General features: G+C 39.1%; 3 protein-coding genes across 7 annotated transcripts in view; 1 reads left to right on the top strand and 2 right to left on the bottom strand.

Annotated features, from left to right (window-relative positions):
* The window catches only part of LOC121262592 (blue-light photoreceptor PHR2-like), a 3,009-nt gene extending 2,572 nt beyond the window's left edge, over positions 1-437 (bottom strand). Inside the window, exon 1 of the mRNA XM_041165124.1 lies at positions 1-437. This exon is cut by the window's left edge and continues 701 nt beyond it. Coding sequence (XP_041021058.1) covers positions 1-295 — 295 coding nt within the window. The 5' untranslated portion in view covers positions 296-437.
* A 5,627-nt stretch (positions 438-6,064) lies between these two features.
* LOC121262033 lies at positions 6,065-6,547 on the top strand. The gene has a single exon (XM_041164470.1). The coding sequence runs from the start codon at positions 6,065-6,067 to the stop codon at positions 6,545-6,547; it is 483 nt and encodes a 160-aa protein (XP_041020404.1).
* A 42,194-nt stretch (positions 6,548-48,741) lies between these two features.
* LOC121262735 (gamma-tubulin complex component 4 homolog) lies at positions 48,742-57,150 on the bottom strand. 5 transcript variants are annotated; one of them, XR_005940161.1, is made up of 17 exons: positions 56,786-57,149; positions 56,408-56,696; positions 56,177-56,313; positions 55,807-55,905; positions 55,614-55,719; positions 54,091-54,363; positions 53,799-53,915; positions 53,641-53,724; positions 52,748-52,834; positions 52,551-52,606; positions 52,216-52,413; positions 51,857-52,082; positions 51,113-51,201; positions 50,542-50,591; positions 50,388-50,453; positions 49,530-49,652; positions 49,369-49,451 (listed from the first exon to the last, which is right to left on the bottom strand). XR_005940161.1 is itself a non-coding variant. In XM_041165324.1 (16 exons), exons 1-16 carry the CDS (start codon positions 56,935-56,937, stop codon positions 49,383-49,385), a joined length of 2,259 nt encoding a protein of 752 aa, XP_041021258.1. In that variant the 5' UTR covers positions 56,938-57,145; the 3' UTR covers positions 48,742-49,382. The 5 variants fall into 5 exon arrangements, 4 of the variants coding, with proteins under 4 accessions (XP_041021258.1, XP_041021259.1, XP_041021260.1 ...); XM_041165324.1 differs by lacking the exon at positions 50,542-50,591 and having other exon boundaries at positions 48,742-49,451; positions 50,388-50,541; positions 56,786-57,145; XM_041165325.1 differs by lacking the exon at positions 50,542-50,591 and having other exon boundaries at positions 48,742-49,451; positions 50,388-50,541; positions 53,799-53,879; positions 56,786-57,143.
* Positions 57,151-72,089: the final 14,939 nt, after the last annotated feature.

Genomic DNA, 72,089 nt, shown 5'->3' with positions numbered 1-72,089 from the left:
TGAATGAGAGTCTGGAGGGAGAGGGAGAGTTGGTGGTGGCGGTGAGAGAGAGGTGAGAAAGGGAGGAGGCTTGGGTAGGAACCTTGACCTTGCTTGGTTGGTGGGAAAACAAGGAGTAAATTTTGGGTTGAAGAGAGAACGGTGTGGGGAGGATTGTATTGAGAGAAAGAGATAGTGACGCAGTGGCAAATGGGGCTGAAGTGGTCTGGTCTTTGGAGGGTACAATCGCCAGTGGGTTTTGTTCTTCAGAGGATTTCATTTCTGGATTTTCATGGATTTGGGTGTTGGGATCCATTGGAGAAGATAGCTTACCTTGCAGATAAGGGAAGATGTCTCCTCCTCTCCTCTGGTCTGGTTTGCTCCCTTTTTTTTTTTGTGTGGTGGTGGTGGTGTTGTGTCTGTGTTAAGTGGGAGGTTGTCCAGTCTTTACGAGTAGGGTTTTAAAGCAAATTACTTGCAGAAGTTGTTTTGTCCCAACCAGCGGCTGCTTCACCTAACATTTGTTTTTTTTTTTTTCACTAAACTTTCAAGTTTCAATTATCTTTAGCCGTCTCATAACTTATTTTTAAAATATATTTTGTGGTTGGTAGATTCAAGTCAAAGTATGTAACTATTTTTTTTTTTTTTTTTTAAGTTGGTATGATATGATATTTTTATAAATAATTATAGCACTCACATCAGACTTCTTATTTTATTCTAATAATATTTAAAATTTAAAATTTATCTTTTAAATCAAATTATATCTTATATGTATTTTATTAGATACACTCTACACACTAACTTGAAAATAAAATTTTTTTTTTATAATATATAGGCATGTAAAACTAAAAACTAAAAAAAAAAACTCATATTGGATTATGTAAATATTAGCTAAACTAGTCTAGTTTTTAACTTCATCCATGCAAATTTGTTGGATACTGAAACTTATGTAAATGAGTATTTTATTCTTATATTCTTTAATTACTATAACTTTATAGCTTATAGTTATAAGATTATGGTAATTTTGTAACTATAATTTTAGCTTATAGTTTTAAGACTTATAACTTAAATAATAAGTTCTACTATTAAAAAGTTATTTACTGTTTAGAAACAAATTAAAAAGTAAGCATATTATATTTGTTTAAAAACAAATTAAAAAAGTGTTTTATGAGACAAAAATGACAATTTTTTTTTTAAAGATTACGATCATATCCTTAAAAATTTAAAAGTTGTATGGATATTTTCGCTCATTGATAGTTTTTTAAAATTTAAACTACATTCTAAATTATACGGAAAAATACGTTTGAGAAAAAGTATTAAAATTGATAATTTTTCTCAAATGATTCTGATACTTTTCCTTAAACGTAAATTTTAGTTTATTTGAGATTAAAAAGACTTTAGTATGTAATACTCAAACAACTTAATTTTTCTATTAAAAAACTTTTAAAGTTATTTAAGAACTTTTTAGCACTTCAAACGCAACCCCAAACAAACACTACATCTAATGATCAATGCACTGATGCAATGCACTCAAGAACTTCATATAAACCATATAAGAGTAAATACTCTCAAATGAAATTCTAGGAAATGTTTGAAAAATAATATGTAAGACAATGAAAACTTATTGTTTAATGAAAACTATCAATATTTAAAAATGTGTGATGTATAGGAAATATATTACATAAATTAGCCAAGATCACATTTTAGTTAAATTTTAGCTACAAATTTGGAGAAACCAATGCTAATATTAAAAAGATAATTATACCATATGATTAATGCAATAAAGAGGTTTCTTTGTGATCGCAGAAAAGAATCATCATGAATTATTCTTTCTTTTCGTTTTTTCCTTTTTGAGAGCAACGAACCTCTTTTTACTTATCCACTAGTGTCGCAAGTGGATACTTTAGAGACATATCTATGCCTTAATCCACATTATTATAAATTGTAACACTCGCTATTTTTTTATTATTATTAAATGACTTGAGATACACTTAAATATGATAAGATGTGAATGAATCTATATGCATATCATAAAATGTTTTAAGGATACAAAAATAAATTTTATATTTTGCACCCTAACCAAGATTAGTACTTTCCACCATTCGAGCCCAATCATTAAAATGGCGAAAATTAGTAATTTAGGGTATAAAATGCAAAACACTTGTTAATGGGAGGATAATAAGTCTAATTTTCCCTTAATTTCAATTTTGGGATCAAACAAAAACTCTCTTTCCATCTCTAATTTTTTAAGGGTTGATTTGGTTACACAAAACTAAATTATCTCATTTCATCTCATATAATCATTATAACTTTTTCAAACTTCCACACAAAATATAATAAACAATTCAACTTTTTCAAATCCCAAAACAAAAATTATATTATAACAATATTTTATTCAACTTTCAACAAAACATCTCATCTGAACTGCGTAACCAAATGAGACCTAAATCTCTCAGTCTCTCTAACCTTGTGAACCTTCCCCAAAAGTCCTTCCATCGGAATGTAAGGCCTCCCTCTCTCATCTCCCCCTTCCTCCTTTCCCCCACAAGGTTGTCTTTGTTTATAAATTTCTTTCAATTATCTTATGTCCAAAAAAATAAAAAAACCAACTACTATTTTTCGGCTAGCTACGAAACATGTTCCACCAATAGATTCTTAGGCTGTGTTTGTTAAGTGAGACTACTTTACTACTATTCACAAACAATTCACTACTTTTTCATTACTATTAACAAATAATTTGATATCATCTCAATATCCAAACGTAGCCTTAATTCGTGATCTTCAAGTCCAACTTAGTAGCATCTTTAGTTCTACAATTGAACAAGGCCACAAGCATCATAAGCTATCCAAGCCTACACGTGAGCCTCATAAGTTGTTGTAGTATTTTCGGCCTAAAATACTGCAATCATCACTTAAATAGTGTCTTGAACAAAGATTAATGAGTCTTCTCTCTTGTTTTCTCTCAGGAAAGGATGAGGTGAAGTGGGGTTCACTAAGATTCTAACAGAATTTCAGAGGTGGTTGTGAGGTAGAGGGGAGCACCAAAACGGCTTTGTTAGTCACTAGAAGTGGAGGAATCCGGTGAATACGACAGAGAACTAGAGGCAGAGAAGGATGAATGATATAGATGATAGATGGGAGAAGCTGAGATTAAAGGAAGAAGAAGCTCTGAATATTGATTTTGGGGATGACAAAATGGAGGATCTGAACTGTAAGGAATAACTTAGTCTGGTTGGGAAGGTATGGGTGGGGAGGAACATTAGCCAAGTAGTGATAGAATCGACAATGACAAAAGTTTGGAGAATTAGTAAGAGAGCCAAGTTTCAGAAGGTGGGAGAAAACATATTTGTAGTGGTGTTTGCAAACCATGTTGATAAGCATCGTATACTAGATGGAAGGCCATGGCTCTTTGACAACCAACTGTTTGTGATATTGCAATTTGATGGGTTCACACCACCATCGAAAATGAACTTCAGAAGGGAATGCTTCTGGGTCCAGATGCATGAGTTACCTTTGGTGTGTATGAATAAGGAACGAGGGGAGATTTTAGGAGGTACCATTGGCAGAGTTATGGAGGTTGATATGCAGGAGGATGGATGTGATTGGGGGACTTAATATGAGGGTCCTAACAGAAATAGACTTGGAAAAACCTCTGGCGAGAGGGAGGACTATCACTATAAAAGGGAAACCTCATTGGATCCCGATCAAATATGAGAAGTTACCCCACTTTTATTTTAGTTGTGGAAGTATTATACACAGGGAATCAGGATGTAAAGGAAATGGGGAGGGAGATGCTCAATTTGGAGTTTGGATGAGAGCAGAGATAAGAGCAAAAAAGAAAGAGGGCCTGAGAAGTTCATTCTAGGATTATAAGAAATAGGCAGAGGTGAAAGATAGAGTAAGAGGGGAGGAATGTTTAGACAATGACTTAGTGCAAAAGTCAAAGGAGGTACAGTGGGAAGAAGGTGGGGCTGGGGAAGTCATGCAGGAGACTGAGAGAGGAGATAAGGGGGTAGAGAGTAGGGAAGAGTCAAATATTGAAGGGGAGGTACAAGGGCAGATCGAAAAAATAGAAAAGAAAGGGAATTAGTCAAGAAAAAAGAAAGAAAGAAAGAAAAAAGATAAGGAGGTAGCGGAAGGAAGGGAAGTCTAGAAGGAAGGGGTGATAGTCTTTGCGTGAGTGGTACTCTTAGTAAAAGAAAAGAAAATGGGGCATGGAAGAGAAGGGCTAGAGAGCAAGGTAAGCTAGGTGATTCGATATCAGACACATCTACTTTAAAAAGATTGTTGAGATCTGATGGTGAACGGGAGAAGGAGGAGAGGGTTAGTAAAAAAGCAAGAGGATACTGTGATGGAGTGGTGGGCAAAAAAACAAATAATATGGTGGAGGTTGTCAAATAGCCCCACCAAGCACCATGAAAACACTAGTTGGAACTGTTGAGGGCTTGAAAACTCTCATATAGTTGAAGACCTTTGCCATTTGGTGAAGGATAAGAGGCCTAATGTAGTGTTTTTTATGGAGACTAAGTTGAGAACTGGTAAGAGTGAAAGAATTAAAAGAAGGCTTAATTGTGAAGGTTGTTTCGTGGTTGAACCAATTGGAAGGAAGGGTGGTTTAATGTTGTTGTGGGATCACTCGATGGAAGTGGAGGTTTTGAACTATTCACATAGGCACATTAGTGATTGGATAACAAATGAGGGAAGGAAAAAAGAAAAATGGTTGCTGACATGCTTTTATAGGCAACCAGAGACCAACCTGAGGGAAGAATCTTGGAAGCTATTGGGCTTAATAAAACCTGTAGAGAGATATGGTTGGTGTGTGGTGGGCAACTTCAATGAAATTTTGGCACATTATGAGAAGTGGGGGGTGGAAGACAGAGACAAGAAAAACAAATGGCAAGATTTAGAGAAGTGATGGAGGACGGGGGGACTATTTGATTTGGGATGGAAATGAGACAAGTTTACTTGGAGTAACAAGCATGGGGACGAGTCTTTCACCAAAGAAAGGCTGGATAAAGTAGTGGCCAACTCAATCTGGAAAGGAATTTTCAAAGAAGGGTGGGTGCAAGTACTAACAGCCAGGAGTTCAAACCACAGACCAATCCTTCTATACATGAATCAGAGAGTAACAAAAATTCGAGGGAGGATGTTAAAGAGAGGATAAGGGAGTTACGGGGAGCAGTTATAAGAGGCAACTATGAGAAGTACCTGGATTTACCTCCTGTAGTTGGAAGATCAAAGTATAACACTTTTAGATGCATTAAAGAGAGAGTTTGGAAGAAACTTAATAACTAGAAAAATACATTTATGTTAGATGCAAGGAAAGAAGTTCTGATTAAGGCAGTACTCCAAGCAATACTAACTTATACTGTGAGTGAGTTCAAGCTTCCAAAATGTCTATGTAAAGAACAAAACATAATGCTTGCAAAGTTTTGGTGGGGGAACAAACAAAAAGGAAACAATGTGCAATGGTGTTGTTGGGAGAAGATGGAAAAGCAGAAAGAAAAATGTGGACTTGGGTTCAGGGACTTAGAATGTTTTAACATGGCTTTACTGGTCAAGCAGGGGTGGAGATTTATCCAGAATTCAAGTAATACGGTAGCTAAGATTTATAGAGAAAAGTATTTCAGATCATCCTCTTTGTTGGAAGAAAAACTAGACCAGAAACCATCTCTTATATGGAGAAGTGTATGGAATGCAGTGAACCTATTGAGAGAGGGACTAGGATGGATGGTGGGTAATGGAAACAACATTAAGGTGTGGGGACAAAAATGGCTATCTACTCCTTCAACATTTAGCATACAATTCCCAATTTCAATTTTGGATAAAGATGCAAAAGTTAGTGAATAGATGTAGTGTAGAGGAGAATGGAATGAGCAGCTTATTAGAAGAAATTTAATAAGGAAGAAGCAGACCATATTTGTAGCATTCCATTAAGTAGAATGGATATTGAAGACAAGCTAGTGTGGGGCCATTCTAAAAAGGCCTATTCTTAGTTAAAAGTGCGTATTTGTTGGAGTTGGACAGAAAAAAAAAAGAAGGCAAATCTAGGTGAATTTTCTAGGGGAAGAGAAGTGGATAGTAGATGGAGAAGTATATGGGAGCTGAAGGTCCCAAGAATGTTAAACTGCTTATGTGGAAAGTAGGTAATGAGCTGCTAGCTTTTAAGAGGAACCTGTTTCAAAAGAAAATCATAGAAAATCCTTATTACCCTATTTGTAAAAAGGAAGAGGAAACAACCATGCATGTGTTATGGCAGTGCCCTATAGCAAGTGATGTATGGTCAGAATTCCATAGTGTGGTGCAGAAGTGGAACAAGAATGAAGATGACTTGCTGTCTTTGTGGGAGAGATTAATGGAAAGGGTGAGTAAGGTTGAAATGGAAGAGATAGCTACTGTTATGAGGAGCCTATGGTTGAGAAGAAATGAATTCATATTTGAAGGGAAGTTCAAAAGTCCAAGTCAAGTGGTTAGGACAGCAAGGGAAGGGCTCAATGAATTCCGAATGGCTCAACAAAATGTAAAGGAAAGACAAGATAGAAGTGAAGAAAGGAGGAATCAGAAATAGAAGACGCCAAGGGAGAACTATGTAAAGGCTAATTGGGATGCAGCTATGGATCAAAAAGAAATGAAGATAGGGATAGGGGTAATTATCAGAGATGAGGAGGGGGAAGTCTTGGTTGCATTTGGGGGGGGGGGGGGGGGGGTGAAAAAAGCAATGTAGATCATCCTGCTGTTGCGAAAAGCTATGCTTTGTGGAAAGCCATGGAAGTATATAGGGATTTGAATTTGAAACAGGTAATTTTTGAAGGGGATGCTCAAGTTATAGTCAATGCAATGAATGATGTGAAAGAAAATCTATCCTATTATGGAAGCATTATAGAAGCTGTCAATAAGATGCTGAATACAAGAGAAGGATGGATTGTCGAGTTTGTGTATAGAAATTCAAACGAGGCAACATATATTTTAGCAAAGGAAGCTTTACTTTTAAACAGAGTTAGTTTGGATAGAAGAGGCACCAGCTTGTATTGGATGTATTACATAGGAGAGATCATGTATTGAGTGATATAGTTACTTCAGTAAAGATTACAAAGATTATTTCCAAAAAAAAAAAAGAGTCCCTAACCTTAGATTTTTAAACTGTGAGTTGCCCCCATCTCACCAGCCATTAACATGTGAAGTCCCATGTGTTGTAATATTAGTGTATGAAGTTTACGTGCCACCAAAAGCTATGATCTTCCCACTCCTAGCTATATCTACCTGCCTTCCTCGAATGTAGATTTAGAGGCAAAGTAAATGGATATCTCCATTAAAAGCACCAATTCAATTAATTACAATGTCGCATTATTGGCTTCGACTGTAGCCCCTTAGTCCGGCCAATTGATTATGGTCTCGTAAATAGTAAGTTAAGATGAGATAAATTAATATAAAAATTAAAAGTTAAATAAAATATTATTAGAATATTATTTTTTAAATTATTATTATTTTTAGAATTAAAAAATTAAATTATTTATTATATTTTATGTAAAAATTTAAGAAAGTTATAACGATGGATCAATTATCCTTTTTAATTTTATTTTTCTACATAGTGTTAATTGTAATGAATCTAATGATATTGTTAGTTGGAACTGTAACACCCCATTCCCGTAGGCTAGGAGTGCCACGTATTTTCTATAAAAATAATCCGGTAATAGATCCCATAATTTCATAATTTAAAAAAAAACTGAACTTTTATTATGCGGAAAAATGTCTAATAAAACTGTCTTCCAAAACATTAAATAAAATAAACTGAAATAAATTCATGTTATAAAAACATGTTTATTTTAGAAAGTCTGAACTAAAAAAAAATAAATGCTCCTTCTACTCCTGGCCTGCCTGCTCGTAATCATCATCTTCACCTGGGTGGTTAAAAACATGAAAACAAACTAAAATGAGTCGATGACTCAGTAAGAAATCTATCACAACGTAAACGTAATAAACATAAGATTTTCATAACAACTTTCATGCTGAGCTTAAAATTCATGACTGTTCATACTGATGCTTATGCTATGTATGACTGTTTTAACTTACTGATCTGACTGATTTATCTGATTTAACTGATTTATCTGACTGGCCAACACACTTAACCATGTGTGCAAGGTTGTGCACCAGCCCCACTTCCCGCTGCAGCAAGGGGAACTGCTGATAGTATTCTAGCATACTATGGTGGACCACGACTGAGTTCATGGCTTGCACACCACCCTGAACTGAACTGAACTGCATTGGTACCATGCATCTGAATGGCCATCTTATTAACTGATCTGATATTATCTTACACTTGAATTTAAGATGGCTTACGTGTCTTATACACATGAGATGCATGACATACTATATACATAATCATAAATTCTGAATTTAAACATGATGCGGAATGACATGGTCGTATGCTATGCTAGATGACATGCTTGCATATGACATGAGCGGTTCATAAATAGTGGCTATCAATGAACTGGCTTGGATAATACATACATATAAGCTAACTGTGATGGTCCTAATTTATGATCAAATTTACTTACCTTGATGCGTTTCTTCTTGAATAATACTTCGTAACTTGAGACCTATATTCAATAAATAACTATCACTAAATTGTTTGGAAATAAATAAATGCTAATATCTTACTTAACTAAATTCGGAAATTCTAAAATGTAGTCAAACCAATATTTGTTTAACACTAAAATCAATAATTCATAGTATTTAAATTACTTAAAATACTAATTTATAATTTAGTAGAAATACTCGAGCTATTTTAAATTACTTAAAATACTAATTTATAATTTAGTAGAAATACTCGAGCTATTTTAAAATAATTCACAAAAAGTTAAATTCTTAAACTAAGTTTCATTTCTCAACATAATTATTAAATCTTATAAGAAACTTAATAAATTCCATTAAATTCTTAACATAGAAATTTTATTAAAATCTTACTAAATTGACAAAGGAAATATTAACTCAAATATTAGACTTAAAATTTATACTTTAAAACATATTTCCAATTCTTTAAACATTTTTATTAAAATGAAGCTTTAACTAACTATATTTATTTAACAAAACTAAACTCAACTAGTAATATTAAACTCAATAAAATCACTAAAATAATTAATGAAATAAAATAAGATCAAGTCTAACTTAAAATATAAGTTCAATCAAACATTATTATAATCTGCAAAAAGTCAAAACTCTGGCCCATAAATATAATACTGTACTACATGAGCCCAAACAGGAAATAAGCCCATCCCAACCTCATACGGGCCTAAGGCCCAAGGCCCATCAAAAAGAAACCCACGGGTTCTTCAAGAACCCGAGTACACGACATTCAAATAACACAAAGAGTAGAGAGAAAGGGTCTGCGATGGTCCGAAACTCACCAAGAGGGAGGGGCTGACTCGGCAACGGCCCTGGGTGGTTGGGAGTGGCCGGCGGCGCGACTGGGGGTTCCTATGGTGGTGCGGCACCTAGTGAGAGAAAGAGAGAGAGAGTTTAGAGAGAGGAACTACTAAACCGAAACCAAGAGAGAGAGAGAGAGCTGTGGCGGCCGAGGCCTTACCAGAGAAATGAGTGGCTCGACGGGGGTTGTGGGTCGGCGGCTTCTGTGTCGTCGAGGAGAGGTTCGGCGCCTCTTGAGGTGGCCACCGAGGAGAAGGGGCGACGGCACTGGTTCGGCAACAGGGGTTTTTCGCAACTCACAAGTTTGTCTTCTCATGTACAGGTAAGCACGTTTTATAATGGTAGGTGATAGAGAATTAGAGAAACCCTAGAAAAGCATAGACGTGCACGTGCAAGAGAGTGGAGACGTGCATGTATAGAAGATACTAGGCAACAGAGTTGGTGTTCCACTAGGACGTTAGCAAAACAAACAAAATCACCGAGAGAAACATACGGGTTGGGTGGTTTGAAGTTCTCAACAGAGGCTAACAAAGTGATGAGGTTCGGTGACTAGAAGAAAAATTTTAAACTTTAAATTTCAAAACAAAACCGTAGTAAACATAATCTGATACACTTTAGAAATCCTTATTAAAACAAAATTCTAACAAATCATAAATCGTAACTATAATAGAAAATATAAAGATAAAGTACATATAAATTCTGATAAAACTATAATCATAAAAATATAAATTCTAAAAATATAAGTTTACTAGAAAAATTACTTATATACCCTAAAACCAAAACTGGTATGTCACAGGAACTCTCTATCTTCTGTTCTTGTGCACCTAATTCATTTTATTGCAATGATAATTAAAAAGAAAGAGGAAATCCCTCGGATTGAAAGCTCCCAACTCTTGAGATATCTTGCTGATTACATGGGTGGCAATAGCAGTAGCACCCTTTCGAGGTTTCTAAAACACAATGTAAAAATGCGTATAAAAAAAGAGAGAAAAATAAATACAGTAAGAAAAATAGAGGCAAGAATAATTATATTAAAAATAAAAACAAAATTTGAGAGTTGCTTTAAAGCTAAAGGCTTGTTTGGAAAGTTGAACTTTTAAAAAAGTTAAACTCATTTCAATTTAAAAAAATTAAATTAATTTTAAAAGAACCTATAAAATATTATTATTCACAATTTAACTCAATTCATCTCAACGTCCAAACGTAAGTTGGGATAAGTTAAATTTAGTTCAACAACCAAATGCAACCAAAAGTATCTTAGAATTCTATAAATAATAATGAAATAGTTCAAGTAAAGATGTTAGTAGGAGAGTTTCAAACTATGACTCAATTAGAAGGAAAACTTGGTTATGAGTAAGGGTGTTACTAGGAGAGTTTCAATCACTAACCATCTCTTTACACCCTTTTTATGAGGAGAAAAAACTAAAAACCCACAAAAAAATACTCTCCCTCAATTATATATAAATAGAAAGTCATATATCCAGAAATTTTTTCAAGGTATTAATAATTTAGTTTCTGTATCTACAGACGGAAGATCAGAAGAAGCCGCCCAAAACGCCAACTGAATGCCCGCAGTAATCAGTTGTCACCATAGAGTCAGCTTAATGTCAGCAAACCAACCACTCCACCTAACACGAACGCTACCATACAGCCAACTGAGAGAATAAAGCGTACCATAATTTCATTAGGCCCAGAGCTAACCCAAGACCACAAACCGCTGCCAGAATCCAAACCTTAACTTCAAATGGAAGCTAGGGAGCTGGTCAATGAGATGAGAATGCAGAACACATCCATTACAGTTTGACAGCTACCAGAAGCCTCAATCGATTTTAGGACTGTAACAGGAACATCTTCAAGCTGATGATACACGCATATCATAATGCCGGGTAGAAGAAGCACCATGTAAATATTGTCCAACGAAACGACCACCTGAGAATCGGAATCTCTCTTCAGCCTAGCGCTGAATATATATAATTGTCACTCGATCTTCAAAATACAACCGCGAATGGATTCACCAGGGCTCACATGGCAGTCATCTTGTATTTAGCAATCCGCAAAATCCAACTTGACGAGTGAATTGGTGCTATTGTTGATCTAGAACAGGAAGTGCTGGACGTGGTCTTACAACATTGAGGACGCCTCTCGCAGTTGCCTGTTAAGAGAGACAATATTGTCAGCAAAGTTATAAGCCACATGTTATGAGTAAAAGAAAACATCGGCAAGGAATACCTCAGAAAAGGAATTGAAGTTTAGATGCAAAAGAAAATGTCTCAGAAATGGAGCTCGTTGACTCCCAGTATAAAGCACAGGAACCGAGCCATAAGCTCTGACCTGCTAACAGCTATTCTCAATGCGGTCTAAATGACTTGTCGAGTTTCGTGCAAGAATGCAAAACGATGTATTGGTGAGGGAGCAGGGCCCTCGGGCTCTACCAACCTATAAGGACCAATCCACAAAGTATAAAGCATAGGAACCGAGCCATGGGCTCTACCCTGCTAACAGCTATTCTCAATGCAGTTTAAATGACTTATCGAGCTTCGTAAAAGGAATCGAAACGATGTGTTGGTGAGGGATCAGGGCCCTCGGGCTCTGCCAACCTATAAGGGCCAATCCACGAAGTATAAAGCACAAGAACCGAGTCATGAGCTTTGACCTGCTAATAGTTATTCTCAACGCAGTCTAAATGACTTGCCAAGCTTCGTGCAAGGATGCGAAACGATGCGTTGGTGAGGGAGCGGGGCCCTCAGGCTCTACCAACCTATAAGGGCCAATCCACAAAATATAAAGCACGAGAACCGACCATGAACTCTAACTTGCTAACAGCTATTCTTAATGCAGTCTAAATGACTTGCCGAGCTTCATGCAAGGATGCGAAACGAAGCGTTGGTGATGGAGCAGGGCTTTCAGCCTTTGCCAACCTATAAGGGCCAATCCACGAAGTATAAAGCATAGGAACCGAGTCATGGGCTCTAACCTGTTAACAACTATTCTCAATGCAGTCTAAATGACTTACCGAGTTTCGTGCAAGGAATCGAAACGATGCATTGGTGAGGGAGCAGGGCCCTCGAGCTCTACTAACCTATAAGGGCCAATCCATGAAGTATAAAGCACAGGAACCGAGCCATGAGCTTTGACCTGCTAATAGCTATTCTCAACGTAATCTAAATGACTTGTCGAGTTTCGTGCAAGAATGAGAAACGATGCATTGGTGAGGGAGCAGGGCCCTCGGGCTCTGCCAACCTGTAAGGGTCAATCCACGAAGTATAAAGCACAAGAACCGAGCTATGAGCTCTGACCTACTAACAGCTATTCTCAACGCAGTCTAAATGACTTGCCGAGATTTGTGCAAGGATGCGAAACGATGCGTTGGTGAGGGAGCAGGGCCCTCGGGCTCTACCAACCTATAAGGGCCAATCCACGAAGTATAAAGCACAGGAACCGAGCCATGAACTCTGACCTGCTAATAGCTATTCTCAACGTAATCTAAATGACTTGCCGAGCTTCGTGCAAGGATGCGAAATGATGCATTGGTGAGGGAGCAAGGCCCTCGGGCTCTGCCAACCTATAAGGGTCAATCCACGAAGTATAAAGCACAGGAACCGAGTTATGAGCTCTGACCTACTAACAGCTATTCTCAACGCAGTCTAAATGACTTGCTGAGATTTGTGCAAGGATGTTAAACGATGCATTGGTGAGGGCACGACTCTCGAGCTCTGCAAACCTATAAGGGCCAATCCATGAAATATAAAGCACAGGAATCAAGCCATGAGCTCTGACCTGCTAATAGCTATTCTCAACTTAATCTAAATGACTTGCCGAGCTTCATGCAAGGATGCTAAACGATGCGTTGGTGAGGAAGCAGGACCCTCGAGCTCTGCCAACCTATAAAGGTCAATCCACGAAGTATAAAGCACAAGAACTGAGTCATGAGCTCCGACCTGCTATTCTCAACGCAGTCTAAATGACTTGCGGAGTTTCGTGCAAGTATGCTAAAAGATGCGTTGGTGAGGGAGCAGGGCCTTCGGGCTCTACCAACCTATAAGGGTCAATTCACGAAGTATAAAGCACAGGAACTGAGCTATGAGCTTTGACTTGCTAACAGCTATTCTCAACGCAGTCTAAATGACTTGCTGAGCTTCGTGCAAGGATGTTAAACGATGCATTGGTGAGGGCACGACTCTCGAGCTCTGCAAACCTATAAGGGTCAATCCACGAAGTATAAAGCACGAAAACCGAGCCATGAGCTCTGACCTGTTAACAACTATTCTCAACGTAGTTCAGGTGACTCGCCGAGTTTCATGCAAAGATGCGATACCGAATGGTTAGATACACAAATTATTTTATTAAATTTACAAATCTGACCTTCGTAGGATACAAGCCCAGTCGCTTGATTGAACGAAGCAAAAGTTAACGGAAAAATGGCAGCTCGGTAAAACTCCATGCTAGTGGACTTTTCATAGCTTGGATTCAAAAAGCTCAATATACAAGAGTAGAATAAAAGCAAGAAGTCATGCAAACAGAAATACAAAAACATCATAAAGGCCTTTTATTTCCCAAACAGGGTTACAAATAGGGTTACAAGAAGAATATTATATCAACAAGGGCAACAAAAATAGAAAGAAAAATCTTGTCCGGATAAAAACAAGATGATCAACAGTGGAATATCTCCATCAGGGAGGAAGACGTCTAGTGGAATCCCGTTCAGGCCAGATAGAACAGGGAGATCAGCATTGCAATATCTCCATCAGAAAGGATGGCATTTAGTGGAATCCCACTCTGGCCAGACGGAATAGGGAGATCGACAGAGGGACCTCTATCTTAGAGAAGATGGGTGCACTGTAGATCCGAGTTCGTCTGAGCAGAACTAGGATGCTCAGCAGTACAACTACATCCCTACGCAGCACCAAATGGGGCGCTCATTTTTCTTCTCAAGAAGAGGGGAGTCCAATGGCACCCCACCCAAGTTCTCAGGAGAGTGAACTGGGTTCAGGGTTGAAAGGGAGGGGGCATCCTAGGGAATAGACGATTGGTAGGGAGGCAAGAGGAATCAACTCCGAAGATTTGATTGCCACCTTGAACCGTTTGTTCCTGTCCTCCTCAGCCGCAGCTGCCATACCACCACCTTGTTCCTACTCCGTACAGGACTCATAGGCAATGAGCTCCTATACAACACTTACGAGGGTTGGCCCCCGTAAGCAAGGGGCAAGAACAAGCGAGGCACCATAAGCAAAAGGGCAAGGACAAGAGATATGGGAAGTTTGCTTCTTTTTTGATATTCAAACCGCCATAACCAGCGACAGCCTGAACACTAAACGAGAAGGCATCGCCCTTTGTAAAACACGAAAGGAAAGAAGAAAGCCATGAGAGATTGCCAAGTTTGGGAGAATAAAGAAAGAGATGAAATGGGATGAATTCTCCAGAAAAAGGGAAGAGCCCTCTTTTATAGGCGAGAGTGATGTTTAACATTCCAGGGTACCATGACTCCTAAGACCTCCCTGGGCGACCATGTGTCTCCAAGACCCCCCGAATTGCCCATGTGTCTTTCATGGGAAATCATAGACCCTTGAGATTCAAAAAAGGTAGAAACCGCAACTAGCGCATTACGCGGAGTTCTTGGAGCAATTAATAAGAAGAGTAAATGCGAAAACCGCAACTAGCGTATTATGCAGAGTTCATGGAGCAATTAATAAGAAGATTAAATGCGGAAATCCCAACCGGCGCATTTCACGAAGTTCATGAAGAAGTTAATGACTGGGTTAAATGCAGAAACTTCAACCGACGTGCTACACAAAGTTCATGGAAAAGTTAATGATAGAATTAAAGGTAAGCGTGACTGCACTGACGGAACTAGAACAGCATTCAAGGTAAACAGGGAATGAAAAGACGTTAATAAAAGTAGATCAGGATCAACGTGGAATCAACAGTAGGTCAAGACGCCCACGTGTGTAAAAGTGGAGCCGCACTAAAAACCCAGTAGAGTGACGCCTCGCAGTAAGACACTATGCATTCAGTAAAAAGATTGATGCGCGGTAAACGCTTGAACATGAGCTCAACAGTGAAGAACTACAAAATGCAACAGGCAGAAGAGGGAGAGAAGTCAAAAGCTTCGAATCGGCCGAACTCGGATAAACAAAGGTATATTATTTTGTGCAAGTTATCAAAGTTACATCAAAGACCAAATGCAGGTCTGAAAAGAGAGAAGATAGCACACAAATTATCAGCATACGTCCACACATATATGAAGACTCGACAAGGATCTAGATTAGTGCGAAGAATTGCCACTCGGCAATCACCCCTACAAAGAGTGCTTGCTCGGTACCCATCTATACGAGAGGGTCCTACTCGCCGCTCTGATTGATAATATTATCAACCGTAAGATAATATGATCAATCCCTATCAACAATGAATCGTGATGTACAGTCCAATGAAGAAAAGCTAGCAAATACAGTAAGCAATAAAAAAAATAAATAAAGAGATATATGCAAAATCAAAAGGCACCATTTTCATTGGTATTGTCAAGATTACATAAGAAAACCAACAGATACGTAGCACGAGCAATAGAAGGGGAGCTGTAAACTAAGAAGGGGAATCGCGGAAGGCTAAGGGCATTTCCTTTACACCCCACGTCAACATTTCCTCATAAGTGAATGTTTTTGGCGAGAGCTTTCGAAGATTCAGAGTACGAAGATCGGTCTCTGGATTTTCAAGAAGCACCTCCTGAAGACGCTCGAGACCTTCTTTATACCCATTGATCCAGGCTCTATTACGAAGGGCGGGGGCCTGTCTGAGTTGGGACTCAAGCTGGTATGCGCGGTCCCGAGCTGCCTCCAGAGAAGACTCTAGACTGGAAACTGAGACCCGGGCTAAAGCCCTTGTTATATCTCCTCGCCTAGCTATCCCCAAGTATTTGTGGAACATGTGACATCGAACCTTGATGGCACGTTTCTTGTCATTCGCCAATGTTTTGACGGTTTCTTCACTTTGCCTCAGCGCTTCTTGAGTGGACTCCAGCTCGCACTCCAACCTCTGGACCTCGGCTTGGGCATCTCCCCTCTCGGTAAAGAGAAGATCGGACTGGACTCGAAGATCCTCAAGATCTTTCTTTGCAGATTCTAAATCTTCGATTGTTGAGGACATCTTCATTCGGATTATATCCATCTCCACATCCTTCAGTTGGATCTCCTTGTCTTTAAGCTCGAGCTCCATGGCCATTACCTTCATCGTATGCTCCATTTTCTCGGCCTCTTTTAGTTGAGCACGGATCTTCTAATGGCAGAGCGCTTTGTCTCCTCTCAGGGATTCATTCTCCACCTCTAGAGCACAGAGGTCACCCATCAGCTTCTCTCCTCGAAGGTTCATCAGCTTGTTTAACGCCCCTTGAGTTTTAAAATCTTCTTCAAGAGCCTCCCGCTCTCGAGAAACCATATTGGCTAGCTGATCGGTGGCCCTAGAAATCAACAGTAACAAAATTTATTAGCAAAGTATGAAAGACCGAAACAGCAATAAAGGAGAGGTACTTACATTGGCAAAAATGGGTCTGAACTTCCGAGCTTGAGCTTCAAAAGATTCCGCCTGAGCTTTCTTATAACTTGGCCCAGGCTCCTGCGAATCTCCTTGCCCTGAGGAAGAGGAAGGTCCTGCACACACTAGCGGCAGCACGACATCAGTAGAAATGTAAGGCAAGCCGGAATCCTCCTCGTGTTGATAAGGGACTCTGACTTGAGGATCCTGCGGAGAGACGAACTGAGAATTTGGCTATTCCTCAGCCTGGGCCGAACTCTCGCCCTGGGCAGCCCCCGAGCAGGGGGGACTGCAAGCAGGTGAAGAATCGTCCTCCACCTCCACTATGACAACGTCGTGTTGAAACAAAGGAGAAGACTCAGCTTGAGGAACTGTGCTTTCCTGAGACGAATAATTAGCTCGGTATAAAACAATTCGAGCAAGAATTAAAAAAAAAAAGAAACAAAGAAGTGAAAACAAATACCTCAACGACGCCAATCAGAGGGGTAACTTCTGGGATTGTTAAGAGCTTCGTTGGCAAGTGACTCTCACTTCTATTCTTTACTTTATTATTACTTTTCACCTACTTTTTACTATATTTTATTATTTCTTTTTCATTACTTTTCACTACTATTCACAAACATTCTCAACACTTCTCAGGTATTCTTACTATCCAAATCAAGCCTGAAACTTCAGGAGGAACTGGGTCCATAGCCCCCTCGGGGCGCGGCTTTGTAGTCTCAAGCTATTCGACAGCCTTCGCAAAGCATGGCACCATGATCTCAAGAGGAGCTAGCCCCTCGTCTCCAACATGGGAGATGGAGACTGTTGGAATGGGAATCGAAGGACCATTGGGGGAAGCCAGATTGGAGAGCTCCAGGGGTGAAATGGGGGAGTTAGTTAAACACTCCCCGAAGGATGCCTCAACCTCGACGAGCATTTCCTCAAAGCGTGTTGGTGGCTTGCGCAAGGGAATCTCCTCCTGAAGGAGAGTTTCCTCAAAGGAGGAAAAAACTCACATTGCCGGACTGGGACCCCGAGGCATTGAGTGGTCGAAGTCGTGCCTCGGGGTCCCAGTCCGAAGCAAAAAGAAAATCAATGACAACATTTGCCCCATCTCCCCTAGCGAGACCTGGAGAGGAAGGATCAATGCTATCATTTTTTGCTTAAAAGAATGTAACAAAAAGAAGAAATTTAGAAATCTCAAAGAGTTACATTCAAAAGGGTTGTTTTTTGGAACGGCTCAGTGGGAACTCTCTGCAGTTTGGTTAGATTTTCCCTTTGAAGGAGCTCGGTGAGAACTACTCTTAGGAGCAGCTAAGTGAGAATTGCCCTCCGAGGCAGTTCGACGAAAACTACCCTTAGGAGTAGCTCGGTGGGAACTACTCTTCGGAGCGGCTTGGCGAGAATTGTCCTCTGGGGCCACTTGCCGAGAGCCCCCTTTCTTTTTATGAGGAGCATTTGGCTCAGTTGGATGCGAAGAAGTGGCAGGGATCTCCTTGGTAGGTACTGACTGGGTGAGAACGGAAATCCCTTCCTCTGTACAGGACCACTTGGTGGGATTACCTTCAGGTGGAGAAGCCACACGACACTTCTCTCTTGGAGGAGAGAATGAACCCGATAAGAAGTCTCGACCTAACACATATGCGCAATGCGGGAGAACAATATAGCGGCGAATATACTCGTCGTTCATTAACGAGTCAGATTCGGTTAGGTCTCGATGAGCCGCTACCCAAGACATTACAGAAGCAATCCTAAATTCCTCTCTCTTCGATAATGTAATAGCGAGAGATTTGGTGGTCGGAACCTTACCCCAAATGGATTGAACAGGGAACTCATTGTATTCACGCTCCCCCTCCGGGCATTCCCAGTCTGAGCCCCTAACAAAGAAGAATTGCCGGTGCCACTCCTTTATTGAAGAGTAATGCCTCTCCAAAATAGTGAAGCATTTTTCGGCAGAATAGGATTAGAAGCTACAAATATTCCCATCAAGCCGATTGATTCGATACACACTCAGAAACTCCCGAGTAGTTAGGTCAGGGTAATCTTCTGAGCTACTCAAAACAATTCGAAAGGCCACACAACTGGCCATGATTAAAGGCTAGGCATTAAAGTTGAGTTGCATCGGAGTTAGTTTCAAGAAATCCAGAATGTCACTCACCAGACGGCAAAATGGCAGACGCAATCCAATCGGAAAACATGTGAGGATAAAGGGCCACCTTTGTCGACAGGCCATCCTCGTCCACCATTGTAATGCGAGGTTAAGGGATTTCCAGAACAGTTCCAGCAGAAATGGGGAACTCTCTGTAGAACGAACAAAGTTTGTTATTAGTCATAATTGACGTCCACCGTTTCCTAGCATAATAACTAAATTGGGCCTTATTCGCGCTTCGTTTAGTCATGGTAAGAGTAGACGGAAGAATTGGAGTGTCTTTTAGGGCTTCAAAGAAACTTTTAGGGCTTCAGAGAAACAAAGGAGGAGGACGAGACGAAGACGAAAGGGAAGAAAGAGAAGAATGAATGAGGAAGAAGAAATAAATATGAACGGCGTGATGGAAAGGTTAGATATCCAAAACGGTGGCACAAAATTCAAAGGGACGCCTCGACTATAGGAATACGAAGTAACGTTTACCTACTGCACGCATACGTGGAACGAACCAATCCTGAGCAACATTGGCACACTAGAAAGCAACTTTAATTAATGAAGACGACGTTAATGATTATGGAGAGATCGGTCCGCATCAACAGTAAATAGGCGAGTGTCCTTTCACCTTTTGCATAACCAAGTCAGAGATCTAAAGAGAGAAGGGAACTTAGAATTTCCAGCTCATATGTGTGATAAAAATTCGTGGGGTATTGTGAAGGGAGAAAATTCCTTACATTGGGTCAAGAGCAGGGCCCAAGTTACAACCTAGATATGAGGTCTGGGTGGAACTGGGCCAAAGACATGGGCAGGATTAGGGCTCAGGTACACAGTAGAATTTGGGTCAGGGCTTGAGTATGATGTCCGGGTTAGATCATGCTAATGGGACAGAAAATGCAAGACGCCGGCAAAGCTTGAGAAGGAAGGAGCATAGCATTCATCACCAGACGAGAGGATTTACTATGGATCACACCCAACATTAATGAGATGGAAGGGACTCGGGATAGGAGATGTGCTGTATTCAATGCGGCCCAGGGCAGAAGGCGTGCCGCATTCAGTGCGGCTCAGAGGAGAAAGAATACCGCATTCAATACGACCCAAGACTCGAGCAATGCACAGCAACCCTGAGTACTTCACAACTTGGTGAGGTGACGACACAGGAGAAGCTTGGTGAATCAACAGCACAAGCATATTATCCCCTACTATGCAATACCCCACTATGGTGGAGACTTGGTCAGCAACTAAAAATAATACACCACCATAACCAGACAAGGTAATCAATCACTATCACCTTACACTCTCGTCCTCATTACTGTTTATTATCTCTTTCGTAACTTAGGCATTGGAAGATCAACGAACCCTGAGGTCCCCCCCTTAATTACTGTGTAGGTGATCGCTCGACACTGCCGGCATGAAGTTGCCCAGGCCCGCGAAACACAACATCAACAATGGGGTACTGACAAGTTATAGAAAATATATTTCTTTCTACATTTCCCCACTTTCTGCATTTCTTCATGTCAACGTGTATGGGGTACTGGCAAGTTGTATAAAATATATAAGATGAAATAAGCAATATTGAAGTAGTACTACATAGCTTGAAATAGAGCAGTCTGTTCTACATTTTAAAGGAAGATCAGATCACATGCTTGTCAATTAATTAGGCCCAGCTGCAAAGTAGGGAAAAAAAAAAATCTAAACTTGAGATCAGGGTTTTTGATCCTCCAATGCATGTAGTCCCACAGAAACCTAGTTCAACAAACTATATCAACAAACAAGCATAAACATGAAGCAGCAAAGCTTGATGAAGAGTATGGACAGATGAAAAATGAGAGAGGAGTTACCGCGTCTTCGTAGCAATTTCTGCAAAGTCCATGATAGCAGAACCAAACAGGGGCTGTGCGATGGAGACTCTCCATGAAAGTAGCTACGAAGCGGCGGCAAGGTGGCTGGGAGGCGGTAGTGTACTGTGGAAGTAGGGAGAAATATTGTGATGAGAGAGAGAGAGAGAATGGATAGAAAAAGCATGATGTGAGGGGGTTTACTCATAAAACGACGTGGGATCGGAGTTGCGGACAGTGGTGCTAAACATCAATCAACTGGGCGGTGGAGGCTTGTTTTCCTCCTCACGGCGTGTTCTGTTGCTGCTTGCGTGGCATTGTGGCCCAACTGCAGCAAGACATGGCCCTCGGTTTGGAGATAATGCTCTGTTCTTCTTACTTAAAACAGAGGCTGCAGAATCGGTACTTATATATATGCAGGTGGTTGCTTGTTCTTAGCGTACTCTCACATGTGGCGTCCGACGCAGATTTCCAAGCACGGAGGGTGGCAGCGCCGTTGGTTGGAGGGACTTCCATTGTGCATGAGAGGCCTCGGCTGCATTGGGTGGTGGTCATACGTGGCTCATGTGATCTGTCATGGCTGATCTTCTCGTGATGCAGCGAAATGGAGTGATGGCGTGAGGTAGAGGCTAATCTAGGTGTTGCTTGGTTCTTTGGTTTAGGATGGCAGTGGGGTGGAGAAGCTATGGCAATGGGTGGTCTTATCTGGTTCTCCTCAGATAAAGGTTGACGTGTGCATGGGCGGGGCTGGCATCTCTTTGGTTGACGGCGTGGGCAGGGCTGAATTTCGTTGGCGGATACTCATGATCTGAAACTCTGGAATATTGAGGGAAGAGACGCTTCATACTATAATTTGCAGCGTTGCCCGTGAGAGGGAAATTTAAATTTCATGAAAAATTGAGGCAGCATGCCCACTTAAATTTTCATTAGTTCATTGCGAAGTGGCGAAACCACGTTTAGGCCCCAAAAAAATTTATGTAAAATTCAGTATATTTAGAAATGTCTCTCTCTACTTTCTTCTTCTTCTTCTTTTTTTTTTTTTTTTTTTTTTTTTTTTTTTTTTTTTTTTTTTTTTACAATTCTTAAATTTTGTATAATTTCTATACAATATCTATTTTCAAAGATGTGATCCCATCAAAATTAAATTAAAATTAATAAGAGAAATAATAAACTTATTAATTTTTATTTATTTTACATAAATGTGTCATACAGTAAAAAAAAATTGGCCCCTCTTCAAATAAATTCTTGGTTCCACCACTTATTTTCTAATTTGTTGACTAATATTATGTATGTACGCCTCTTTCTTTCTAATTTGTTTACTAATATTATGCTTGATCAGTACTCTTTGATCCAAATATTCTAATCCTCTCTATAATTGAAATGTTAATATAATATTTTTTATACTATACATAATTATATTATATAAAATATATAATAATATTTTATTATATATAAGATAATGTTATTATAACTTTATGTTAATACAACAAATATATATATAATAAGGTTATTATAATCTTAAACATGAATATTTATTTGATTATATGCTTTAAATAAAATATATATTAATAACATTTTATAGCTTAATAAATTCTCAATATATTAATCCTTTTGATAATTATATTAGTAAATTAGTAATACTAATATACATTAGTATATAATGTATATTAATTACAATTTATACTTTATGGTCTTATACTAATACTCTATTACTATTAGTAATATACTTTAAGTCTATATAAAAATAATTATATAAATCACTATAGTATTAGTTATACTAATACTACATGACTTATGATGCTATTAACTATATATAGTGATATAGTAATATTAATACTATTAATGATATAAACATATATACTATCAACACAAACTCTTTAACACCGTTCTATATTGCCAATCAAATTGTGGCCGCCTAGCCAAAACACAAGGCTAACGCGTGTAGATCGAATGATCAAGAAATTGCTTAAGATTTTTGACAGCAAATATATAGAACTTGACCACTAGACCTTAAACAAACTCTTAACTCCTGGTTTTAAATAATAGATTAATGTAGTTAGACTAATGCCGAAACAGACATTGAAATAACACTGATACATACAACTTGACCACTAAACCTTAAAATAACTTTAGCTTCAAGTTATAATGTATGAAATGTAATTCATGCAAATTTACTAGAATCATTTATTTGTCCAAAACTAAATTAACACAGCCTTTTCTCAGGACGTAAACCCTTAAAATAAAGCCAACTAAGCTCTACTTATAGAAATAAAGAAGATTCTTAGATTTTCCCCAAGTAGAAATTTATTAAAATGTAAACTTAACTTTTGAATTTGAAGCCTCTAGGTTAGCAAAGTGTCATTGTAGGTTGGCGTAAGGCTGCCAAGTGTTACTTCTATTTTCTTCTTTGCCTTCTATCGAACTCTCTTCTTCTTTTTTTTTCATTTCTTCCCACATAGCCTTCCTCTTGAGCGGCACTTATGTTTCATTATTATTCTTCTTCTTTTTTTCTTTTTTCCCTGTTGCATTAATAGTAGTAATTATTAAATAATATATCTTAACAGTTTTAGACTGTAATATTGTTGTGATCTAATTTTGTTTTTTCAAATTTAAAGAAAAATAAGACTAAATTTTTAGCGGCCTGTCGTCTAGGGACTCTCATTAGTGTTGTTTTGGATATAAATATTAAGGTTGCGTTTGGTTCTCAAACTCAGCTGAGTTCAATCTAACTTTAAGTTGAGTCTAACATCCAAACACCCAACTCTCAAATTATTAAACTCATCCTAATCCTAAACCTTCTTACACGTGGGACCCACAATCTTTCTTAACTCAAAACATCTTTATACGTGGGACCCACAACCTTTTTCAATTTCTTATAAAATATATTAAACTCATCTTAACATCCAAACACACTTTAAACTTAGTTTAGATGGGCCCCAAATAATTCTCTCTACTACTCAACTCACTTTTATTCATAAAAAAACTCAATGTAGCTGAGTTCAGCTCAACGTCCAAACGCAACCTAAGTTAAATTTTTTAAGACGATCGAAATGATATAGATGGAATGACGATCGAAACTCCTCAATAGCGTTGAGTAAGAAATATATATTTAGACATTTCAACATGATATCTCTTATAACTTTACTTCTATATCATATCATGCTCCAAATATTATTATTTCTATTGGTTTGCATATATGTAAACTTGTTTTTCTATAGGTACAATGGGTCCAAAAAAGAAGGCAAAGACTATCCGACCACACTTGCGAAGACAATCTACTTCAATACCAGCTGTCCATAGTGAGATGCAATCATACCCATCACTTGATAGGGCGGCCCATTCATTACCCTATGTCGATGGGCTGCCCCCTTCCGTTGATGAATGGTGGAGTCATCACCTTCTGTAGATTGTCCTTCCCAGCCATCATTATCTTCACAGAAAGGGATCCAACCTTCTAAATCGATACAAATGGGAGGCCAACTATGCACACATATAGAGATCAACAGAGAGACCCAACCATGCACACCTGTACCAATAGAACCACATCCGAAAGCAGAAAATGTAGACTTGTGTTCAGACAGTTTTGTTGTCATTGTTGGTATGTTTTTGTTTTTCTTAGTTCTTATTTATTTCACTATGAATGCACATTTACAAAATAGTAACAATGCCACTAAATCCATTTTCACCAATATTAATGGAGGTAGAGTAAAGAGACCATTGCACTCAATTCATGACATTTGGCATCTTCCATAAGGGGAGAAATTTGATATGGAGCTCAATAATCTTGGTCAACCCATCAAAAAACAAGACTCAAAGGTGGTAAGATTTGTTGGCCTGTTAGCGAGAACTAATAAGTTGGTTCCAATAATTTATAAGGATTGGAGGTCAGTGTCTAAAATCATAAAGGAGGAAGTGTGGGGTCTTATAATGGTATAGAACTTGTATTAAACCAGTATTATAAATTAAAATGTATATTTTGAAAATTTTGTTAGAAAGCAAGACATATACTTGTGTAAATGGTTTTTTACTGTAGGGCAAGTTTAAAGTTTCTGATGACAAATTGGATGTATTCAAAAAATGGATACTGAAGACCTGGGGAAGAAATGGAAAGACTAAAAGCACGAATTGAAGAAAAAGTTACTTCATGATAAAGACACCTCTGCAGCACAAGTTGTGGCAAGGGCAAGTCTTGATATGGTGGACTTATCGCAGCTAGTGGAGTTGGCCAATTTTTTGTTTGATCTAGAATATATGGTAACAATGCATGCGTTTCTCTTATAGATTTAGAAAGTCAACCAACTAGTTATTTTAATCATAATTCTTATAATCTTTGTGATGTTGTAGTCAAAATGTAATAAAAATAAGGAGTGTCGTAAGAAGCAGGTGGTTGTTCACAGCGGAGGATCAAAAAGTTATGCAAGATATGCCCGTGATGCGTATCTATTTAATTAGTATTTATTTACTTTTGAATATCTGTTAATTCTTTGTTTTTGATATATGTGTTTAATCTAGAATATTGGATGCAACAAAAATCAACTGGGACATTGTCAAGTCGAGCCCGGTTGTTTGTCACGATCCATAAGAAAAAGGGTGGCACCCACTACAATGATGAGACGAGGAAGAAAGTGGTATATGTTTATTTTCAAATTTATTACTTTTAAATCTTAATGGATTTATAAGATGAAGAATGTGTATTTTTTATTATCTATTACAGGCTGACATGGAGGAACTTTTAACACAAGACACAAGTTCCATAGAAAGAGGTCTGGAGGAACCCTGGCTTGGGCATCAAATGATGTTTATTCTAAAGTTATGGGCCCAGAACGACTTGGATGTGTGCCTGGTTTGGGGTTTGGGCCAACTGCTACATGGCAAACTTGTCAATATTTACTACCAACTTCTACTTAAGAAGATGGTATATCTAAGGAAGAGTTTGATAAAATGCAAAACGAATTAACTCAATTGTGAAACTTAGTAAACACATTTGTGCATGCATAGGTGAGCACCCCACATATGTTTAGTTGATATCAATCAACCTTATTTTGGAATTTTTGGACCTTCATTGGAATTTATATTCAGGCTTCAGCACAAAATCAAATAGAGAATGAAGACGAAGAGAAAGATGAAGAAGAGGAGAATGATGAAGATGAAGATGAAGAAGAGGATGATGAAGAAGAGGAAGAGAACGACGAGGACGAGGATTGCGGGGATTATAAGTGAAGAATCTCAGATTATGTTAATATTTTAGTTTAATGGTATTTGCAACTTTCCTTAATTGAGATAATATTTATGGTTATGCCATATATCGACATTTGCTCCGTTTTGCTAAGTTGGAATTAGAATAGATTATAAAATTTTTGAAGTCAGGTGTTAGGTGAAGGGGTGGATTATGCATTAGTTTCACTATTCTTTTTGGAAGTTATGAATCTTAGTGAGATGCCCTTTACTAGTTCGGTTCATGAGTTCTTTGAATGAACAATCGAATTGTATAGCATTTCATCTACTCATGATACAAAGGCGAAAACTGAATAGCTACTCAAAGAATGATGTATGAAGACAACCATAAATTGATAGGTATTAGTTTGTATAATATTCCGACAGTTTTGACACTTCGGTAACTTTGTACAATATATTTATAGTGCTTTTTGTTTGTGTATGTTCAATTGGTTTAGCAACTAGGAAGCTCTCTCATATTGGTAAAATTAGTGATTTATAAAGAAAAATTATTATTGAAGTCCCTTGAATGTATATAGTTTTCTCAAACCAATCATTAGAATTCAAAAAGTTCCCAACATATTTTAACATATTTTGTCATAAACTTTGCAAGCACCACATTCTTTTTTAAAAAAGAATAAATATGAGATCCATATTAAAAGATTAAATTTTTAATAATAAACTCTATTTTTTTTTTCAAAATGATTGTACGACACTTGCACAACAATTTTTAAAAGGAATGCACGATACTTACATTACTGTATTTAACATTACTTATTAAACATTGAAGGAAAGAAATTGAACGGCTTCGCATTGAGATCTCGACGAGCGAACTCTCTTCTATAGTTCTATTGAACCTCCCTCCCTCTGGAACTAGAATGCGTTATACCATTACCGGTAGGGCACCCCAGAAATTCAACTAAGATTTTGGGGGTATTTTGGTAACATGGCAAATATATATATATATATAGCACACTTTGCCTTCTCTTTCAGAGTGCGAAAAAAGATCGAGCGGGAGCAAAGGTGTTTCCGTTATCCACATATAAATTCGGGTATTGGTATTAGAGATAGTTAAGTTATTGCCCCTTGAACTGTCTGTTCCTGCCCTCCTCAGCCGCGGCTGCAGCACCACCGCCTTGATCGAGCACAGTACTGAACTCGTAGGATGTGAGTTCTGATGCAATGCCTACGGAGGTTGACCCCCGTAAGCAAGAGGGCAAGAATAAGTGATCCGCCATAAGCAAAAGGGCAAGGACAAGAGATATGCGAAGTTTGTTTCGTCTTCGCTCTTCACGTTGACTTAGGTCCTCCTCAGCTTCTACCGTTAGATTAGAGTGTATTCAAGGGCTAGCCCCCCCCCCCCCCCCCCCCCCCCCCCCCCCCCCCCCCCCCCCGCCCCCCAGGCTGCAGAGAACCGAACCACACTCGTGCTGCATGCCTCCTTCAGAGTGAGGGGGAAAGCCCTACATGCTATCTCACTAGGGAAGCCGTGGAGAGTCATATGGGCCTTGAAGGTCTCCAGGTGTTCCAAAGGGTCATTTGACCCATCGTATGCTTCCATCTAAGGAACTTTAAACTTTGAAGGTATAGGTATCGCCAAAATCCTAGTACTGTATGGCAGTTTAGCGTTGGTGAGGAGCTGGTCCACCGTGGAGGGTTGACCTATCTGCTTTGCTACTTCCATCTGGATTTGGAAATTCACTCTGAGTCGTTCCTCATCTGCGATGGTTTCATTAGGCTGAGGATGGTCCCCAGAGTGATGACTCTGTTGGTCTGCCTCGAGTTCTTCGTCATTCCTTCGTAAGGCAATGTTCTCTTGTCGAAGGGTCTCCATGTCTGTCATAAGTTTCTGTATTGCTTCATTTTGCTGATTGAATCTTGCTTCTATTGCTTCGGACTGCATCATTTCACGCTGCGAATGCTGAGAGTGGGTTGTTGCCGGCATACAAAAGATACGCTAGTTATGGGACAATAGAGATCCCACAGACGGCCCCACTGTTGATGTCATGTTTCGCGGGCTTGAGCAACTTCACGCCCTCGGTATTCGAGTTATCACCTGCACAGTAACTACGCGGAGGGGGGGGGACCTCGGGGGTTCGTTGATCCTCCGATGCTTAAGTCAGTATGGTGAAAAAGATGATAAACAATAATGATGATGAGAGTATAAGGTGATAGTGATTGATTAACTGATTACCGCGTGCGCTGCTGGTAGTGTCCTATTTATAGTTACCGACCAGGTCCCCACCATAGTGGGGTGTTGCATAACAGGGGATAATATGCTTGTGCTGTTGATTCACTGTGCTGCTGCTGTGTCGTCACCTTGCCGAGCTGCAAAGGGCTCAGGCTTGCTTGGGCATTACTCGGGCCTTGGGTCTCATTGAATGCGACATGCCTTCTTCTCTAGGCAGCATTAAATGCGGCACGCCTTCTGCTCTGGGCCACATTGAATGCGACTTGCCTTCTGCTCTAGGCCGCATTGAATGCGGCAGGCTTTCTGTGCCAAGTCCCTTCCATCTTATTGACGTTGGGTGTGATCTGCCGTAAACCCTCCAGTCTGGTGATGTATGCGGTGTTTCTTCCTTCTCAAGCCTTGCATGTGTCCTACGTCTTCTGTCGTGTCAACATGACCCGACCCAGGTTTCCCACCCGAGCCTTAATCCAGGTATTACTTGTTTGACCCGAACCAGGTGTTATGGCTAGGCTTTGCCTCTGGACCAATCCAATCCAAACCATATATCTGGGTTGTGACCTGGGCCCATTATTCGGCCCAACATAAGGGATTTTCTCCCTTCATAGAAAGAGTTCAAAGAAATTTAGTGAAACAATAGGGTGTGGTCTTACATATATATATATATATATATATATATATATATATAATATGTAAGTTTGGCGAACCCCTTGAAGGAGGTTTCCAAGCAACTAATGTTGGTGGCCTTATTCAAATGGGCACCACTAGATAATTTATAACTTCCATAATTATCAAATCACATTCACCCATTGATTTAAAAGATCTCAAGCCTCCTGAAATAAAATTTACATGCTTTTTTGTATGCATATGAATACTGGTCAATATTCATACGTGCAGGAAAATCTGGGTGTCGAGAAAATTGCGTTCAAGTTATACCGCTCAAATACTTAAGAGGGAACGCAAGTTTACTAGTCAATAGGCAACACTTGCGTATTGCAATTTAAAGCATATATATCTTCCTCTCATCCTTCCTAGCTTTGACCCCAGCAAGCGTTCAAGAAATGCAATTTTCTTTGAAGGACAATATATGCTTTTTTGTATGCATTCCCTGGTTTAAATGGAAGGGCAAAAGTACTCTGCGAAGTGCAAGCTGGCTGTGTTCCTACGCTCAAATACCGGAGCCACTCCCACCCGCCAAAGCTACAGTCTTTCCTGCTGGAATCTCTAGGCAGAAATCTTTGAAGATAATGCTCTCCGGTCTTGATGGGTATGCGAATTCGACGTTTCTAAATTCAACGTTGCCTGAGACTCTCTCTAAAATCTGGCCGGATGATAAATAGATTGCCCTTCAAAAAAGCATACAAGTAGGTACATGTTGACTGCAATCGAAATGTTGCCCCCGTTTCACATTGACGCGCAGGCCAAAGCATCTAGATGGACGTGCGAGAGGCTAGCTAGTTGATCATCATCCGGATCACGCGGTTTTTCCTGCCTGTTCGATCTTCAATTTTATTGGGTTCACTTTCAGCTAGTAATTAAGTCCTACTGATCATGAATATCTCTAGCTATTTGCTTTGTAAAAAATAAATTTAATTGATCAAACGATTATTCTCATTTTTAATCAACTGTCATCGAAAATTAATTAATTAATCTGGCTATCTTTACCTAGTCAAATTTCTCGGTGTCGAAAAGAACTCCACCCCTAAACTCCGGGTACTCCGACACTTACCATTCCATGTAATCAGATTCCATTGGTAAAAACTGATGTTCCATCACAGCTTCCTCTCCACGACATCATGGACGAAGTCGGGGGGTCCAACGAAATCAAGCAGGTAAAGGTCGCCATCACAGCTTCCTCTCCAACAAAAATGGCAAACTAGTCAAATTTACGTGCCCTTAATCTTTACTAGTCAAATTTAACAAAAAAAAAAAAAAAAACATGTGACTGACACTACAACTAGTCAAATTTACATGGTTTTTTGTCACGCAAACTTATTTCTAGAGCTGGTTTACTAAATATTTCAAATTTAGTAAATTTAATGGAGAAACAGCAAATTTAGCACTATTCACATGGTCAGCTTTTCATGCAACGAAAGCTGACACTTATGAAAGGATACGAAACAAGGTTGAAAATAGCAACATTCGTTATATTTTTCTTTCTTTCATTTTGCAACTCTATTAGTTAAAGTCACGAGTTTTTACATTAGAGAAATCTTTAAGCTCTATTTCTCAAGGTTCAAACTCAATCACTGAATATTTTAGTGATTTCAAAACTTTATGGGATGAATACATTAGCTATCACCCCCTTCCTAAATGTATTTGTGGAATCATGAATACTTGTACTTGTGCTATCTTAAAGAATCTTGCTGATCGCGAACAAGCTGACTATGTGATGAAGTTCTTGGTTGGTTTACATGACTTATTCAGCCATTCGAAGTCAGCTACTTCTTTCTCCTTTACCATCAATGGGGAAGGTTTTTTCTTTGTTGTTGCAAGAAGAAAGTCAAAGATCCTTAACAAATGTAGTAGGGCTTCCTCTTGATTCTCATGCTATGGCTGCTGCACAACCACCCAGACAGATCTTTTCCAATGCCTCTAAGTTTAGCAAACTCAAAAGAAAATCTAATATTACAGTACCTCCCATTATGAAACAACAATACCTCATATCTCACCCTTATCTCAAATTGCAACACCTCCTGAAATTCATGAATCAGATTACATACATTCTCATATTACAACACCTTCCAATTCATCTCCTGAAATTACAGCACCTCTCATTTTCCAAATTAACCATGAACCTATAAGTACTAGAAGATCTGAGAGAGTAAGGAATCATCCTCCATATTTGCAGAATTTTTATTGTGGTAATATGGTCAAGCCTGCTTCAACATTTCAGGCATTTTTCAATTGCTGTCTTCCTTCTCCTGGTAAGCCATATTTTATTGCACATTTTCTTTCCACTACCAAGTTGACTCCTAAACATAGAGCTTTTTCTTCTACTTTCGAACCTAAGACTTTCAAACAAGCTAGCTCACATCCTCAATGGCAAATTGCCATGTCAGATGAGATTAAAGCTCTTGAATTGAATAAAACTTGGGAACTTGCAATTCTACCTCCAAATAAGACTGCAATATACGAGGCTAGATTGGTGGCAAAGGGGTACACTCAACAAGAAAGCCTTAATTTTTTTGATACATTCTCCCTTGTGGCTAAGATGACAACAGTACGCACTTTATTATCAATTGCTGCCATTAAGCATTGGCATCTACATCAACTTGATATAAACAATGCTTTCCTCCATGGAGACTTGAATGAAGAGGTATACATGCAGCTGCCACCAAGGTACTCCTCACCAACTGATCCTAGAGTTTGCAAACTCAAAAAGAGTCTATATGGTCTCAAACAGGCCTCAAGACAGTGATTTTCTAAACTGTCATCCTCCTTGCTTCAGTTTGGTTTCACACAAGCAAAATCTGATTCCTCTTTATTCATCAGACACAATTTAACCAGTTTTGTGGCACTTTTGATCTATGTTGATGATGTCATCATAGCATCTGATAATCTTGATGAAATAGCTATTGTTAAACAGTTTTTACATGACTCTTTTATAATAAAAGATTTGGGAGAACTGAAATATTTTTTGGGGATTGAAGTGGCCAGATCAGTCAAAGGCATTTCTTTGTGCCAACGCAAGTATGCTTTGGACATCTTGCAAGACAGTGGAATTTCAGGATGCAAACTTGTAGCTTTTCCTATGCAATCTACCTTAAAGCTTAGTGCTAATGATTCATCTCCTCCTCTGTCAGATCCTGCATTATATAGAAGACTTGTTGGTCGTCTATTGTACCTTACTATAACAAGACCTGACCTATCTTACTCAGTTCAAGCATTAAGCCAATTCATGGCTAATCCTAGTACCAAGCACCTTCAAGCTACTGAAAGGGTCCTTAGGTACACCAAAGCAACACCAGGTTAGGGCATTTTTCTATCTTTAGATTCTCCTCTTCACTTAAAAGCCTATTCAGACAGTGACTGGGGTGGATGTATTGATACTAAAAGAAGTATCACTGGCTTCACAGTCTTTATTGGAAACTCTCTCATCTCATGGAAGTCAAAGAAACAACCAACTGTTATTCGATCCTCAGTTGAGTCTGAATATAGAGCTCTAGTCTCTACCACATGTGAACTTCAATAGTTAATCTATCTACTAGCTGACTTGCACATTCCCCATCCACAAGTTGTTTTGCTCTATACTAACAGCAAACCAGCTTCTGAGATTGCATCAAATCCTGTTCAACATGAAAGGACAAAACACATCCAGCTAGATTGCCATTTGGTTCGAGAAAAATTGCAAGAATGACTGATCAAAATCATTCATATCCCCTCTAAACATCAACTGGCAGACATACTGACTAAACCACTTGGCTCTCTAAATTTTTATCATTTGATCCACAAGATGGGAATGATCAATATCCATTCCCCTCTTGAAGGGGGTGTTGGAATATACAAGAGCAAATTAAAGCATTAGAGTTGAAGTCACGTGAAGCCAAACTCAGAAGATGAGAAAGTTGTTATATGATAGTTAAATTAGTTAAAGTTAGTTAAAGTCAGATGGCTTACATTGCCAATTCGTGGATATAAATAGTAGTGATGTACAGCATTTTAATTCAAGCAATTCAATACGATTTCAATGAGAAATCACATTGATTTTCTCTCCAAGAATTCTTTCTCAAAGCTCTAGTTCTCTGTTTCTGATTCACATATTTTACGGACATTGTCAAACTCTATTTAGGCATAATGTGCATTTAGTGTAGTCGTCTATTTAGGCTTACCATATGCCAAAATAGATTTTCTCACAATATTTGCGAATTTTTCCTTCATGTATTTTTCGGCAAAAAGTGTAAGGAGAGGGTAATAGGTTCGTATCCACCACCTATGAACCTACTACCTGGTTGTCTGTTGGGGGTTTTACTCACCGTTGATTTTTCATCGGCTAGCTGTCTCTTCCAAAGACTTGCAATTTCACGTGGTTTACTCACCACTGAATCGGGAGTTACTATCATTCTTTCAAAATGAACTTTAATCGTAATTCGACTCCAACCCCACAAAAGCTAAGAGGATTTGATTTATGTTTATATATAAAGACTCGAATCCATCGAAACCAAACAGGAAAGTTCGCAGAAGCTGAGAAGCATGCATGGAAACCGTTTAACGAGGAGGAGTGCGAGATCCACTTTGAATCGATACTTGACATGTTAACCATGCATGACCGGCAACCACTCAGGCACTAATAAATTCGTCCTTTGTTTGTTGTTTGTTTGTTTCTTTTGACTGACTGGCGGCCCGTCTATGTTAAGACTTTTTTTGAACTCACTCCAGGTTGAGAGTAAATTAGCATCAGCAAGCAGGTCTAATACATCCCGGATGAAACTTAAAAAGGTATTAATTCTTTTATCTTGTTTGTTGATGCCTTGTGAGACTTATGGTTCTTAACGTGTGATAAATTTGATGTTTATTTATTTTTTGTTATCTACCTGAAATTTTGGCTTCTTTTTCTCATCTTTGTTTGACAGCCCAGCCAGTAGGCTGGAATCATTTGATTGTTCAGGGATTCCTTCTGTTCAAATAGGTCATACAACTAAAGATACATCAAGCTCAGTTCATGTTAGGGTTTGAATTATTGGTTAATCGACAGGCTTTGCAAAAGAGAAGCCTTAACCTTCATGATATGATGGAAATTATTTTAAGAACTGTAAATTTATTAGTGCCTCAGAAACAAGTCTGTTCAAAACCATGTAAAAATATTGAGTATTGGAGGCACAACATTGAATGCGAATTAGTCAATGGCTAATTGTGTGTGAAATCGAAAGGATTCGTCCTTTGTTTGACTTCAGGTATCTACCTGACATCCACAAGTTGACTAGATTCAGTTATCCAATCAATGATTGTACGTCTGCCATTACAATGGTCAATCTGGCAACCCACAGTATTTGTAAATGCATGCATGGTTTTTTAAGTCAAAGATATCTGCTAAAAGCATGCATATATGTCTATATTACACGAAGATTATATCCATTATTTTATTTTCATTATCCTCGAATGACAGAATGATTTTGCATGCATGGAAAGTAGAGTCGGTCGAAAGATTAGGACTCTTTTGGGGCAATCAATTAGGTACTATATATTATATTATTGGTGCATGGATTTTTCAATCATCATATATTCCCAAACCAGCATGGCTAATTGTGTGTGAAATCGAAAAGATTCGTCGTCCTAATTTGTTTGTTGTTTGTTTGTTTCTTTTGACTGACTGGCAGCCCGTCTATGTTAAGACTTTTTTTGAACTCACTGCAGGTTGAGATCGGTAAATTAGCATCAGCAAGCAGGTCTAATACAGCCCGGATGAAACTTAAAAAGGTATTAATTCTTTTATCTTGTTTGTTGATGCCTTGAGACTTATGGTTCTTAACGTGTGATAAATTTGATGTTTATTTATTTTTTGATGTTTATTTAAAAAGAAAACCCCCCGATTTCGTCCATGATGTGCACGGAGAGGAAGCTGTGATGGCGTGATGCATGGGATGGCGTGTCACGACACCATCACGCAAACTAGTCAAATTTACATGCCCTTAATCTTTACTAGTCAAATTTCTCGGAAAATTATTCGTGAGTAATTCAAAGAACAAAATCGAAAAGTAATTACGAAAAAACAAGGGAAAAATAGATTTTCACCCTCCAAGCAAAGCACGAAGGGTCAACTTCACGGTTTCATTGTCTCATTAGTCTATCAAATTTATTACAATCTCAGATTACAACAAACCTGGCTCCTGGGATTAGAATCTAGCGCAATAATCTGGCTATCGACTCAAATTGGAACAAACGAAGTCCCATTAGTGAAAAATCACCAAACTACAAACCAAGAGTAATTCTAAACGAAATTCACCTTTGAGACAACAAAAAAAACAAGAACTTTTACCAATGGAATCTGATTACATGGAATGGTAAGTGTCGGAGTACCCGGAGTTTAGGGGTGGAGTTCTTTTCGACACCGAGAAATTTGACTTATAAAGATTAAGGGCATGTAAATTTGACTAGTTTGCGTGACACGCTATCCCATCACACCATCACAGCTTCCTCTCCAACAAAATTGGCAAACTAGTCAAATTTACGTGCCCTTAATCTTTACTAGTCAAATTTGAAAAAAAAAAAACATGTGACTGACACTACAACTAGTCAAATTTACATGGTTTTTTGTCACGCAAACTTATTTGTAGAGCTGGTTTACTAAATATTTCAAATTTAGTAAATTTAATGGAGAAACAGCAAATTTAGCACCATTCACATGGTCAGCTTTTCATGCAACGAAAGCTTATACTTGCGAAAGGATACGAAACGAGTTTGAAAATAGCAACATTCGTTATATTTTTCTTTCTTTCATTTTGCAACTTAATAGAGCACCAACATTGTCAAACTCTCCACCATAGTTTGGAGCTGACAGAAAGAAGTCTGTTCAAAATCATTGTAGAATCTTTTCGATTTCACACACAATTAATATATTCTATATATATGTATATATATGTATGTATGTATGTATGACCAAGCTTCTATATTTATTCTTTGAACTCTTTCCTTAAACCTCGCTCCCTGATCTCTAGCTCGATACTCTGATCCAATGGCTTCTTCTTCTTCTTCTTCTAAATCCTCAAATCTTCGGCGCAATACTCTTTGTCTCATCCTTGTTTTCCTGTTATTAATGGATCTTGCACTGCAGCAAGACCTGGCGTAACAATAACGGTGGACAGTACGAGGCCTCTCAAGGAAAAGCACAGGACCGGTTTTCAATACCACGGCCAGGCCGTATTCAGCTTCCTCCCCAAAGGGACGCCTCTGCCGCCTTCCGGGCCCTCTAAGAGGCAAAACTCACTGGTGGACTCTACACAGAATTGAGAAGATTAAAACATATTCTTCTTTCTTTAATTATTTAGCAGCGTTCCATCATTCTATAGTTTTATATTTTTATCTTTTTTATTTTTTGGGTTTTCTTGGAGCTGTTTTAAATTAGGACGCGATGTTTTGTATCCGATGTGAAGCAGATCGGTAGAGATCATACGATCTGCTTCACATCGGATACGTGTTGCAAGTTTATTAGATCAGTTAGTTTATCCCTGTGGATATGAAGGGAAGCAGAGCACTGAGGAGGATGGATAAATATTCTGGAAGATTTTACATTCAGCATCCACCATTTTCTTCCTTGTTTTTTATCCTTCCAAGGAACTAAAAAGTCACCGAGATTTTTTGATAAAAAAATAAAAACAACTCAATGGCTAGGGAGTATGTAATTGACTTACATAATTCGTGTGCGATGACGTTGGATATTCCCACTACAACCGATCAATTTGTCGGTAAACGGATTTCTTTCCTAAATTGAAAGCAGCTTTATTTAACGGAGCGATTAATCAAATATGACTAATGATATTTACCATTTCTTTCTATCATTGTTCTTTTATGAAGACAGACAGACAGACATCATATCTACATAAATTGCATCAAACTGTGACGTTGTTGAAACAAGTATATACTACGGTGTGAACGGAGAAGATTATTTGAAGAATAAACGTATAAATATTCCTTTTTGGAGCAAACGAAACTCTTTTTACTTATCCACTAGCGTCACGAGTGGATACTTTAGAGACATATCTATGCCTTAATCCACATTATTAAAAATTGTAACACTCGCTATTTTTTTTTTTTTATTATTAAATGACTTGAGATACACTTAAATATGATAAGATGTGAATGAATCTATATGCATATCATAAAATGTTTTAAGGAAACAAAAATACATTTTATATTTTGCACCCTAGCCAACGTTAGTACGTTGCACCATTCGAGCCCAATCATTAAAATGGCGAAAATTAATAATTTAGGGTATAAAATGCAAAACACTTGTTAATGGGAGGATAATAAGTCTAATTTTCCCTTAATTTCAATTTTGGTAACAAACAAAAACTCTCTTTCCATCTCTAGTTTTCTAAGGGCTGATTTGGTTACACAAAACCAAATTATTTCATCCCATCTCATAAATCATTATAATTTTTCCAAACTCCCACATAAAATATAATAAACAATTCAACTTTTTCAAATCTCAAAACAAAAATTATATTATAACAATATTTTATTAACTTTTAACAAAACATATCATCTCATCTCATATGAACTGTGTAACCAAACGAGGCCTAAATCTCTCCCTCTCTCTAACCTTGTAAACCTTCCCCAAAAGTCCATCCATCGGAATGGAAGGCCTCCCTCTCTCATCTCCCCCTTTGTCCTTTCCCCACAAGGTTGTCTTTGTTTATAAACTTCTTTCAATTATCTTATGTCCAAAAAAAAAAACCAACTACTATTTTTCAGCTAGCTACGAAACATGTTCCACCAATAGATTCTTAGGCCGTATTTGTTAAGTGAGACTACTTTACTACTATTCACAAACAATTCACTACTATTTACTACTTTTTCATTACTATTAACAGATAATTTGATATCATCTCAACATCCCAACGTAGCCTTAATCCGTGATCTTCTAGTCCAACATAGTAGCATCTTTAGTTCCACAAATGAATGAGGCCACAAGCATCTAAGCTATCCAAGCCTGCACGTGAGCCTCATATGTTGTTGCAGTATTTTCGATCTAAAATACCACAATCATCACATCACTCAAATGGAGTCTCTAACAAAGATTAATGAGTCTTCTCTCTCGTTTTCTCTCGAGAAAAGGATGAGGTGAAGTGGGGTCCACAAAAATTCTAACAGAATTTCAGAGGTGGTTGTGGGGTGGAGGGGAGCACCAAAACAGCTCTGTCAGTCACTAGAAGTGGAGGAATCCGATGAATACAACAGAGAACTGGAGGCAAAGAAGGATAAATGATATAGAGGATAGATGGGAGAAGCTGGGAGAAGCTGAGATTAACGGAAGAAGAAGCTTTGAATATTATTTTGGGGATGACAAAACGGAGGATCTGAACTGTAAGGAAGAACTTAGTCTGGTTGGGAAGGTATGGGTGGGGAGGAACATTAGCCAAGTAGTGATAGAATCAACAATGACAAAATTTTAGAGGATTAGTAAGAGAGCCAAGTTTCCGGAGGTGGGAGAAAACATCTTTGTATTGGTGCTTGCAAACCATGCTGATAAGCAGCGTATACTGGATGGAAGGCCATGGGTCTTTGACAACCAACTGTTTGTGATATTGCAGTTTGATGGGTTCACACCACCATCGAAAATGAACTTCAGAAGGGAATGTTTCTGGGTCCAGATGCATGAGTTACCTTTGGTGTGAATGAATAAGGAACAAGGGGAGATTTTAGGAGTTACCATTGACAGAGTTATGGAGGTTGATATGCAGGAGGATGGATGTGATTGGGGGACTTATCTGAGGCTCCTAACAGAAATAGACATGGAAAAGCCTTTGGCGAGAGGGAGGACAATCACTATAAAAGGGAAAGCTCATTGGATCCCAATCAAATATGAGAAGTTACCCCACTTTTATTTTAGTTGTGGAATCATTATACACAGGAAATCAGGATGTAATGGGGAGGGGGAGGGAGATGCTATATTTGGAGTCTGGATGAGAGCAGAGATAATAGCAAAAAAGAAAGAGGGCCTGAGAAGTTTATTCTAGGATTATAAAAAACAAGCAGAGGTGAAAGATAGAGTAGGAGGGGAGGAATGTTTAGACAATGACTTAGTGCAGAAGTCAAGGGAGGTACAGTGGGAAAAAGGTGGGGGTGGGGATGTCATGCAGGAGACTGAGAGAGGAGATAAAGAGGTAGAGAGTAGGGAAGAGTCAAATATTGAAGGGGAGGTAAAAGGGCAGATTAAAAAAAGAGAAAAGAAAGGAAATTAATCAGAAAAAAAAAATAAGGAGGTAGCGGAAGGAAGGGAGGTTCAGAAGGAAGGGGTGATAGTTTCTACGTGAGTGTACTCTTAGTAAAAGAAAAGCAAATGGGGCATGGAAGAGAAGGGCTAGAGAGCATGGTAAGTTAGGTGATTTGATATCAGACACATCTACTTTAAAATGATTGTTGATATCTGATGGTGAAGGGGAGAAGTAAGAGAGGGTTAGTAAAAAAGCAAGAGGATACTGTGATGGGGTGGTGGGTGAAAAAACAAATAATATGGTGGAGGTTGTCAAACAGCCCCACCAAGCACCATGAAGACACTAGTTGGAACTGTTGAGGGCTTGAAAACTCTCGGATAGTTCAAGACCTTTGCCATTTGGTGAAGGATAAGGGGCCTAATGTAGTGTTTTTGATGGAGACTAAGTTGAGGAGTGGTAAGAGTGAAAGAATTAAAAGAAAGCTTAATTGTGAAGGTTGTTTCATGGTAGAACCAGTTGGAAGGAAGGGTGGTTTAATGTTGTTGTGAGATCACTCGATGGAAGTGGAGGTTTTAAACTATTCACATGGGCACATTAGTGTTTGGATCACAAATGAGGGAAGGAAAAAAGAAAAATGGTTGCTGACAGTCTTTTATGGGTAGCCAGAGACCAATCTAAGGGAAGAATCTTGGAAGCTATTGGGCTCACTAAAACCTGTAGAGAGATATGGTTGGTGTGTGGTGGGCAACTTCGTTGAAATTTTGGCACATGATGAGAAGTGAGGTGGAAGACAGAGACAAGAAAAACAAATGGCAAGATTCAGAGAAGTGATTGAGGAAGGGGGACTATTTGATTTGGGATGGAAATGAGACAAGTTTACTTGGAGTAACAAGTATGAGGACGAGTCTTTTACCAAAGAAAGGTTGGATAAAGCAATGGCCAACTCAATCTAGAAAGGAATTTTCAAAGAAGAGTGGGTGGAAGTACTGACAGCCATGAGTTCAAACCACAGACCAAACCTTCTATACATGAATCAGAAAGTAACACAAATTCAAGGGAGGATGTTAAAGAGAGGATAAGGGAGTTAGGGGGAGCAGTTATAAGAGGTAGCTATGAGAAGTACCTGGGTTTACCTCCTGTAGTTGGAAGATCGAAGTATAACACTTTAAATGCATTAAAGAGAGAGTTTGGAAGAAAGTTAATAACTAGAAAAATACATTTATGTTAGCTGCAAGGAAGAAGTTCTGATTAAGGTAGTACTCCAAGCAATACTAACTGATACTGTGAGTATGTTCAAGCTTCCAAAAAGTCTATGTAAAGAACAAAACATAATGCTTGCAAAGTTTTGGTGGGGGAACAAACAAGAAGGAAACAATGTGCAATGGTGTTGTAGGGAGAAGATGGGAAAGCAGAAAGAAAAATGTGGACTTGGGTTCAGGGACTTAGAATGTTTTAACATGGCTTTACTGGTCAAGCAGGGGTGGAGATTTATCCAAAATTCAAGTAATATGGTAGCTAAGATTTATAGAGAAAAGTATTTCAGATCATCCTCTTTGTTGGAAGCAAAACTAGACCATAAACCATCCCTGATATGGAGGAGTGTATGGAATGCAGTGAACCTATTGAGAGAGGGACTAAGATGGAGGGTGGGTAATGGAAACAACATTGAGGTGTGCGGACAAAAATGGCTATCTACTCCTTCAACATTCAATTCCAAATTTCAATTTTGGATAAAGATGCAAAAGTTAGTGAATTGATGTAGTGCAGAGGAGCATGGAATGAGCAACTTATTAGAAGAAATTTTAATAAGGAAGAAGCATACTAGATCTGTAGCATTCCATTAAGTAGAATGGATATTGAAGACAAGTTAGTGTGGGGCCATTATGAAAAAGGCCTATTCTTAGTAAAAATTGCGTATTTGTTGGAGTTGGACCAAAAAAAAAAAAAAAAAAAGGCAAATCTAGGTGAATTTTCTGGGGGAAGAGAAGTGGATAGTAGATGAAGAAGTATATGGGAGCTGAAGGTCCCAGGGAATGTTAAACTGCTCATGTGGAGAGTAGGTAATGAGCTGCTAACTTCTAGGAGGAACCTGTTTCAAAAGAAAATCATAGAAAATCCTTACTGCCCTATTTGTAAAAAGGAAGAGGAAACAATCATGCATGTGTTACGGCAGTGACCTGTAGCAAGTGATGTATGGTCAAAATTCCATAGTGTGGTGCAGAAGTGGAACAAGAATGAGGATGACTTGCTGTCTTTGTGGGAGAGATTAATGGAGAGGGTGAGTAAGGCTGAAATGGAAGAGATAGCTACTGTTATGAGGAGCCTATGGTTGAGAAGAAATGAATTCAAATTTGAAGGGAAGTTCAAAAGTCCAAGTCAAGGGGTTAGGACAGCAAGGGAAGGGCTCAAAGAATTCCAAATGGCTCAACAAAATGTAAAGGAAAGACAAGACAGAAGTGAAGAAAGGAGGAATCAGAAATAGAAGAGGCCAAGGGAGAACTATGTAAAGGCTAATTGGGATGCAACTGTGGATAAAAAGAAAGGAAGATGGTGTAACACCCTTCCTTGTGGTGGGTCTTTTTGTAAAATATTTTGATAAAAAGATAACGGGAATTACCGTCCGATTTAAAACTTTTTGCTTCTTCCCAGGGTGCAAGACTCTACGTTTATAAAATAAAATTTGCTTTTACAATAAAAGAGATTTACAGCGGAAAACATCATTTTTAATAATAAAATGCCTCTCTTACATTTAAATGCTTGTACCTAGACTTCTGTGCTCTTCCCCATGGGCCGTGTTCGTCCCAACGCGTACTTCATTCTCTGTGGGGGGGAGGGACATGCATAAAAACTAAAATGAGTTGAAGACTCGTAAGCATTACTTCATACAGTTAAAATATAACAACGTAGGTTTTCATTCATGCATTCATCATTCGTACATACTATATATACATGCATGCATGCATACGTGCGTTCATTTGAAAACATCACTGGACGGGATTTTCCTTTCTTTTCGTAAAACGTTTCACTCGTCAATGCCTTCATTTCTGCAAGAGTGCAGTGCCTTCATTTCTTAAGGTGCATTCGTTCGTGCGTGCGTGCATACATACGTACATACATTCTTTCTTTTCACTTTCATAGGTCGGTACACACTATTACGCCTCGTGTGTTAGGATTAGCGGCCCTATGGCCAATGGATTTGCCCGTGGCCACGGGTTGGAATCCCATTCCGTTAGGGTGCAGCACTGGGTGCACTACCAGTACTACTGCCCGGCATTGCAATCTGCCCATTCATTCATTGGGTACCCCTTTTCATTCATTCATGTGGCCGTTACGTATCTTCATACATTTCATGCTTTCATTTCATTCTTTAATTCATTCATGGCAGTTCCGAAGAGCTGGAACTTTCATTCAATCATGTTCTTTCTTTCGTTTAACATTCATTTCATGAGAAAACATTTCTTTTCATGAGAAAACATCATTTCGTGAGCATGGGCTAGAACATCCTCCTTCATGTCATCCACGAGCATCACCTCGCGGCATTCACGAAAGTGTCAGTTCGTATCGTCCATAAAACATAAAGCACGGGCTCAAACTTCGCCTTTCGCGGCATCCGCAAGCATCACCTTGAACGTCGGCCTTCGCGGCGTCCACGAGCATCACCTCACGGCGCTTGCGACAACGTCGGTCTGTAGGATCCACGAAGGAGTCGGCTCAAGCTCGTCTTTCGTGCATTTACATCAGTTCGTTTCTTTGAAAATACATACAATAGATACATCTTATAGTCATCCATTCGCATGCGTACAATTAATAACTTTGGGTGCGTAAAAATGGGCTTTCATGGAAGGGCCGTACGTTCATATACGTTTGAAAGCATGACATCTTCTTTCGTAAGCATCTTCTTAAACAGATAAAAGCTTTTCCTTTTCTTTTCACGTAATTTCTAAAAAACTCCAGAAGGGCATGAATGTAATACTTACCTGGACTCCATGCTACTTTCATACCATGCAGTCCATTCATGCGCGTGTCAGCTGGCAACCTACATGCATACATAACCTTAACGTCATTCTCTATCTAATGCATAAGCAACTGAACTAGAAATAGAACTACGCTATACTTGGAATACTCTCCTTCTATCCCGTGCACTTACGTGCCCTTTACTACATTAAAATCTTCGGGGACCACTTACGGTCACCACATCATCCAACTCAACGTCTTGCCTTGAGTGCTCATCCACTAAAGTGAACCATGATTCATCTTAGGATTAAGACACTAAGACATTCGTCTTATTCTCCTTATTGAACTCATCTTGATGCATGACTCAGACTAACTAAGTCACGCATCCCAATCCTAGACAGGACACCCGTCACACTTCCATGCACCTTAGCCCATAATAATTCACATTCCCATCCATACAAGCCACACGGCTCTAAGCCAACTCTGAGGCTTAAGCACTGTGTAACTGTGCTCAGGATAGATTACCCATTATATATGGTGAATCCGTCCGGCACATGTGTCTAACCAGATTACACATGTACCTTACCCCTTTATCACTTAAGATCAACATATAACATGTTGATCACCTACTCGTAGGGATGAGGGCCATATTCCGATACCAACATTCTCTTAACTTGGCTAGCATGACTCTTCATGCTATCCATCCCTTTTTACAGTTCATCCCAACACTTAACATGACAAGACTCCGTTCACAACCACGCCTTATGTCACATCATATAGCTCAAGACTATTCCCAAGCTACACAGTGACCTTGTCACATCACCTGACATCCCGCTACATCATTTCGATGCCAACTTCTAACTCATCACGAGTACGGTTCCTCACATACTCCTATCTCATCGTGACATCTCGTCACAATCCCGCTACGCCATTTCTACACTAATTCCTCACACATCATAAGCACGACTGTCAGTAACCACGTCACTTCGTGACGTTGCCCAATCATGCTTCCGCTGCGCACTCTTACACTTATTCTGCTACTACACCCATACTTCTGGCCGTAAGTCAATTACAGTGACACTTGTCACCTCAGACTACAGGCTACGCCATAACTACTTCAGGACCTTGTTCCACAATTCTCGACACTATTCACCACGTTCTACGCCCATCAACTGCACAACCATCCTTATCTCTACGACACGCCACACGGAGTGTCGCTGCCTCATGGAGTACACTCCACGTATACTCCCTTCACATATGCCACATCACCACTATGGCATACCTACCTTATGGTGCATCACTCTACCACATAGAGTACAACTTCCTTCACATACTCCATTTACATGCACTACGCCACATCACCCTTATGACATACTCGCCATATGGTGCATCAATCTACCATATTGAGTACATTCTACAAATACTCCCTTCATACCCATCACACCACATCACCATTATGGCATATCCGCCACATGGTGCATTACTCTACCATATGGAGTACATTCCACATGTACTCCCTTCATGCACACCACGCCACATCACCATTATGGCATACTCGCCATATGGTGCATCAATCCACCATATTGAGTACATTCCACAAGTACTCTCTTCATACATAATACGCCACACAGAATACACTCGTTACGTCACATCACCATGATGGCATACCCGCCACATGGCACGTCATTCCACCACATGGAGTACACTTCATGTGTACTCCATTCACACACCACACCATATAGAGTACACTTTACGTGTACTCTTCCCAATCCACAATACGCCAGGAGAGTATATTTCACATATACTCTCCTTATCTCCTTTTATGCCACACACAGAGTGCACTCAGTGTGTACTCTTCCCAATCCACAATACGCTAGGAGAGTAATTTCACATATACTCTCTTTATGTCACACTACGCCACACACAAAGTACACTCAGCGTGTATTGTTCCCACTCCACATGCCACGACACCAATACTACACATCTCTGCAGCCACACTACACCGCATAATCCACAACACTACACAGCACAATTCCTAACTACGCTCCACACTTCACATCGCACTACACAGATAAGCCCAACACTTCACAGCACACTACACAATGAGCCCAACACTTCATATTCACGGCACATCACATCACCACACTACACAGATATGCCCAACACTTCACAACACAACACATCATAAAACGCCTATCACTTCACTACATAGCACATCTCCATACTATACAATCAATCCCCTAATACTAAGAGCACAGTCCACAACCTAGTTCACTAATCAATATCTAACATAATTAAAAGGGATAGAGAGTTATACCATCAATGGGATAACCCTTGCATTGCTCGCTGATCGTCACAGCCGATGATGTCCGAGAGGTCGTACGCGGCAGCTAATCCACGTACGTTGACTGTTTGGGCGTTTGGATAGCTAAGTGTGGTCTTGGAAGGGCTCGTGATGGTGGCTATGAAGGGCGGTACACAACATACCTAACCATGTACAATGGCGGTCAGTCACATGCAGTGACTGTCCATCGCGTGCAGTGATTACCCACCACGTAAAGTGGTGGTTTGGACCTAGGGCTTGGCTAAGGGAAATGCGGTGGATCTCGTGGTGGCGTCGAGGTGGCGCCACGGTGGCTCACGGCGGCGGATCTGGCCGTGAAATGGGTGAGAGGCCGTGGGAGAGTGAGAGAGAGTGTGCGCGCATGGGTGACAGATCGGGGCCGTGGGTGGTTAGGTTGACTTCGTGGTGGCCTGAGGAGGTTGATGACGGTATGCAACCCGTGAGTTAAAGAGAAAGGGAGGCCGTGCGTGAGTGAGAGGCTTGAGGGAGGTGGAAAGCTTGGCTGACTTGGAGGATCTCGGGGAGGAGCCATGGTGGCAGGAGGAGGCACTTGGTGGCCATGGGTGTGCGCACGGCGGCGCACGGTGGAGAAATGGGTTAAAACCCATGTGTTAGACCCATTTCGAGAAGAAAGGAAGAGAGTTGCCGTGAAGGGCTAGGCTCGGTGGGGTTGTCGCCGGTGATGGCTGGAGGTGTGTTAGTGGCCAGTGGCAAGGGCTGCGATGGCGGCTTGGGCGTCGCACATGGTAAAACCGTGCATGAGGGCTATGTGCGTGCGTGGGGAAGGTGGCGCTGCAACAGTGGCTAGCTTTGCCGGTGAGGGGTCGCCAGCATAGGAGAAGGTGAACGGTGGTGGAGGTGACGGTCACCGGCTCACGGCAGTGCCGGGCTGCGAGGGAGAAGCTTCGGCGTGGGGGAGGGTCGCGTGCTACGTAAGCCGAAGGAGAGAGGGAGGAGACAGAGAGGGCTGGGGGAAAAAGTGAGGGAAAGAGAAATGGGGTCTGGGTATTTAACCCAGTCCTTTCGTCTGGGGATCCTCAAAACGATCTAACGTTGAGATATTAAAATACTGATTTGAAAATGCGTAAATATTAACTTAATTAAAAGCATTCAGAGAAATTAAGGTAAATATTATTTTAAACTAACTTTAGTTTATAAAATAATATTTCTTCATTATTAATAAATGATGAAGTCTTATTTAATATATTTAAGAGAATAAAACTATTAAATTAATTAAAGCTTTCAACATAATTTAAATCTCAATAATATTTCAAATAACTAGAATCATTTTAATAATTAATATTAAAATGATCTCCGACAATTATAATATTTTGGAGCTCATCAAAATATTATAATTGTCTCATTTAAAAACAAGTTTAACTCAACGATACTGGGAAAATCTCATATAAATATTTTCAGTACATTTAAACACTGGGCGTACCTTAGAAGTCACCTAATATCTCGAGAGACACGCCGTCATGGTTCGGCACACATGATGATGCTCGCAGTCACCAGAAAGAATGACAAACTGTTGCATAATTCCGTCATCGGAATTTGCTTACGTCAGAAAGGAATAGCCTTACGTAAAAAAGAGAGAAGCTTACGTAAGAAGAAAGGAACTGGGGTTACCGGTGGGGATAGAGATAATTATCAGAGATGAGGAGGGGGAAGTCTTGGTTTCATTGGGGGGGTAAAAAAAGCAATGTAGATCATCCTATTGTTGCATAAAGCTATGCTTTGTGAAAAGCCATGGAAGTATGTAGGGATTTGAATCTAAAAAAGTAATTTTTGAAGGAGATGCTCAAGTTATAGTCAATGCAGTGAATAATGTGAAAGAAAATCTATCCTATTATGGAAGCATTATAGAAGCTGTCAAGAAGATGCTGAATACAAGAGAAGGATGGAATGTCAAGTTTTACAGAAATTCAAACAAGGCAGCACATGTTTTAGCAAAGGAAGCTTTACTTTTAAACACTGAGTTAGTTTGGATAAAAGAGGTACCAGCTTGTATTAGATGTATTACAGAGAAGGAGAGATTATGTATTGAGTGATATAGTTACTTCAGTAAAGATTACAAAGGTTATTTCAAAAAAAAAAAAAAAAAAATGGAGTCCCAAACCTTGGATTTTTAAACTGTGAGTTTCCCCCATCTCACCAGCCATTAACATGTGAGTCCCATGTGTTGTAATAGTAGTGTATGAAGTTTATGTGCCACCAAAAGCTATTGATCTTCCCACTCCTAGCTATATGTACCATAATCGAATTAAATGGATATCTCCATTAAAAGCACCAATTCAATTAACTACAATGTCGCATTATTGGCTTCGACTGTAGTCCCTTAGTCCGGCCTATCGATTATGGTCTTATAAATAGTAAGTTGAGGTGAGATAAATTAAGATAAAAGTTAAAAATTGAATAAAATATTGTTAGAATATTATTTTTTAAATTATTATTATTTTGAGATTTAAAAAGTTGAATTATTTATTATATTTTGTGTAAAAATTTAATAAAATTGTGATGATAAGATAAAGTGAGATGAAATGAAACACTTTTACCATCCAAACGGAGCCAAGCACAAAATCTCTCTTGGTAGTCACCTCTTTGGATTCTAAAGAATATGCGTACGAGACAATTTATTGGATCAATTAACCTTTTTAATTTTAGTTTTCTACTTGGTGTTAATTGTAATGATGTTAGTTGAAACTCCCTATCTTCTGTTCTTGTGCACCTAATTCATTTTATTGCAATGATAATTAAAAAGAGGAAAATCCCTCGGATTGAAAGCTCCCAACCCTTTAGATATCTTGCTGATATTACATGGGTAGCAATAGCAGTAGCACCCTTTCGAGGTTTCTAAAACACAATGTAAAAATGCATATAAAAAAAAGAAAGAAAAATAAATACAGTAAGAAAAATAGAAGCAAGAATTATTAGATTAAAAATAAAAACAAAATTTGAGAGTTGCTTTAAAGTTAAGGATAATAAAAACAAAATTTGAGAGTTGCTTTAAAGTTAAGGATTCGTTTGGAAACTTGAACTCTTAAAAAAGTTAAACCCATTACAATAGAACCTACAAATTACTATTATTCATAACTCAACTCAACTGAACGTCCAAACATAGGTTGAGATAAGTTGAATTTGGCTCAACAATTAAACGCAACCGATGTATCTCAGAATTTTGTAAATAATAGTGAAATGGTTCAAGTAAGGGTGTTACTAGGAGAGTTTCAATCACTAATCACCTCTTTGCACCTTTTTTATGAGAAAAAACTAAAAATCCACAAAAAAATATATTCTCTCCCTCAATTTATATATAAATATAAAGTCATATATCCAGAAATTTTTTCAAGGTATCAATAATTTAGTTTTTTGTATCTACGAAGACAGAAGATCAGAAGAAGCCGCCCAAAACGCCAACTGAATGCCCGCAGTACCATAGAGTCCGCCTAATGTCAGCAAACTAACCACTCCACCTAACACGAACGCTACCATACAGCCAAGTGAGAGAATAAAGCGTACCATAATTTCATTAGGCCCTGAGCTAACCCAAGACCACAAACCGCTGCCAGAATCCAAACCTTAACTTCAAATGGAAGCTATGGAGCTGGTCAATGAGATGAGAATGCAGAACACATCCATTACAGTTTGACAGCTACCAGAAGCCTCAATGGATTTTAGGACTTTAACAGGAAAATCTTCAAGCTGACGATACACGCATATCATAATGCCGGGTAGAAGAAGCACCATGTAAATGTCCAATGAAACGACCACGTGAGAATCGTAATCTCTCTTCAGCCTAGCGCTGAATATATATAATTGTCACTCGATCTTCAAAATACAACTGCGAATGGATTCACCAGGGCTCACATGGCAGTCATCTTGTATTTAGCAATCCGCAAAATCAAACTTGACGAGTGAATTGGTGCTATTGTTGATCTAGAACAGGAAATGCTGGACGTGGTCTTACAACATTGAGGACACCTCTTGCAGTTGCCTGTTAAGAGAGACAATATTTTCAGCAAAGTTATAAGCCACATGTTATAAGTAAAAGAAAACATCGGCAAGAAAATACCTCAAAAAAGGAATTGAAGTTTAGACGCAAAAGAAAACGTCTCAGAAATGGAGCTCGTTGACTCCCAGCAAGCCTGCTACTGCGTAATATAGTGTACAAGGAGTTTGACTTCTTGTTAAATTCCTGAAAGAAATCAAAGAGAACGATTAACTGAAATATGAACCAATCGAAATCACTCAGGAACATTCAATAGGTGAAATTTTGGAGGATGTGTGATATACACAATCGGGCCTGCTCCTGCAATTAATAAAGTGCAAATTACAAAGTATGAACAGCCAGAGAGGCAAACAGCTTCATATCAAGTCAATTCTCATGACAACTGCAGTGATTCGCGGTACTCCTTTGTGCCGAATATAATATAACAAAACAAATTAGGGTCTCATCTTTTCTTCAATCAAGTCTATATATACAACAGAGCAACACCTCTCAGCAGAACAAGTGACAAGTTTTAGTGCAGACTGGATTTCCAGTGATGCTGCTTTAAAAGTGGGGGATGAAGGGGGGAGATCCTTCAGGACACAAGTCTTCCATGATATGCAATGGTTGCATCTCTCATGTTCAAGGCTTCAAGGATTGCAACAATTGCAGGTTCTCCAAATGGATTGTCCCAAGAATAATCAAAAGAAGATGAATAACTGCACAAGATGCTAAAATTAAGAAATGCAGCTTCTACAGGAAGAAAAAGAAATAATTTAATATTGGCAATTCTTCAAGTTTTATGTTCGACACCATCCAAGCAGGAACTATCAGAGAACAATCACTTTGACAATATTAAAGGCACATTTGGAGCATTAAGCGGTGTAATAAATACTACTAGCAGAATCCATCTAATACATGTAAGAAAATATAACAAGGTACCTCTGTTATATGTTCCAGTGCAGATGTATTTGAACTGTTTTCTTGGTTTTCTATATTCCAACAGAACTGCAAGCAAAGTTTCATAATTCCATCCAAAATCCTTGAGACGGAACCGATATCCAAGAAAGATTGAGAAATTAAAGCTGATAAATACCTGTAGGAAGGTTGAGAATTACACTACCATTAAGCTGGAGACAAAAACATCTAGAAAGTACAGAATTTTGACGATCAAACTATAAAAATACAACACGTGTAGAACACAAGAATCCCTTCACCAAATTCATCAAGCAAATAGAGAAAAAGCTGAGCTGCTTCCATAAAAAGGAAAACACAAATGCTTGGAGGATATGTAACTTCTTTTATATTCACTTTGCACGTCAAACATGTATGACTTGCTAGGAGGATATGTAACTTCCATGTATGACGTGCAAAGTGACAATATCAGCCAAGGATATCCAACAGAAAATTGAAAGGAAGCAAGGAATAATAAAATGGAAACTAGACACTCATGACCAACCCCAACATGCCATTGCCCTTTCCAAATACAACTTCTTTACTTGTAATAGTAAAGTGCAGTAACCATACAATTGAATAACCATATGATGCTACCGGCCCTACACATTTTAGACAATTCACTCTACAATAGCAATCATCAGCTTCCAGAATATCTCACAATATGATAATTCAGAAGCAAGCTGCAATCACAAACCATTCATTTTACTTACTCTTGATGAAAAGCCACAAGTTCAGTAAAATCATGAGAATCTTGAATATGGGCTTGCAAAACGTTCCATTGAGATTCTATAACGTCCACCTGGAATAAAAAATTTGAAATTTTTAGAAGGCAAACAGAATATACAGATGATCAATGAGCATAGAAAAATCGCAACATTCATAATTTAGAACACACATTGCTTCAAAGAAGAGATGAAAATATATGGTTTACTGAACCCTTTTGTTTGTATAAACAGTTACCAAATAAGAACTGGACACTTGGGCCTCCACATTATTCAAAAGCACTATGAACTGATGTGCAACTGTGCAAGGAGTAAAAATCAACAGCAATTCAATCAGTTAACCAATCAAAAGCAACTTAGCAGCATATTGATGTAGAAAGCAGTTGAGACAACAAATTTGAGTTGATAAACCCAAAGTCCTACTTATTCATGCTCTTTTATTTTCTAGTAACGTGCTATGGTTGGCAAAAAATACTAAGATACCCCAAATAGGTTTTTAACATCAATATATTATCTGATACTTGAGACATTAAATATGATGCATTCTTTTATATTCACTTTGCTCGTCATACATGGATCAGGATCAGATGTTGTATCCTTGTATCAGCCTATACCACACCATGACCAGGCATATACTGAACAAACAACTTAGCATATACATGAAAAGGTTTGTTCCAATTTCTGCAAAGAGCAACGTATAGACATGAAACTATAAGAGGTACCGATAATGACCTGGATATAAAATTGAAGGTTTCTGATCAAAAATGCCATATGTTCTCTAACACGCCACATTGGTCTAAACCGTTGCCTTCGCTGCTGAGCTACTGGGCAATTTACGCGGTCATTCCGATGTTTGGCAAAATCTGTGTGATCTTGATGCATCACAGAAGCCCATGATTTCTCCAGCTCCATTTGTGTTCGCTTAAGCCGCAGCAAATATTGGAAGACCCTGCGATACCTGGAGCACACTCGTTATTAACATGTGTGTGAGAGTATCAGTTAGCAGTTTCACACTATCAATTATTTTTGCAGGTAAAATCAAAACAAACAAAGGAAAGCATCCACGAGTGTCGGGATCAGTAGGATCTTACTTTGAGAGCACTTCTTGGGTAAAGAACAACTCTAAGGGCCAATCAACTGAGTATTCAAGGGCAATGCCATCCCAACCATCAAGGGATATTTCTGAAGAAGCATTCGACAAAGCAGAACTTGAGTTTCCATCTGCATAATCTTTTGTCTTCAGTACATCTACTGGGGAGGATTTGACTGTGAATCCAAATGAAGGCATCCTAGAAGAATCAGATGTGTCAATGAGTACATGATGTTAATCAAACTCTGCAATTAAGTGATATGACTGGTAGCAAAAGGGCCATACAGTCAAGCTTTCAGGTAAATCACAGGAAAAATAGTCAATATTGGATCTAACCGCAAGGATACTCTAGAAAAGTATTTATCTTCCTCACTGATAGTCTTCAATGAAGCCTGCATGGCAGGTAGTACCAATGAATTTCTTTCCAAAAATTGGTACTAAATTTAAAAAATAAGCAAGCTGAAACAATAGACACTTCGGCTACATTAATGGGTATAATCTTATTCATCATAAGTCATCTCATGCTAACTTACCAACTGAAATGGGACCATGAGATCAGCTTCAGCAGTTGACTGGCGAGGAGGTAAACGCATCAACTGGCGACTCTCCTCAAGAAAGCACTGGAAAAATAATTTTTTATTAGAAAACTGGATGTACACAGAATTTAATTGACATTTTGAATATATATATATCTGCATCGGTATAGTTTTTGTTCCACATGGACTGTAACCCACATTCAACCACAAATTTTTCAAATACAATCTATATTTATAAACACCAACAATTCGGCCACAGAAGAGGGAAACTAGGCTAAACTTCTACCATCATTTATCATTTGTAGCAATGTTCATACTTATTAATTTTACATTTTAAACATGATAAAAGTACATAAGATATTCCACAAGTCAATGTGCAAAATTGGTAGGGCATGTTTGACCATTAAATAAAGAACTTACCAATGGCAATCATATCTATACAAGATTTAAGTATCACGTTTCATTATGTAACAGAGAAACTCATACATTGTCTACAAAAACCTGTACATATCCTTCCACCCATTTTTAAGATCATGCCATGCCACCCCACATTTTTCCATCTTAAGGATCAGATATTAATGAGGATAAATTCCAACTTAAGTTTTAAATTAGGAGACTAGACAATAACTTTGATAGTTTATTGGTCATATTATAGAAGAGTGATAATTCAGTTTTGGGGGGCGGGGGGGGGGGGGGGGGGGGGGGGGGGGTGGGGGGGGTGGTAAAGTGTGATTTTCCCATGATATAGGTAAAAATAGTTGAGATAGGGACTAGTGAGCAGGAGTTAACCTTCTCATCATGAAATTAATAGCAAAAATAATACCCATGAAACTTTTTCTAAAGTGCAGAAGGGAAGAAAAAAAAAGATTTAGCTATTGTCCATCATTTACCTGGAAGAAGTCTCCTTTTGCTAAAAGAAAATAGTCTTTTAGGGCCTTCAGATGTCCAATCAAGTCAGCGCGTACAACCACAAGCTGCAGAAATGGATAAAATATTTCAGAAAGATTGTTAAAAAAGACAAAGAACCAAATTTCTGTCAACCTCAGACCTGCCAAAGATGACTGGCCGCGATAGCCCGAATAGAGTCTACAGCACACTCAAATGATCTTTTGTGAAACTCAGATGATTCCTGCACAAAATGAACCAGGCTCTTTACCTTTGATATCTGAATTTTAAGTGTGGCACAGAAACATTGTGCATTAGAAAGCATGCATAAGTCAGTACAAAAACTAGAGTTCAGAAGTACATTATTTGGTGCAGTAAACAAATATAGTCCAAACCTCTCTCAAAAGACAGGTAGCACACAATGTGAATGTTAGGGGTACCACAGTGCAACAAACCTTTAGGTCTAGAAGCATAGCTTCAATCTTATCAGCCTCAGATTGTGGAAGCAATTCTTCTCCGATCAGTTTACTATCCATGAGAGGCTCCTTATGGAAGGAAAAAAGGCCAGTAAATCCTTGAATTTTCTGAGAGCCTCTAGGCAGCTGCAGATGATAAACAGCATCCCGAAACCTAAAAGCAGGGCTTGGATTTCGAAGCACCCTGATTGCTTTACCAGCAAAAAGAACTGACTCTGCAACACCCATATGGATATACTCCGGCAGCATATCCTGCAAAATAACATAAAAGTTGACCAACTCGGAAAACCAATAAAGTTCCAAAGTTCAGTGCATTAAAACGAAAACTTAAGACATGAAAAACTGATAAAGGTAGAAAAAAGGGAAACAAAACAATATTATTTCCACAATAGTCACAACGCCTCCTTCAAGTCTTCGGGAAGTGACACATATTTTGTGTAAATGCAGCGTAAGAAGCATGCACTCTTCGTGCATCATATTTATACGTGCATGAGCTGCAGTGTCCTTTCCTTAGACAAAATTTACTGTCGTGTATAGCATAGTCATAGCCACATCAATATTTAGAGAATAAGATATCAAAACATGTGACAGCATTTAGAATGCACAAGTTCGCTGATATAAACATCCTTAGGATCCATGGGCAAAGAAAGTCCAAAGCTTGTGCAGTATAGCCAATCTGAAGAGTAAGATACTTGGTGATCATTAACGAGTAAAAATGCTTTACAAACTTAAAGTCATACACAAGGCTTCTCACGATCAGTTATGATTGCTCATTGTGTAGCCCAACACCAAAACTATAGTTGTGCAAAATAATCTCTTTGCAACATATAAAGGAAATCTAAACAACAAAAACAGCAATGACATCTGCAGCATAGTATCATAAACTTCATGTCTTATACACTAACCGTTATTGGTTAGACCAGAACGGACACGACAATTGTTAGTGTTATTGAAAAGCAAATTTTTTTTTTTTTTTTTTTAATCGGTGTTATTGAAAAGCAGATTACATTGAGAAAGATGAAAATCTAGCCAATATACTAATCAGGCGGTGATTTTCATGTGAGTAATAACACAAACACAGGGAGATATACAAAGGTATGACCTATCTATGTGGATGCAATAGAGACAAGAAAATCATGTAAATTGAGGCCATTAAAGTCTACAGCTATAGCCCATGTACATAGACTTCTAATAAAAAATGCTTTTAGTTCCTCTATTGATCTCTCCTTGTCTTCGAACGTCCAATCATTGCGCTCCTGCCACAAACACCACAGGATGCAGATAGGAACTATCTTCCACACAGCTTTAATTTGTTGAATGCCTCTTAAATTTGTCCAGCTAGCCAAAAGTGCAACCACTATCGCAGGCATAACCCAAGCTAACTCTAATCTGCTGAACACCTCATTCCATAACACTCTAGTTGTCTTATTATTTAATAAAATCGTTTACTTATAAAAAAAAAAAATAACACAAACACTGCAAGATACAAAGTTTAATCATACCAAAGAAATATGAAAACCCATGTGCCAATCTGTTAAAGATGCATCATCAGTTGATAAGCGTGCCAACTTCTCAGACATGTCTGGAAGAGATTCCCCATCCTCCTGCCTACAACGTAGGAAAACCATAGAATCATTTTCAGGTATATAATTTCCAACCAAATGCAATCATAGGAAGATTATATTTTGTTGTTACCTTCTAATGAAAAATTCTCCATGCTGATCTTGAAGAATCCCATAAACCATCCATGACGCAAGTTGATTATACATGATCTGATGCCCATGCCAAAGAAGCCTATGCTTCCGACATACAATAATTGATAAAAGAACATAATAATCAGATCAGCATTCAGTTTGCAAGTCCATAAATGAGATGCTTTTTCTCACTATAGATACTACATAAGATATGGTTCATATATCTAAAGTTATAGAAATATGAATATTATTTCAATGCATTCATCAGAATAGGAAAAACGTACTATAAACCTTAACACATTTATCTTCATGGCGAAACAAATAATAACTAATCAACTTGCAAAAAAGAGAGAGACAAAAACAGACTATACCTTTGAATGCAAGTCTGCAACTCAGGCACTCCGCAGTGGCACCGCTTTTGTAAGAGGTTAAGCAGCTGACCTCCATGGATGTCATCACGCTCGATCTCCAGAACAAGCTCATATAGTGGCGGTAAAAGAACAAAAAACTAAAATTAAAAAAAAAAAAAATCTCTATCAGGATTATTTATAAAAATTTAAAAGATGAATTGAAAAGAAAAAGAAATATGTTTCGGAGAGGACCTTATTGAGGCCCTGAGTCACAGTTGCCAAGATGGGGACGGTTTCTGCCAACAATTTCTGCTCAATGTGGAGCACAGCGGACCTGTAGACCGCCAGTATTTCCACAATGCCATTGGCAATGGCTCTGCGGTAGACGCTCGGTTTCACTTGCGACGAAGGAAACTCGGAATCCCTCGGCGAAGGAGAAGGATTCGCGGATCTTATCCAGCTTAGATTACGAGACTTGGTCGAGAAGCGATCGAGCTCCCTGTAGTAAAACCCCAAGGTAACAATCCTCTCAATAAGCTCCCTGCAACCACAGGAAAGCAAACGTCAAATATGAGTGTGTCAGATACGGAAGTAGTTTTGAGGAATTGAGGTTTAGAAATTTTTTGTGACCGGTCACTGGGTTCGATGAAGGAGATATCGGGAGCGAGCTTGAAAGGTACGCCGCCGGAATCGGGTGCCAGGGAGGATTTGCGGTGATCTCGCTCTTCGATAATGAGATCGCCTGTATAGCCCAAGAGCGCCAATAGAAGCTCGTGCAGCATTGTTGTTGTGCCTGTTCTCTATGGTTGAGAGAGAGAGAGAGAGAGAGAGAGAGAGGTCCTTGGGCTCCAAAATCAAAAGAGTTGGAGGAGTTTTGAAGTGCGCGGTGAAAAGACTGAAATTCGCCGGCGGGATAGGCAGGGATTTGGTGGCACTGGGCTGTATTTTTGTCCGACGGGCATGGCCAATTTGGGAAGGAACTTATTGACACGATATAATGACAGTTTGGACGTAATAGTTAATTATAACTCGAAGAACCATCGTTTTACAAGTGAAAGAGTCTTGGGATGCAATCCCACGTAATTAAGATTATCGGAATTAGCTAAGTTTAGTTTTAATTATAGCAATGAGATTGTAATGGTCTAGAAGAATCCTAAATTTATCTCAAGTAATGTCTTGTTTGACAAACTATGCAATTGATCTATTATCATCAAAGAGAAGTTCATTTCAAAAAAACAATTACTAGAATTGGTTTGTACAACCTATAAGTTTTGAGCATTCTTTTTTTAAAAAATCTATAAATCTCGTATCTTCACTAGTTAATAACAGATCTCACATTTTTTAAAATGAATGTGATGTGTTTATACATTTTAAAACTATATCTAATATTAATTATAAGACAACACAATAATATTAAAATAAAAAATAATATTTGTAGACACTGTATCTTACAAAATACTCTCCCCATAAAAGGACTCTTGGACTATGTTTTTCCTTGCTCAGTAGCTTTAGAAGCCTTTAATATTCGATAATTTACAAAAATAGCAAAAATTCAAAGTCTTTTAAGATATACCAGTAACTTTCCCGAGTTCATTCTAAAATATGTTTTTTGCAAACATAGGAGCTCTGGCATTGGTTTAATCAAATGTTAGTGAAATTTATAATTTAAATAATACCCCTCAAATTTCATCTACATTTTAGTCAAATAAAAGTTATCCAAGATATTTGCTCCAGTATATCTATCTTTCAAATCATATATGAAGACTATTGTAGCTAAGTCAAATGAATTCTTTATAATTTTTTCTCTTTCCAGTCCCACGGCTCGTTCCCATTTCTCCTTCCCGTGACTCTTCTCCTTCTTCCTGCCCTTTCTATCACATGGTTCTTTTCTCCTACTACTTTGCGCGTCTCCTTCTGCCTTGCACGTCTCTTTCTGGCGGCCATTGCCTAGTCATTTTTGTCAACTCTTTCCCGTAGCTCCATCTCCATTGGTGAGGTCCAAATTTGATCCCAGCAACAGAGCAAAATTATTTGCCCTAACACTCAATCTCAAACATTCAAATCTGGGTTCTTCTATTGTTTGATTTTTTTCTTTTCATTTTACAAGTTTTATTCGGGATATTTTGTAGATTTGGATTTTTATCCGTGTCTTTTTTTTTTTCCTTTTCTGTTTCAAAGTTTTCTTGGGGAGATTTTTTATTTTCTTGGAGAATTTTGGTTTGATATTGTTTGTTGGGGTGGATTTTTGAATTACATTGTGGGCTTCTGTTCCTGAATGCGTTTTATGCTGCTCTCTCTCTCTCTCTCTCTCTCTCTCTCTCTCTCTCAATATTCTCTGGGAACCTGCCGTTTGATTACTGAGAAAACTTGAAAATGGAAGAAGATAAAAATATGATTGCATAGGTTGTGATATTGTGACTCTTCTCCTTTTTAGATTAGTGATTGCATAGGCTATGATAATGTAGGCAACAACTATATGTATCCATAAGCTGAATATTTGCCTCTGTTTTCCAAGACTATATGTGATCTGGTTGTTCACTGAATTAATGTTTGCCTCTTTTTTCCGAGTGGTCCTATGTATATAAGAGAGAGTTGTCTTATGAAAATTCCTCATCTGCTAATTGGCTTTTTGATCTGTTGTTATATTTTGTGAAAATGGTTGTTATTCTCTAGACAAAATATTAGTTATTTTGATTGCATAGGTTGTTATATTTTGATTGCATATAATCTACATCTGATTTTGTACAATAATACTCTCTTTAAGGATGGACACCACATTTGATGAAGATCCCTTCTTCACCACCCTATGTAGCCAGTAACTATGAGTTGTTGTCATGTAGTTGTGATTTTATTTGATCTGTAAATTTTGGACAACAATTGTGGTAGTGTTGAAAGTATAGATTTATATTTTTTGAACACTAGTGGTAGTCTTTAAATGATAGTGGTAGAAGCACAATTTGTTGTTCAAATGTTGCAAATTTTGAATGCTCCAAATTTTGTGTTGCCCAGTTTGAACTTCACCTTGTTATCTAATATTTACTAAAGACTTTGTATGAGACTTTGTTTATTGAGCATATTGGAATTATGAGTCTAGATCTGGTTTTGTATAATTATACTTGAATCAAAGATGGACACCACATTTGATGAAAATCTCTTCTTTATCACTCTATTGTAAGGTAGTAAATAAGGCATCTCCAGCACCTTAATAGCTAGCAGACATGATAATGTTGTACTCTAAGCAACACAATTGGAATGTGAAAAAAGGCTACCTAATAAGAAAACACAATGAGGTGTGTCCTTCAATCTAGAGGAGGACAATCTCCTCGTGTCGGCTTAGCTTAACATTAGCATGGATGTTGTACGGGAGACTTCAAATTTTGAGTAATTAGCTAATTCAATGTAGACTTCGAGTTTTGAGTAATTAGCTTAAAGTAAAAAAGTTACATATTAGTCAAATTTTGAAGAATGAGATGACCAATCTAATGTCAATGCTCTAAAAATTCTACAAGAAATAGTCCATGGTATGTTTGGGTGTCTCACAATCTTCAAGAAGAAGAAGAAGAGATGAGGAGAAGAAGACTTTCTACCTAGTACAAGGTTGGGGCGGCGATGGAGGAGGAGACTAATATTGTTTGGCAAGGGGGAGTATCTCAAGTATTCTCACTAATATTCTTTATTTTATTATTACTTTTCACCTACTTTTCTACTATTCATTACTTTTCACCTACTTTTTACTACTATTCAATATTTTATTATTACTTTTTTACTATTATTCATAAATATTCTCAACACTTCTCAAGTATTCTCACTACCAAAACCAGCCAAACAGAAAAAGAGAGAATGGGAGGTAGAAGTCGAACAGCAACAGAAGGTAGAGAAAAAATGAGAGAAAATGAATTAGAATTTTATTATTATTTTTATATATTACTCAATGGGGTTTTAAAACAGCATAACAACATCTCCAAAACGATGTTTTGTATTAAAAAAAAATATTATATATATATATATATATATAATTTGGACTAAATAGATGGGAGAAACCTTCAGTGGGCTTGGGTCCAACCTAGGCCATGTTCATCGACACACATATGCGTGAGGGTGTCTGCCTGCTTGTCCACCCCAAGCGGGGCTGGATAGGGGAAAGGACGGGCCTGATGTGGTGGCTCACTACCCACCCTTACATTTTAAGACTTTTCCTAGAGTCCACTATATTTCATTATTTAATCTAAGCTTCACGGCCCAACTCAACACGACTCAAACACCCAATTCATTGCATCCAATGGATCGTTAGAGTAATGATAACAATTACAATCTCTTTTGTAACTCTTTTGTAACTTTATCTAGATGAAAGGTAATTATAAAGAGTCTAAAATCCAACTTATAAAAAGATTTAAAATTTTTAATAAAGTGATATTGTAATAGCAATTATTTATAAAATATGTTATAAAATAGTGATATGAAAATACTTTTGACAAATACTATGACCCATGAGCAATGGAAGCTCTAGAAGAGGCAATATGGCCATGTTTTCTTAACTTAAAAAAAAAAACAAACAATTTCAATCTTTTTTAATTCAACTTTTTGAAAAATTATATTTCCAACTTTTCATCAATTATTTGTTTAGATTTTAATAAAAAGTAAAGGGTAGTGTTACTATGCCCCCTCAATTTGTCCAGTTGGTGTGCCCCTTAGTGCAAATTGCACTTTCTTTTTCGCTTTTTATTTCAAACATTTTTTAAATATTTTTAAAAAATAAAAAAATACCAATACACTAATAATCACTTCTTTAATCAGTAATTAAAAATAAATTTAAAAAAAATAAATACATGAGTGGTCAAAATGAGGGGGCAAAATAAAAGGGCATACTATCATTATTCAAAGTAAAACACATAAAAATCAAAACGACTTATACCTACACCAAAACAACAAATACCTTACAAATTATATCCATACAATGTTTTAATTTTATTTATCTACTTTCCCAAAATTCCAATACAAACTATATTTAAAAATAAAAAAAATCATCCAATGTTTTCATTCTGATTTCACATAACCCAATAAACAATATTTCATCTTAATACGACTGTTCGTCTGGATTTCAGCTTGAGAACCAGGGTTTTAAACCCCAGATCGGAACCTGCATAAATTTGGATTTTTTAAAACCCGAATTCCGGGTTCCAAATTGAACCCGGTTTTTTTTTCTTCTTCAGTTTGAATGTTTTTTTTTTTTTTTTCCAAAAAATCATCATCCATCCAAACTTCATTTCCTTTCAAATCTTTGTGGGATGGAAACAAGCCCACTTCTCATCTCGGGCTATCGGGCACACGTGACACAACACTTCTTCAGCTTCGAACTACCCAAGACAAAAGTCAAAATATAACTAAAACCTTGGCCGCTCTGAGTTGTGAGAGAGAGAGAGAGAGAGAGAGAGAGAGAGAGAGTGTGTGTGTCACAAGGAAAGGTTTTACAGCGGCTTTACATTTTCGGAGGAAAAAAGAAAACTCAACACCTGAAGAAAGGAACAAAAAAAAAATCAAAACATTCAAACTATAAAACCCAAGTACTGGGTGTACCAGGGTTTTATAACCCAGGTTCCGGCCTGGAAAACCTGAAACTGGAATCCGGTTTCCCAGTTCCAGACTAGGCTAGGACTGATGAACAATCCTACATTTTAAATTTTTTGTTAAACATTCTCAAAAGCTCACTTATAATCAAACATATCCTAAAGCTCCACACCCTAGCTTGAAGCCACCCTAAACTCCTACAGACAAACATATAGTAGAGCATCTTCTAGCTGACCAAGGAAGCAATCATATCGAACCACAACTCAACATCTGCCTCGATCCATTCATGCATTTGGGGTGGTTATCCTTAGACTGGCCAACAACAAGGCTATTGAAAATCATTGGTGTCTTGGATTGTAAACTCTGAGAGACCACTCTCATAAAGTGCAAAGCAAACGGGAGGAGGAGGATAGTATTCCTCCAAAATTCCTGTGGGGTGTGGAGAAAAGAAAAAGACTCCACTTGATGCAATGCAGAGACTTGGCTTCTTCTCTTGTAATAGGATTTATATGTAGTGGTGTAGATAATTTGAAATATTTGAGGGGACTCGATCGCTAATACCATTAGATTTTGGAACTTTGGCCATGTGGCTGCCACCAAGTACTAACCCAATGATTGCATCTTTCTCTCCATTTTAGGTGCATATATCTATTCACACATATTTGTAAAAGCCGTTCCTTTTCTCGTTTCATGAACTAGAATTCGTCAGTTCTTCATACTTCTTGGATATGGGTCTCGATGTAAATGGGTATAATTGGTCTCAAAAGAATTAGTTGACGTTTTGAAGTAAAAGTAATGAATTATTGCATAGCTAGCAATTAGTTACCTGCAGGCTGCAAATGCAAGCGGGAGGCAACTAGCTGAAGAGATCAGACAAGGGTGAGGAACCCATGTTGGGGAAGGGGAGCACGTGCAAGGAGTTCACTGGCGGGTGTAGTTTAGTTGGAATGGATGAAGGAGGAAGTTCAGTATGTAACGTCCCGTTTCTGGAGGTCTGGAGAGTTAGCTCTTAATACCTGATATCAACTTAAATAACACAACTATAAAATCTAGAAAATTCCAAAAAATACTAATAAATTTAATCAATCCAAATATCTAAATTCCTTCATGGGGACAATAAAGAAATTCTCAATAACATAAATTAGAAATTCTCCAAAAATTTGAAAATATCTTTAACTCGTCAAATCAAAATACATGAAAAATAAATCAGTTTACAAACTATGACTTCCAAATAATCACTTGTACCCTCAGGCACTTATTCCACTTCGATCATCACATCTTGCTAAAACTTCATACTCTTGTTCTCCAACTGAATCATCAAAATTATCTGAAAAATATATGAAGATAAGGAGTGAGTTATCAACAACTCAGTAAACAGAAGACATATACTAGTGTGTAAACATGAGCATTTACAGAATTCAGAATGCAGAACAAAATATTTTCTTTCAAAATGCAGATTCAGAATAATGTTTTCAAAATGCAACGTCAGAAACATGTTATAAAAAATATTAGAGCGAAAGTTCGAAAATATTCATAATCAAAATCCCTTTGGCATAGCATAAACTGAAACATCACATCTTATCTTATCATATCAAAACAAATACCATGTTTAACACCCGTGGTAGGATTGTGCAAACCCCAGTAGCTAACCGAGTAGAAACAGAATGTGAATCTTCCCCTTATTCATTCTCGGAGTCCCAAGTGTGCACATAGGAAAGACCACGCAGAAAATCACTTTGTTTCCAAAGTGGGTACACCAGAAACAGAAAAGTTGGTATCAACTCGAACAGAGGCCACCGTTTCACACCCGTGGTAAGGTCAGAATGGAACAGAAATAGAAACAGAATGTTATGCCAGAGGTTTTTCAGAAATCACATCAGATCATATCAGAGTACAAAAAATCTTCAGAACAGAACAAAATCATATCACAACATAATTTATGCACAAAATTTCATATTCACTCTCTTTTTCAAAGTTCAGAAACAGAACGTCAAAAATAAGCTCATGTCTACACCAATCATGACAAAAAAATACTTTCTTCTTAAACAGAATCTCATGAGTAATGCAAAACAAATAACTGAGGTAGTTCAAATTTATTTTCGTAACCAAATATGTATATTTTCCAAAAATCAACCTCAGCTCATTTTATTTTAATGCAAAGTCTAGCATAGGAATCCCGCTTACCTAGACTTCTTAACTTTTTCAGAATTTTCCTCAAAATTTCGAACAATAATTAATCGTCATCTATAAAATAATCACGTAATTCTTGTAAATTTTCAATTAATCACATATTTCGATATTTAATCCTAAGCTTCTAAAATAACCTATTTTATTTTTCCTCAAAACCTAAAATTCTCATAATTCCTAAAATACCATCATTTCCCAAAACCATCAATATCCACTTAATCGAATTCGTACCGAATAGGAATTTAATCGAGCAAGTATTAAGATAATTATAGAACTCAATAAAAATTAATATTCAAAATATCTAAAACACAAATTTTATAAATAAATAGAATACATTGGCTACTAAAATTTCCATAAAATAAGTCATGAAAAACTCATCTCTTAAGAAAAATAGGTTTACTTCCTTTAATTAACAATATTATCAAAATACAATATAATATTTAATGAGACTTAAAGCAAAACCCATTTAAATATAAACCAAAAAAAAAACCTCTCACCTGAAAACATTAGGTTAAAGCTGGGAACCTTCCATATATATATATATATATAAATACACCTTAAGAAGAAAACTAGCGATGAACATACACATATTAATAATAGAAGTGCAGGGGCGACAGGGACTCACCGAGAAGGTAACGTGCGACGGCGCAGTGTGCAATGGGAGGTGGTAAAGTCGGCGGAGCACTGAGAGAGAGAGCAATATGGTGAGGGAAACGGATAGTGAGGGAGAGATGGAGAACGAGGGGACGGAAACTCACCGCGAATGGAGGAGCTGTGTAAGGTGCGGAGATGAAGATGGCTGACCCGGTAGCATCGAACGTGCGGGAAGGAGTTATGCAAAGAGCTGGGAGATGGACAGTGGCAATGTCGGCAGCTGGGTGGTAAAGACGAACTCATGGTGGCCGAAACGAAGTGCTCTGTTTTGATGAGCAAAAACAGAGGTCTTCGATTCTCAATGCCTGTGGTTGCCGATCTCGCGTGGGCTAGGCACGGAGGTGAAGGGTGAAGGTTTGAAGGGCTGATGGTTGAGTGGGTCACGGCGGCTTATGAAGGTGTAAACCAGGTTCGTCAGGAAGGCGGTTGCGATGGCTTCACGCGGCATGCAACGCGGTGCAAATTACGTGAAGTAGGAAGGCAGAGGCTTCCTATAGGTTGGCGGGGTGTTTTCTGAGTGGATGAGGACCGGGTTGGGCTGTTTCTCTGGTGGAACGGAGTGTGAAGCAGGAGAGATAGGTCGCGACTTGCTGGGGATAGAAAAGTGTAAGCGGCAAGCCTAGTTTATCAAATTGAGGAACTGCTAAATGTGAGTATATATATGTATATCTATTACACAATTGTTGCCGTGAATGATGCGGGGATAGGGACATTCATGCCATGGAGAAACGGACGAGTAAAATGCACTAGATGAAGTCGTGCACGACGAGAAAACTGTGGGGCTATCCGATGAACTGTAAAGTTGCCGTGTGAATAAATAGATGTTTGAAACAAAACAAACACAAAATGAGGAGAATATAGAGACGCGCGTGCATGAGATGATAAGTGCATAAATATATATTAAAGGGCGATACGAAAAACCCTAGAGAAAAGAGGGAGACGTGTGTGTGCATGTATAGGGATAAAACCAACGTAAAACTGTGTAGAATCGTGGAGTCTAAAACTAAGGTAACATAGGCTTGGGCTTTATGGTCCAAAAAAAAATGTAGTGAATAAAAAAAATAAATGGGCTCTTCCTTAAATTTTCTCGGCCCATAAAATAGTATTTTAAAAAAATTTAAATTGAATTTTTCACATTCTTAACCCAAAATATATAATAAAAAAAAACATTGGCGCTAGGCGCGAGTGTTACACAGTATTTATAGATGCAATTGAGAGAGAGAGAGAGAGAGTTTTAATGACTATGGTAGAAGCAATGAGTAAATTCGAAGTGTGGGTGTGGAGAAAAACGTCTTCCAAGCTATGCCATACCATGCCATGTAATTGAGGAAACTCAAAAGTTTGGGATATTATGTAAGGAAACCCAGCAACCCTTTGTTCTGCCAAGGATTCAATGCGCAAAGAGACGAGCTAGCAAACCTTGAAGACCTCTAGTTAAGGATGTGTTTCACACCACCAACTACACGGATGACCTGCAACAGAGGAGATAACGGCACAGTGTGCCCAGTGGGACTCTGATGCCTAAGTTAGAAAGAAGTTGTCTCAATATAAGTATATGAATGAATGCCAAATACGTTATATTTAGGTGTTATTTATAGGAGCATGAAGGTGATGATAATGACTGACCTTAGAGTCTATCTTGGATAGCCCTATAATAAATTAGTAGGATAACCTTCCTGATCAAACGAAAACGTTATTTGTTCACTACATTATCCTCCACGCATCCGTAGGTTGAATCCCTGGGCTTGCAGACTAACTTTGATTCTCGAAGCCAAGGACTTGGGCCCTCCAACACATGGGCTTATCCCTTTAGGGCCCTGAATATTCCTTCTAGTTACCCCATTAATTTCCTTCATGCCTACACGTGGGAAATTTATCAATTCATGCTCTCTCTACCTTGCTAGTTTGAGACAGATGGACGACCCCTGAAATCATTATTCCTTTTACCCCGCTGAGGGTCTATGCTAACTAAGGTGCGAGCTTTGGAAAACTTAACTTTCCGTTATGTTAAGGACGTGGCCCACGTCATTTGTAATTGTTCTCGGGCTTTTATTTATTTATTTTTGTTATTTTATTAAAAAACGATAGCTAACTGCATTGTCACCCTTTCTCCTTCCCAAGAATCCCTTCATCATTGCTTCTTTTTCCCGCTTCACTTCTTTAATCTTCTTGATCATTTCCTCTTCTCGATCCTTTCCTCTTCTTGATCCATTCCTTCCTTAACCTTTTCTCTTCTCAAGTTTCGAGAAAAACTCGCAACCCTTCACCATTTTCGATCTTGTTTCTTCCAGTTTACACAACAATGGCTCAACTTGGTTCTTCTCGTGTTCCTAGCCAAGCTTCTGCCAAAGCCCCAACAAGGGTTTCCTCCAACTCTACGCCCGAATTCTCTAAGGGTCAAACTCTACCTTTCTTTGAGGGGTTCACGTGCCACTCAACACTTATCACTTGTGACTTAAGAAGGCTGAAGACTTCGTATTGCATCCCCGATGTCGTGGTTCTCACTCTTCCCTCTGAGGGCGCCATCGACGAGGAAGGTTTCTCGCAAAGAGTTGCTATTCCAGTTTGTGCCCTAACGCGCGGTTTGCGCCTTCCATTCTACCACCTCGTTTGCGATGTCCTTGATTTGCTTCGATTAGCTCCTGCCCAACTTCATTCACATGCTGGCGTGTGCTCATGCGTAGTGTTTCGTATGGTTCTAGAATCTCTTGGGAGATGTATCCAGATTTGATTGCTCGAGAATTCATGTCTTTCTACAGTATGAAAGGGTTACCAAGTAATATTTATAGCTTTCGTATTCGCTCACAACATTTGGTGACATTTGAAAGCTGCCATTCGAATGCCAAATAGTGGCAAAAGAAATTTTTTCTTATTTCTAGTGGTGGCTAGGAATTCCCAGCCTCTGAAATGGTTGTATAGGACTTTCCCATCCCGGCTAATTAGGGAAGGGTTCCTGATGATAAGAAGATTCTTATAGATTTGACTAGCCAAGAGCGTTCTCGTGTCAACATAGTCCTTAGTTGGGCCAAAGATAATGAGGATGCCCTGTGGACTGAGAAGCTCATGACTGCTGCCAACATTGACCAATTCCTCCTTGTGCCTGACCTCTCCCACGTTAGAGGGTGTAAATTAAAGGTTGTGACTCCTCCTTCAAAGAAAAGGCTTGCTTCCCCACTTTTCGAGACTCCTAAAAAATGTCTCCTTCGTACTGAGGGTGAGGCACCTACTAATCGCCTTGCTGAAGACGTCAAGGGCGTAGCTGACGATGTTGAGCCGGAGGTGGCCGTTGATTCTGGTGCTAACACGATTGCGGGGCGGGGGGGAGACGCCCCTTGCTTCTCCTATACACATGTCATTACCCACATCTTCTGGGCTTGACGACCTCGATTGGCTCATGGGCCAAGCCCTCTTTGACTTGGCCACGACCTTTGACTTTAATCTGCCCCCAAGAGCTCAGACTCAATGGATATGGCCCCCCTTTAAGTTCCATTCTCTCCTCTCCTCTCCTCAGTTTCAACTCCAAGCAGTGGCGAGTTTGTGGTTTACATATACCAAGCCTTTTCTATGGGCATTGTTGTGGTTATAGCATCTGAAATCGTGACTCCTACTGATGGTGGCGCCCAGAGTTATGTCGTGGACTCTTTGTATGCGAAGGGCAACCTTGATGACCATGGGGACCAAGGTTCCAATCTAAACTCCCTCCCTACGACCGTCTCAGGGGGTGAGACTCTGCCTACAGACCATGAAAAGTCTCCATTCCCTCCACTTCCCCCTCTTCCTTCGGTGGTGACATAGATTCCTCAATCCCTAGGGAGGGGGTGAGTCTTCTAGGAATGATGCAGTGGAAGGGGGAGACAAAGGAGATGACGGCCTCATAGACAGCTTTGAGTTTGTCAACCTCACGGACCAGGGTGCATCCATGCCTGAGGAAGAAGTAATAACCACATCTTTTACACCTTTGACACATTCTTTGTGGAGACGTCATATGGAGGAGCAGCGAGCTACAACAGGAGGGTTTGAGGGGCCTTCTCACTTGCGATCCCCTCCCCATGATGGAGCAGTGGCAAAAATGGCTCAATGCTTGAGGAATTTTCTATCTTCGGTATGGCATTGCTAGCTTAGTTGCACTTTCTTTTACATGTATGGCCCATACCTTAGTATGTCCTTGTGCCTTGCAAGGTGTGGATGACTTGGCGGCTTGGATTGTGGATGATCGAGCCAACTTGGAGTCAGAAGTACATACCAGGCGAATGTTTGCATTTTTTGCTAAGAATGAACTAAGTCAGCTACTGGTCGAGGAAACTGAGGTGGAGTCCTACCTAGAGCAGTCTGATGGGCACATCCACTCCCTGGAGGGCAACCTTGAACTCCTTCGAGATGAAGCATATGAGCTTCGTGGTGAGCTACTTCACGCCAAATCCATCAACGCGCGTAACAACTTTGCCTTGCAATTGGTGGAGTCTGAATGAGATTCTGCTCATGCCTAGTTATCCCGCGTGAGTGGAGAGTTGAACTCCTCTCAATAGTTGTTGGTTGCCGCCAAGCAATGATGCTTGGGGTCTACCCAAGTGTTAGCTTCTTCTGAGGAAGCCCACAGACAACTTGCCCTTGAGCTTTCATAAGTGAAGGCATTGTATAAGGAAGCTCATAGGCAATTTTGCCTTGAGTTGTTAGAGATGAAGGGATCTTACGAGGATTTGCGCAGTAGGTATACTGCCTACAAGAAGGACAGGGAAGAAGCAGATGCCAAACAGGACAAAATGAACCAAATCATGCTACACTTAAATACGAAAGTGAAGGAGCACAAGAAGCAGTTGTTGGAACTGGAATCAGAATTGGCTACTTCGAGGCGAACTAGTTTGTTTGCTTCCACAACTGGCGGCGGCAAGGGCTGTTAAGGATCGGGCCTTTGGATATGGATATGGGGCTGGCGTGGCCCATTTACGATCTCACCTTCTGGCACATCCTTGGATTGACTTGAGGCAGTTGGACTTTGATGCCTTCAGACTTGATGAGGTTTCATGCCAGTTCGTGGATGCTTTGGGGCGCGATACTATACCCTACACCTTCTTGTTCGTGCCTTCGCCTTCAAAGCCTCTGGCGACTCCTCCTTCATAGATTTTTTCTTTATTTTCTTTTCTTTTTTTCTTTCTTTCTATTTCAAACAATACTTTAGACGACTGTAGTGATAACCCTCCATTTGTGCTTTCCTTTTATAATGTTGGCTCTTGGTTTAGCCTAGTTTTGCAGTATTGATATATGACTCCCTTTGAGCTTTCTTCTTGTAATATTGGCACTTGGTTTATCCTTGTTTTGCGTTATACATTTCTATTGCCCGCCTCCTCCACCGCAAGTCTTTGGACATGGCTAAATAAGGGGTCGTGGGGTCTCTTGACCTCCATGCCTGTTGGCTCCACTGGGAGTTTTTGGACTCGACTTTGGTGGCTACATAAGGGGTCGATGGATCTCTTGACCTCCACACCCATTAGCTTCGCCACGAGTCTTTAGACTCAACTTTGGTGATTAAGTAAGGGGGTCGTGGGTCTCTTGACCTCCATGACCATTAGCTCCACCTCAAGTCTTTGGACTCGACTTTGGTGTCTAAGTAGAGGGAGTCGTGGGGTCTCTTGACCTTCTCGCCTATTGGATCCACCGTAAGTCTTTGGACTCGACTTTAAAAGCTAAGTAGAGGGTCGTGGGGTATCTTAACCTCCACGCCCATTGGCTCCACCACAAGTCTTTGGACTCGACTATGGTGGCTAAGTAGAGGGGGTCATAAGGTCTCTTGACCTCCAGGCCCATTGGCTCTATCACGAGTCATTAGACTAGACTTTGGTGGTTAAGTAGGGGATCTCGAGATCTCTTGACCTTCATGCCCATTGGCTCCATCGCGAGTCTTTGGACTTGACTTTGGTGGCTAAGTGTTGGGGGGAGGTAGTGGGTTCTCTTGACCTCCACGTCTATTGGCTCCATCGAAGGTTTTTGGACTCGACTTTGGTGGCGGACTCAGGGGGTCGTAGGGTCTCTTGACCTCCACACCCATTGGTTCTACCGCGAGTCTTTGGACTTGACTTTGGTGATTAATTAAGGGGTTGTGGGGTCTCTTGACCTCCACGTCCATTGGCTCCACCACGAGTCTTTGGACTCAACTTTGGTGACTAAGTAGAGGGGGTCATGGGGTCTCTTGACCTCCACGCCCATTGGCTCCACCGCAAGTCTTTGAGCTCAACTTTGGTGGTTAAGTAAGGAGGTCACGGGGTCTCTTGGCCTTCATGCCCATTAGCTCCACCGCGAGTCTTTGAACTCAACTTTGATGGCTAAGTAAAAGGGGTCTTGAGGTCTTTTGACCTCCACGCCCTTTCGCTTCACCGCGAGTCTTTGGACTCGACTTTAATATTTAAGTAAGGGGTCATGAGGTCTCTTGACCTCCACTCCTATTGGCTCTACCGCGAGTCTTTGCACTCGACTTTGGTGGCTAAGTGAGGGGGTCGTGGGGTCTCTTGACCTCCACACCCATTGGCTCCACCGCGAGCCTTTGGACTCAACTTTGGTGGTTAATTGGGGGATTGTGGGATCTTTTGACCTCTACACCCTTTGGCTCCACCATGAGTCTTTGTACTTTGGTGGCTAAGTAGAGGGGTCTTGGGATCTCTTGACCTCCATGCCCATTGGCTCCACCGTGAGTTTTTGGACTTGACTTAGGTGACTAAGGGGATTGTGGGGTCTCTTGACCTCCACGCCCATTAGCTCTATCGCGAGTCTTTGGACTCGACTTTGGTGGTTGTAACACTGGGGTGGGACGCGCAAGTTGAACAACTATCCATCTTTATTGATCTTGCTTTGTTGAATACATCTTAGAAAAGGATCAAGGGTAAAATTTCTTCAAATGCTCGGCGTTCCAAGAGTGTTGCAACTCCTTTCCTTGACTATCCTTAAGGCAATATGATCCTGGTCAGTTGCTAGTAATTACTACATATGGCCCTTCCCATCGCGGTCCGAGTTTTCTTTCGTCTTGCGTTGTCACTCCCACTTCTTTGAGTACCAGGTTGCCTACTTTAAAATATCTGGGTTTGACTCGTTTGTTGAAGTAGCGCTCCGTCTTACTTTTGTTGAGGATATTTTGAATCTTAGCTTCTTCTCTTCTCTTCTAGGAGGTCAAGGTGCTCTTCCAGCACCTTGTTGCTTTCAGGTTGGCTGAAGTGGCGGGTTTAGTGCTTAGGTAAGCCGACTTCTACCAGGGCAACTGCTTCGCTTCCAAAAGCCAATGTGAGTGGTGTTTCGCATGTTGGGGTCTTCACAATTGTCTTATAGGCCTACATCACCCCTGGGAGTTCTTCCACCCATCCTCCTTTCTTTTCCGTGAGCTTCTTTTTTAAAATCCCAAGTAAGGATTTGTTTGTTACCTTTGCTTGTTAGCTTGTGGGTGCCCTAGTGACAAGTACTTAGCTTGAATTTCCAGCTCTTTGCACCATTCTTTGTAATGTTCTGAATCAAACTACTTCCCATTGTTGGAGATTATACTGTGGAG

The sequence above is a fragment of the Juglans microcarpa x Juglans regia genome, chromosome 4S (genome assembly GCF_004785595.1).
Source record: "Juglans microcarpa x Juglans regia isolate MS1-56 chromosome 4S, Jm3101_v1.0, whole genome shotgun sequence".
NCBI classification, from domain to species: domain Eukaryota; kingdom Viridiplantae; phylum Streptophyta; class Magnoliopsida; order Fagales; family Juglandaceae; genus Juglans; species Juglans microcarpa x Juglans regia.
The sequence above is the reverse complement of the archived record's forward strand: the minus strand, read 5'-3'. Positions and strand labels throughout refer to the sequence as shown.

Bases quoted from the DNA above. Each gene is read 5' to 3' on its own strand.
- LOC121262033 (XM_041164470.1), top strand. From the start codon at position 6,065: ATGGAGAAGTATATGGGAGCTGAAGGTCCCAAGAATGTTAAACTGCTT.
- LOC121262735 (XM_041165324.1), bottom strand. From the start codon at position 56,937: ATGCTGCACGAGCTTCTATTGGCGCTCTTGGGCTATACAGGCGATCTC. The intron at 55,906-56,176 runs GTATAGTCTGTT...TCGGAAGCATAG, and splicing joins TTGCAGACTTGCATTCAAAG to GCTTCTTTGGCATGGGCATC. The intron at 52,607-52,747 runs GTAAGTTAGCAT...CCTGCCATGCAG, and splicing joins TCATGGTCCCATTTCAGTTG to GCTTCATTGAAGACTATCAG.